Source organism: Mobula hypostoma, chromosome 7 (genome assembly GCF_963921235.1).
Source record: "Mobula hypostoma chromosome 7, sMobHyp1.1, whole genome shotgun sequence".
NCBI lineage: Eukaryota > Metazoa > Chordata > Chondrichthyes > Myliobatiformes > Myliobatidae > Mobula > Mobula hypostoma.
In genome coordinates, this window is record NC_086103.1 from 76,336,008 (window position 1) to 76,400,254 (window position 64,247).

The 64,247-nt window shown below is 40.7% G+C and overlaps 1 protein-coding gene across 1 annotated transcript; it reads left to right on the forward strand.

Moving 5' to 3' along the window:
• The first annotated feature begins 10,146 nt into the window (after positions 1-10,146).
• LOC134349911 (uncharacterized) lies at positions 10,147-58,808 on the forward strand. Its single transcript, XM_063054871.1, has 14 exons — positions 10,147-12,490; positions 13,236-13,297; positions 14,505-14,543; positions 15,828-15,901; positions 19,390-19,421; positions 23,290-23,418; positions 24,293-24,348; positions 26,066-26,604; positions 27,286-27,659; positions 32,946-33,065; positions 34,976-35,113; positions 39,309-39,440; positions 44,039-44,966; positions 58,680-58,808. Exons 1-13 carry the CDS (start codon positions 11,555-11,557, stop codon positions 44,555-44,557), a joined length of 3,150 nt encoding a protein of 1,049 aa, XP_062910941.1. The 5' UTR covers positions 10,147-11,554; the 3' UTR covers positions 44,558-44,966; positions 58,680-58,808.
• Positions 58,809-64,247: the final 5,439 nt, after the last annotated feature.

A 64,247-nucleotide genomic window follows, 5' to 3' on the forward strand; every position in this document is an offset into this window, starting at 1 on the left:
CCATTTTGTTTTAATGTATGAAGTCAAGTGTGTTTTAAGAGTTGACAAACCCTTATAAACGCTTGAAATTATTTTACTACCGTTGTCTGAATTATATGCTTTTCCAAATAGCTCTGTCAGACATGTACTTGCCTTGGTTACATTTTTAACAGTCCTATTACCATACTTTCGCATCTGTAAATATCGGTAAAAGTTTTGTTTTTCTAGTAAGTGTTTCTCTTTAGGCATTTCAAAACTGAACAGCGTTCCTTCTTTCATTATATTGCAAATAGCTGTTATTCCTTTAGCTGTCCAATCCTTAAATCTAGCATCCAGTTTATTCGGTGTAAAATCCGAGTCATATGCACACCATTTAAGAATTGCAATGTCTCTCTCTAGTTTATATTCTTTTATAATAGTTATCCATATTTTAAGAGTCCATTTCACCCATGGGTTGTCAATATTAATTATGTAACTTTGTAGGTTGTTATCAGCCAAAATTGCCTGTATGGGGATGGAAAGTATCCTCTCCTCAATGTTTTTCCATTGAGCGCCATATGATGGGTTGCACCAGCATATCACGGCTCTCAACTGTGCTGCAAAATAATAATCTCTAAGAGGAGGTAGGCCCCATCCCCACTTTTCCTTGGCTAATTGCAAAGTTTTGAGACAAACTCTAGGCCTTTTACCTTGCCTTATATATCTTGATAGCATCTTGTTCCATTCATTGAATTGATTTTGGTTAATCTCTATTAGTGGGGTTAAAAGAGATATAGTAGTCTGGGCAGTATATTCACTTTAATAGATTCAATCCTAGAACTGAGATGAAGGAAAGGAATTTGGTTCCATCTTGTTATATCTTCCTCAATTTTTTTATATATAGGCTGATAACTGCATTCAGATAATTTTGCCAAATCTTTTGGTATAATGATGCCCAAATATTTGACGGACTCTGTTTGCCATGCCCAAGGATATCTACTTTCAATTTCTCTTGGTGGGTTATAGTTATATGAAAGTAGCTGGGTTTTATCTATGTTCATCTTGTATCCTGATATATGGCCATATTATTCAAAGGATTGCATCAATTTAGGTAAAGAGGATGTTGGTTGCCCTAGGTAGATCAGAATGTCATCCGCGTAACAGGCCAATTTATGCTCTGTCCCTTTAATAGTAATTCCCTTGATATCTTCATTTTGTCTAATGTATTGAACTAATGGTTCCAAATATAATGTGAAGAGTAGCGGTGACCATGCACAAACCTGTCTCGTGCCCCTTTCAAGGGTAAAACTATTAGATAAATATCCATTGATTTTAATCCTGGCAGTAGGATTGTCATATAGTGCCTATACAGTTTTAATAATTGTGTCATGTAGACCAAATCTATGTAAAACTCTGTAAAGAAAATTCCAATTAACTGAATCAAATGCCTTTTCAGCGTCCATGCTTATCACTATTTCTTAGCTCCATGTACCTATCCAGGAGTCTCTTAGAAGACCCTATCATATCTGCCTCCACCACCGTTGCTGGCAGCCCATTCCACACACTCACCACCCTGCATAAAAAAACTTACCCCTGACATCTCCTCTGTACCTCCTTCCAAGCACCTTAAAACTGTGCCCTCTCATGTTAGCCATAAACTTGTTTAACTTCATAAGAGGTGATAGTATTCAAGCCTTGCTACAACTGTCGAGTATCCTTCGTTGATTCAAGCTTAGTCCAGAATTGCCACTTTACCCGTGAGATGGCTTTCTGGAAATCCTACCTGGACCTCTTGTAACTCCTTTGGTCACCAAACTTGTATTCCTCTGATCTGGCCCTCAGCAGATCGAGGATCTGGTGATTCATCCAGGGTTTCTGGTTGGGGAAGACTGAATGATTTTATGGGAACACACTTGTCTACAACTGTTTTAATAAAATCACTCTGCTGGGTGTAAAGTACAGCCATGTGATTGGACTTTAATCCAAAGTGTGGGCATGGGATGGCATGGTAAGCGTTTTAGATGGTGGCATAATGGTGGTCAATTGTGTTGGCTACTCTGATTTTCTAAATTAATATTCAAGCACCATATCTTCTTACTTTACATATGGGAAAAATTACCAAACGCCAATTCTTGCATGGGAAGAACAATTGTATTAATGAGAAGTACAAATTATTCATTATCCTGTAGAACTTACTCATTACTCACAAAATCAAAGGTGAGGTTTTTGTGACACCAAGAATGAGGCAAAATCCTTGCAGTTACCTTTCTGTTTTAGATTATAGGCAATAAAATGAACATCTGATTACACCTAAGAGGGATCCAGTAATGTAAAAATATACTTACACATGCAGTGGAAAGGTTGTTGAGCATAATGGGTCTTCCACTTTTCTTTAGAGCATCTTAGAGCCAATATGATTCTGAAGACACGTAGTCCTCTTTTATTGTCATTTAGTAATGCATGCATTAAGAAATAATACATTATTTCCTCTGGTGTGATATCACAAAACACAGGACAAACCAAGACTGAAAAAACTGACAAAACCACATAATTATAACGTATAGTTACAAACAGTGTAACAATACCATAACTTGATGAAGAAGTCTGTGAGCACAGTAAAGTTCAAAGTTTCTCAAATGTCCCACATCTCATGCAGATGGAGAGAAGGAAGAAAAACTCTCCCTGCCATGCCGACCACAATCTGACTCTGAGTCATCCAAAAACTTCGAGCTCTGATCAGCTCTCCGACACCGAGTACTGAGCGCCATCTCTGTCTGAACGATTCAACTCCTTCTCGGTCGCCAAAAGCAGGTAAGGCCAGGAATTTTGAGGCCTACCCTCCGAAAGATTCCTGACCACACACTAACGACAGCAGCGAACAGGCGTTTCAGAAATTCCTCCAGATGTTCCTCTGTGCTTTCACGTCCATTCTCCATTAAATCAGAATTGTCCACAGCCCCTATTTAACAGATATCATATCACTGGAGAGCTGCGCAAACGCAGGTGCGCCGCCATCTTCTCCTCCTACCTGTTATCAGTTGCAAGAAAAAGTTTGTGAACCCTTTGCAATTAACCTGGTTTCTGCATTAATTACTCATAAAATGTGGTCTGATCTTAATTCATAATAATAAACAAACACAATCTGCGTAAAGTAATAATACAAACTTCTTGTTGATACTGAGTACACAATCTATCTGCATCTGGAATTTCCAGTTGGTGGACGATTTCCTTCCACGTCGCTCTGACGTATTGGGAAATCGTGTATGTGGCAAGTTACAAGTTACATTGCTTTCTGCTGGGTGAGTATTTTTTTAAGAGATCACCAGCTCTTAACCAGCATGGATGGTGGGAGCTGGCTGGATTCGAACTCGGGACTTCTTGCCCCGAAGTCCAGCGCTGATGCCACTACGCCACCAGCCATAGCTGGCTACAAAAGCTATTTGGAGTCAGGTGTTCCAGTCAATAAGATGATATTGGGGTGTAGAGGTGCCCTGCCCTATAAAAAAAGCCACACAAAGTCTGGTTATTGACAGAGCCTGTTTATGTGCACCATGCCTCGATCAAAACAACTTACAGAGGACCTTAGAAGAAGAATTGTAGTGATGCATGAAGCTGAAAAAGGCTACAAAAGCATTTCTAAAGACCTGAGTGTTCATCAGTCCACAGTAAGAGAAATTGTCTACAAATGGAGGAAACTCAGTACTGTTGCTACTCTCCCTAGGAATGGGCATCCTGCAAAGATCACACCAAGAGCACAACGTGCAATGCTGAAAGAGGTAAAAAAGAATCCAAGGGTAACAGCAAAAGACCTGCAGAAATCTCTAGAACTTGCTGAAGTCTCTGTTCATGTCCACTATGAGAAAACTGTTGAACAAGAATGGTGTTCATGGAAGGACACCATGGAGGAAACCACTGCTTTCCAAAAAAAAAACATTGCTGCACATCTCAAGTTTGTAAAAGATCACCTCGATGTTCCACAATGCTTCTGGGACAATGTTCTGTGACAGATGAGACAAAAGTTGAACTTTTTGGCAGAAATGCACACCATTATGTTTGGAGGGAAAAGGACACTGCACACCAACGCTGAAACCTCATCCCAGCTGTGAAGCATGGTGGAAGGAGCATCACGGTTTGGGGCTGCTTTGCTGCGTCAGGGCCTGGACAGCTTGCAATCGTTGAGGGAACTATGAATTCAAAATTGTATCAAGATACTTTACAAGAGAATATCAGGGTAAGGGTCCATCTCCTGAAGCTTAATAGATGTTGGATGATGCAACAAGACAGTAATCCGAAACACAAGAGTAAGTCAACAAAATAATGGTTTAAAAAGGAGAAAATTCGTGTTTTGGAATGGCCAAGTCAGAGTCCAGACCTTAACCCAATTGAGAAGCTGTGGCATGACCTGAAGAGGGCTGTTCATGCAAGGTATCTCAGAAATATTGGTGAACTGAAGTAGTTTTGGATGGAGGAATGGTCTAAAATTTGCCCTCGCCATTGTGCAAGTCTGATCAGCAGCTACTGGAAACATTTTGGTGGAGGTTATTGCTACTAAAGGGGGTTCTACCAGTTATTAAATATACGTAAGGGTTTACATACTTTTTCCAGCCCGGACTGTGAATGATTAAAAATATGTTAGATAAAGACATGTAAAGTACAATTGTTAGTTTCTGCAGATTGTGTTTGTCTATTATTGTAACTTAGATGAAGATCAGACCACATTTTATAAGTAATTAATGCAGAAAATCAGGTAACTGCAAAGGGTTCACAAACTTCTAGTTGCAACCTTAGGTTAAATTTACAGCACAAAACCAGAACAAACAGATCACAGCATTGTTTTAAGAAGTGGTTATATAAAGTCAGAATGCAGGGGTTAGTGGGGTGAGTTGAGTCAAAGTTCTGACCTTAATCCTATAGAAATGTTGTGGAAGGACCTGAAGCAAGCAGTTCATGCTAGGAAGCGTTCTAACATCCCAGAGCTGAAGCCATTTTTAAGGAGGAATGGTCTAAAATTCCTCCAAGCTGATGTGCAGGACTGACCAACAGTTATCAGAAACGCTTGGTTGAAGTTATTGCTGTAGAAGGGGGGTCACACCAGTTACTGAAAGCAAAGGTTCACATACTTTTTCCAACAAATACATGTAATATTGGATCATTTTTCTCAATAAATAAATGAACAAGTATAATGTTTTTCGTGTTATTTATTTAATTGGGTTCTCTTTACCTAGTTTTAGGACTTGCGTGAAGATCTAATCACATTTAGGTCATACTTATGCAAAAATGGAGAAAATTAAACGGGGTTGACAAACTTTCTAGCACCACTATATATCACTCTCTTTACTAATAGATCAGTACAAAGGAAATCTGAAATACAAGAAAGGGAGTAAAATCTGAATTCTGGAAGTGAGTGTTACAAGTTTGGAATAACTAATTAGTTGAATTTGGTGTTGAGTCTAGAATGCTATAATGTGACATAAGACATAGAAGCAGAATTAGGTCATTTGGCCCATCAAGTCTGATTCGCCATTCTATCACGGCTGATTTGTTATCCCTCTCAACACCATTCTCCTGTCTTCTACCCATAACCTTTGACACTCTTATTAATTGAGAACCAGTCAGCCTCCACTTCACATATACCCAGTAACTTGGCCCTAGAGCCGTCTGTGACAGTGAGTTCCAAAGATGGCGAAAGGAATTCCTCCTCGTCAGAAGTACTGTTTCTGGAATTTATGCTGCATTGCTTGAAACAATATAACAAGCTCAAAAAACTGAAAGCTCAAAGTGGGATGGACACTAGTGTCCTTGCAGATTGGTTGGTGGTGGTGTTCCTCAAAGTGGTCACCAGTCCGTGTTTGGTTTCCCCAGATCTCATGGGAGTCACCAAGTACAGCTGACTAAATTGGAAGAAATACAAGTAAATCACTGATTAAATTTTAAGAATATGGAAAGGGAGTAGGGAAAAAGCAAATATTGAATCATTTGTGGTTTCAGGAAAGTGTTGCAAGATGTTTACTGGATATTGGTGAAGACGGAAGAGCTGACTAGTGCATTGCTGAGAAGTTTGGAATATTGAAAGAGGAGGGAGGAGAAGATGATGGCGTGATGCAGCTGGCAGCGGCCGTTCTGGTGGTGATGTCTGTTACTTGTCAAGTAGGGTGCCGTGCACAATTCTGATTTGATGGAGATGGATGTGAATGCACGGAGGAACATTTGGTGAAACTTCTGAAATGCCTGCTTCCCTGCTGCTGCTACTGTGTGGTCCAGAATCTCCGGAGGAGAAGGCACCTAGTCTTCGGCTTTGCTTGTTGCTTGGTGACCGGGGCGGAGTCAAAGCGCTCGCAGAGGAGGGTGCTCAGAGAAGCTGTGTCGGAGGGGCTGATCAGAGGCTCGGAAGTTTTCGGACGGACTCAGAGTCCGCTGCAGTCGGGGGCTTCCAATGGTGCTGCATCAGCAAGTTGGCGGCGCTTGGAGATTCATGGCAGGGAGAGTTTCTCCCTTCTGCCGCCTGCATGAGATGATGATTCTTTCGGGACTTTGAGACTTTTTTTTACCGTGCCCATGGTCTGCTCTTTATCAAATTATGGTATTGCTTTGCACTGTTGTAACTATATGTTATAATTATGCGGTTTTGCCAGTTTTAGTCTTGGATTGTCCTGTGTTTTCTTGTGATATCATTCTGGAGGAACATTGTATCATTTTTTAATGCATGCATTTCTAAATGACAATAAACGAGGATTGAATGTCCTCATAATCTAATCTAATGTTTGGTGGTGATAATATGTAGAGATGTCAGAAATTATAGATGAAATAGACAACCTGCTATTGACAAAGTTGCTGAGTAAGACACCATCTCAACACAGCTGGCCCAGCAAATAGTTACTCTTGCTAGCTAAGGCAATATATCCCAGATCCAACTATATTAAATTCCTGTTTTTCCCCCTGTAAATCTGAGCATAGCAAGTGTAACAGCTTGTTCAGAGGCATGGTTTCATTTCAAAACACAAGTCTGTAGCTTTACAGAAGGGGTTTATTTGGAACCCATAGCAATTCCTTTGAGTAGAGTTTGCTATTGTTGGTTGATGCTATCTGGAGTGAATGGAGAAAGCTGGAGACTAGATCTGTAATGGTGTGAATTCAGAAAACTCTTTGACTGAGCTGCTAGATGTGTCATATTTATCTCAGTGATGGTGTCACACAACAAAAAGAAGTATGACATTTCACATTACAGTGTGAATGTAGGACCTTGTTCCTAGAAGCACTGCGTGGAAAATGCCCGTTGCTGCACTTCCTATTCTGGGAAGGTGCAACAACATGTAGAATAGTATTTTCCTCCATGTTGGTTCTTTGCAACTTTAGAAACTTGCAAACAATTTATTAGACTCTTCCACCATTGAAGGTGAAGATGTTCATGGAGTTGTCTCCTCTCATTAGCTGCTTAATTTGCAGAATACAGTGGATTTCGGTTAATTGAGGCAGCTGTTTATTTGGGATAACTCTTAAAGAACAAAAACATATCAAGGGAATAGCTGGGATTCCTTTTGTTTATTTGTGACACTATGCCGCTGTAAGAAAGGATTTGCTGATGTTGGAGGGGGTTCAAAGGAAGTTCATGAAAATGATTTCAGGATTGAAAGGCTTGCCATGTGGAGAGCATTTGATGGTCTGGGCCTGAACTCACTGGAATTTAGAAGAATGAGAGGGGACCTCATTGAAATCTGTCGAATGTTGAAAGGCCTCAATAGAGTAGATGTGGAGAGGATGTTTCCTATGGTGGGGGAGTCTAAGACCAGAGGACATAACCTCAGATTAGAGGGGAGTCCTTTTAGAACAGAGGTGTGGAGGAAATTTTTGAGCCAGAGAGTGGAAATTTCTTGCCACAGGCGGCTGCAGAGGCCAAGTCATTGGGTATTTTTTAGGCAGAGGTTGATAGATTCTTGATTAGTCAGGGCATGAAGGGATATGGGGAGAAAGCAGGAGATTGGGGCTGCGAGGGAAATGGATCAACCATGATGAAACAGCACCGCTGACTTAACGGGCCAAATGGCCTAATTCTGCTTCTATATCTTACTAGACAACCGGGTGACCCGTTGGGGCACCCTTTGAGAGGAAGGTAGTGCAGTCTGATGTGATGTGCTTTGGAAATTAAAGAAGAAAACTCAGTTTATTAAAGAAGAAAGACACGTAGCAAGACAAGTATAGCTGCTCCTCGTTTAACAAAGGACATTTTTGATGATAACATTTCTGGTTGATCAGCCACCCTTCAAGAATACTCTAATGTTTTCATTTCTTTTTCCCCGGCTTAAAGCCACACACAATTGACCATGCTGGAATACCGGTTTCTCCAGATAAATCAGCACATTCTCCATGGTTTGGCCTTGTGCCTAATGTATAGTCATAGCAAAGTATGACTGTATCGGGAACTGGCTCCGCTGAAGAGGGACATCTTCCCCTTCTGATAAATTGAGAGTAATTCTTGGGATCATGACAATGTCATTTTTGAACACACCAATGTTTATTTTGGCTACGATGAGATTGTTGTGCAGTTCTTCCACCATCATTCGCGTTCCATTGCAAAGCCTTGGTGGATCCAAGTTCCTCATTGAAGTGATGGGAGATCCCCTCTTCAATTCCAGTTTATGTGGTGGCAATCCAGAGAGTTCAACCGAATCGAGGAATTCTGTTGGAAAATGAGTGGCGTTAGCTCCTTCACTTACGGCATTGAAGGAGCAATATTCCTTCATGATTCCAGGATAGTGTCTAATGCATGTGAAGTTTATTTTTCGCATCATTTCATGGAGAGGAACCAAGATAGAATTCCCCGAGTACAGTTCTGCAGGGTTGTCGAATGTCGGGTAGATGAAATCAATGCATTCTTCCATAGTTTTTGCTGGCAGAATCATGTCTTCCAGTAATTCGATTTCATCGTTTTCATTTTTCTCAATCTTGTCTTCTCCAACATCCAATAACTCAGAATATCGTCCTTCTCACTCACTCAATCACATGTTTCTCTTCAATTGAAACTTGATGAAGCTTCTCCATAAGTAGGATTTTTTTATGCATGAATTCTCCACATCAGCATTATTTCCACGTTTCACAACTGCTAGAAGCTGACGGAAATCGCCGCATCAAATGGTTAAAATACCCCCGAAGGCCTTATTCTTGCCGCATACATCACGAAGAGTGCAGTCCACTGATTCAAAGCTCTCCCTCCTAATCATGGGGCACTCATCCCAGACAATAAGCTTCGCATTTTGGAGTGAATTTGCAGTATCGATGTTAAAAAGGGCATCTTCATTGACTTTGAGGGGTATTTTGAATCTTGAATGCGCTGTCCTACCACCAGGCATCAATGTTGCTGCAATACCTGATGATGCTACAGCAATAGCAACCCCTCCATCTCCCCTAACTTTAGCGAGGATCAAGTTGATGATAAATGTCTTGCCCGTCCTCCTGGTGCATAAAATCACTGAAGAGAGATTCCAAGCAGTTGCACACATATTCATATACTTCTCTTTGCTCATTATTCATTAGGGTACTCTTTGCCACATATTCTGGAGTTGATCTTTCCTTTTCTCCTCTGTCTCTTCCTGTCTCCTCCTTCTCTGCCTGTTTTTGTCATTCTGGAGACGCGCAGCCTTTTCATCCTTTGTCTCTTCATCTCTTCTACCATTTGTTCTTTCTCTCTGATCCTGGAGTCGTGCGGCCCTAGCCTCATCTGATTGTTGTTCTCTCCCTCTCCTTGCTGCTTCCCGACAACGTTTGGCGTCATCTCTTGAACATAATGTCCCCTTTCTCTTTCCATGCGGCATAATTAGGCTGTCCATTTTTTTTACTCTAATGCTTGATAGAAGATACGAAGCAGTAACACCAAAGCCTTCAGGATGCTGATTTTTCTTGATGATGTGGTTGGCATTCTCCTAAATGGACATGACAGCCCTGCCCTTTTCTTGCGGTTGGTGTCGCTGCTGTGAGCATCATGAGGCACTGCTGAGGCTGGCTGTGCGCATGTGTCGTGGTGTCGCGTTGCGGTTTCCATGGAAGGTGGAATCGGCTCTGTGAGCATCGTGAGGCGCTGCCGAAGCGGGCTGTGCGCATATGTCGTGGTGTCGCGTTGCGGTTTCCATGGAAGGTGGAATCGGCTCTGTGAGCATCGTGAGGCGCTGCCGAAGCGGGCTGTGCGCATATGTCGTGGTGTCGCGTTGCGGTTTCCATGGAAGGTGGAATCGGCTCTGTGAGCATCGTGAGGCGCTGCTGAAGCGGGCTGTGCGCATATGTCGTGGTGTCGCGTTGCGGTTTCCATTAAAGCTGGAATCGGCTCGGGTTGAGGAAAGTGGGGCCTGTTGATTGATGAGTGAGCAATTTTATACGAATATATAGCCTTGAACTTTGCATGCATTCTGTAAGTTAGTGCATTTTAAGTCGATTTAGTCAAAAAAAAGTGCCGCTATAATGCATCGTTTGGGCTAATTGGAGGCCACAAACAGAGCATGAGAATTTTAGTAGTATGTAGATGGTCTTAACTGGGAAAGGAGACTGTTGCTGAACAGTTTCTAACTAGTGTCAATCGCATGCACATCGTGTAGCTGTTAAGAAACTACACTGAGCTTAGAGCAAACAGTTTAAAAATATTGTCACTTGTGCATTTGTGTTCAAAAAGCAGTGACTTTTTTTTGTCACTGATAGTGAGTAATAAGCAGTAAGGCAGTAAGACAATTCAGATTTTCACAGTGGCTTCAAGCATTCAGGCTTGGAAATGCCAGAAGTGGCCAGGAGTGAAAATGAAATGATTTTACTAATTCATCAAGTTAGGAGCTGCTAAAAATTTGAAGGTATCAACAATCATCTTGAATGTTACAATGAAAATGAAGACTTAGGATGCAATCTTCAAAAGCATTGTATGAAGGCAGTCCATTATCTGCACTAGGTGTGCTAATTTTGTTCATTTATAGTCAATCAAAAGAGCATGACAGTGTACACTGGATGAATTCCTCCATCAATAACGATTAGGAACTCCTACACAGTTTTATAGAACTGAAGTAGTTTTGGTAGTGTTCTAATTTGTACTGAATTTCATTTAAATTCATAATTTTTTACTTAGTTAAACGGTAGTTTGTCATTTTTATACCTTTTTAACTATTTCCATGGAATATTGGATAATTGCGCCAAAATGTACTGGTCCTGCTCTGTACCAATTAATCAGAATCCATTGTATATAAAAATGATAGCACATAGGACGAATATAAAGTAGATTGCTTTTATTCCCTCCTATTAGATTATGATTTTAAAAATTTTTCCAGGTTTTTGTGCTTATTTGTCCACACATGTTGTGAATGATGTAAATGCACATATGAATTCTCTATAAAAGATTTAATTAAATGGTTTTCCAAGTTACTATGTGAATGTTACAGTCACATGTCTTTTAAAGTTCTGGACTTTGAGTATCTCGAATATATTTTTCATACTTTACTTTTCAGCTTGCCGGCATTGGTGAGGTTATTGGTTATATCTGTATCAAAATGGGCATGTATTATGAAACTTAACTACTGAAAGTTCATTTCGCTTTGAATCGACTTGAGTGTAGCCCATCTCTCCTGCCAAAATGTCAGAGAGTCAGAATATAATTGGTTATGCTAAAAAGGTTCATTTTCAAGAGGCAAATTTTAATCTTTTTATGCCAGAGAAGTCTCATGTTGTTCAGGCCGAACTGGAGAAACTGGGCCATATTCCATATAGTACAATCCATTTAGGAAGGGATCAGAAAACTGAGCAGGGTGTGGAAGCCTGTCAAAGTATTGAGCAGCAAGGTGTAAAATTGCAGTCTGAGTGGCAGATTTCAGGTGATGTGCTATCTTATAAAATCAGCAGTGCAACAAGTCATTCACCATTCTCAGAAGCTGGACAGCAAAGTCAGACATCATCAAAGGTTAAGAAATCAGTTGGTCTGCAAAAGACTAGCAACAATTTAACTGCCCTGGTCCTTTCATCTAGTGATCTGGTTGAAGTGGAGAGCTATCCTAAAGACAAACTTACTCTTGATTCTTTGCCGAATATTCTTAAACAGATTAAAAAGAAAAGAGCAATTTTGAAGCACAATAAAGGTGATAGTTCTCCACAACAAAGCCAATCCAACATGGCTTCCCGTGATGATGTAATTGGAGAAAAAAAGTCAACAGAAAGGAATCTGGAAGGTCTGGACACTGTGCGCAAACCTCTGGTCAGTTATGAATATGATCTTTCCTCTGGAGAGTCAAGTGCTGGATCTGAACGGGAAGGAAAAAGTAGTGAGGTTTTCCATAAAAAAGAGAGACATTTTTCTGAATCACCATGTCATTTAAGTAAATTTGATTCTGATTCTGAATCAGAATCTGATTATGATGTTGAGGAAGTTCCTTTTCCATGTGCAGAAGATCAATCTGTCCTTGAGAAAAAACGGAGAACTCCAATTCTGCAAAACATCAGGGATTTTCTTGGTTATTTTCCAGTGGTACTCCCACACTGTTGTTCACTTTGTGACAAAACAATTGATACTCTGCAGGTGAGTTACTGGGTAAGATCTTTTTCTTGCTTCTGACATCACCTACACCTCTTGAGATTATAAAATTACAACTCAAAGTTATAAATTTATTTTATGATTTAGGTGAAATGTCTAAATATTGTTTGCAAAATATTTTAATTAAATGTACTTCTTGTTAAGTTTTATACCTACAACTTATGAATAATAACTTTTTGATGTGTTGAGGCTACATTTTCAAATATGTCCAAGTGGGTAAACAAAAATAAATAACCTTAAGTTTGTGGTGTGTAATAAAAATAGTAAGTTTTGATGTTAAGTTACCGCAATTAAAAAAAAACTTCAGTGATACTGACTTTTAAACTATGATAGCCTCTAATTGTTTGCCTTTGATCAGTTAGTGCAATGCACACTTGTTTGCTGCGTTTTAGTTTATTGCTCATGAATAAGATTCTACTTCATATGATCTTGGCTCTGTATAAAAACAGAAACTGATGAAAAACAGCATCAGTGTGGGGAGAAACAGATTCAGCATTTCAGGTAAAGAACCCTTTATCAGAATTGTAAAAGTGCGAAGACAAACATGTTAACTTGCTGAGAAGTGGAAGGGTATAGGGAATAGAAGGAATGAATGTCTATAATTGGGTTCAGACCAAAGTTGTGAACGTTGTTTCTATTTAATGTACATAATTCTGATTTGCTAAGGCTAATATATTTGATAATTATACCTTTTATTATTAAAACAATCTAATCTTTTCTTATTATACAGGATTGGAATCAGCATACGAATGATCCATTACACAAACTACGTTGCCTGTTACTTCAGAGAGTGTATGTAATTTGCAAACAAATATTGTGCTGATTATATACTTGTTCTCACCAATATGTTTTTTTTTATATTTTGAGGTATGAGGCAGGAGGATATTTACATATGGGTTTCATTTTCTGATCTAGTGTCTTTGGATTTTGGGAAATAATTGGACTTCTGAGGTTCAAATTCAGTACAGGCAACTCCCATGTTGCTGCATTTTGGTTAATGGAAATTTGCTCTTACAGAGTTCACAAAGAGTACTTAAACATTTGAGATGTGGAAAAAAATCACTCTCACAGAATTTGTGTGGGGAAGTATAAGTAAATGAATAAATCAATTTTTTCTTTCAACACACAGTTGTTAACACTTGCGCATATTTTGAAGCCTCACAATGCAGAAAATTGCATTTGTAGACCATTTTCTAGGAATGCAGCCCCAGCCCTTATAAAGCAGGGTCTGACTGTTGCTCAAATGCTAATTTTTTTTTGTTAAATCCATACATTTATCTTCTGGTTTTTGGGTACAGATTGTATATTAAATTTACTGCCCTAATTTGGTGTATGATGTTGAGGTTACCTCAAGTTACTTTGAGCATTGAAATATTGTGGGAGATCGTTCAATACCTGTGGAAGGCATTGACTAAATAAATAAAGGGCAAAATGTTGGAATTGGTTGGATGTTAAGTTTGTAAAACTGAATGGAAGGCACTAATTACTAAAGTTCCTGATGTGCTAATATTCAAAAAAAGTTATAAGATTTTCTTTTGAAAAATAAGACAAAAATCCTCTCTTAAATTTGACAGTGGTGTTCTATAGGTCTCAAGAGCAGGCAGTTGAGGAATATAGTGTAACTTATTACTATCCTGTCAAAGAATGCTATTGATACACCAGGATTTCTGATGAGTTATGTACAAGATGCATTCCTTTCAAATAATGTGGGCTTATTCGTGGTAATTGATCTACCATTTGTATGAATTATTTTGTGCTTACTGTGCTGGGTTATTATTCAGGTAGGCTCAGTGAAAAAGTAAGTTGGTTACGCTGAGAAGGCAAATTTGGTTTTCTGATTTATGTGAGGCTTTAGCGGATGCTTGCTTTCTGTGGAAAATAATCGAAAAATGCATGTTTTAAATGGAGAATTATTTGACATTTAGGTGACCATTTATTTAATATCTATAGTACACCATGACATTGCTTACAAGTTAATATTATCCAAATTTATTTCTAGCTACCCAGATTGGGATCCTGGAGAATTACCAGCTGCAAAGTAAGTGCAGCTACATTGAGACTTTGTGAGTAGAGATGTTCCTCACTTGTCTAAAGGGTTTGGTAGATAAAGTGCTAGAATTTTAATTCAAGTCTATGAATTCTGATGCTCTTGCACCAATAAATTTTGGTTTTGGCAAGAGCTTTGTGTTTAGTAGTGGAGGCCTTCTCTTGATCAGTTGCTTATGGATCAGCGTTATCAGGCACAGATGGTCTCTTGTTGGGCTATTAGGGTTTATTGTCTTTCACACAAAGAAATGAGTAATACTGTTGGACTAATGAAATTTTGTACTTGAGTTAGTCTCCACTGAGTTATATTTCTTTCACATCCAGGAATCTTAATAGGATCTGAGCATAGGAGACAGATCTGATGATCAACCCATGGTGGACAAAAGAAAACTTTCATGGCATTCTTGTGCTGGATATTGACTGATTATAGTTGTACAATGCTTAATTCACTGGTAGCAAATGGAGAATTAAATGTGGCATAGTTCTATTCTATTAACTAGTCTGTAATTACTCATCAGATCAGGTAGTATTTGCTGAGCAAGAAACACAGTTGTTGCCATAAATTTGTGAGTTTGTCAGAATTGGAAAATCAAATGGTTTTAAGCAATTACAGTACAACTTCTGGGAAAGTGGTATGCAGCAGAGCAAGTGGAAGTAAGGACAAAACTAAAGCTGTGTTTTTGTTTTATACTTCCTCCCCTTCCAGCCTCTACATCCTCAGACTTTGCTGTATGGCACTTGTGATTGAATCTGTTTTCTGTTTCTGATAGAAGATTGCAAACTTCTCCACAAATGCTGCCAGATCTCCTGCCTGACTTTTTGTTTATACTTGAGATTTCTGGTACCTAGAATATTTTGCATTTTTTCTCATCAAAAGATGATGTCTCAGATGTAGTAGTTTCTTTCATATAGATCTCTTACATTAAATAATATTAAATATTAATAATGTAATTATTACAGTGATTAATAATCACTATCATTGTTCAATCAGTCCTTTTAATTTGGAAGTAAGTTGAAATCAAGGCAATTAAGTTACAATGAAAGCTAAAGACAAGAAATTTTGCAACTCAGGCAAATTAAATTTTAGCTAAATTTTTAATGAATGTAACATAGTAGTTTTTGCCACCAGTGATCTAAATAATTAGACCGAAGTTAGTACTTAATTTAAAAATAATATGTAATTTGTTTTGTAAATTTATGCTAATGCTCTTTATAATTTATGTATGATACTCAGTTACTAAATTTTATTAAAATATATTTTTGTGGTTGCATGTAGGAAAAATCCCTTTGACAAAGGCAAGATTTCAACTGACGAACTCAAAAATAAGGTGAAGATGAAAACAAATGCAGGTAAAATTGAACTAAATTATACTTCTGATGATGAACCCTTGCAGTTTTATTTTTAATACATAACATTTTATTTTTATTTTATCGATTATTCAGCATATCCTTCAACTCCTCTTACCTCTCACCTTGCACGATAGTTTGTTCTTTGACTTGATTTTGGTAGGTATCTTAAGTTTTAGTATTTTCTTTTGTTCTTCTCTCATCAGTTTAGCACTTCCTCTTAGAAGTTTCTGGAAGCAGCATACCTTTATTTATATGGTACTTTGTCTAACGAACAGAGAGAACAGACTACCTTGCTTCTCAAGCCTTTCCCGTTTGGCAATACCGTATGCTTCAGATCCCTTTATATTTCTGGTTAACAGAAATCTATGTTTCAGATTTAGCATTAAATGTTATCTTCTGTCAGTTATGGAGAAGGGTTCTAGACTACCACTACTTTTTTAGTGTGTAGGAGTGTTACCTAATTTAAGAACCTGGGCTTTAGTTTTTTTTGATTATGCCGTTATATCCAGATTTATTAAGAAAGTATTCAATTGAGCAGTATAGCACAGGACGGGCCCTTTGCTCCACAATATTGTGCTGAAGTGATTAAACAAATGACTCTTAATTAACAAATCCCTCTCCCCACTTAGTGACCATATCTCTCCTTTCTCTGTGTATTCGTGTGTCTATCTTAAGAGTCTCTTAAACATTGCTATGCTATCCACCAGTACCACTATGCCTGGCAATGTATTCCAGGCTCTACCACTTGCCACATTAAACAAAATACTTGCCTCACACATATCCTTTGTACTTTCCCCCTCTCTTAAATACATACCCTCTAGTACTAGATATTTCAGTCTTGGGAAAAAGACACTGGCTGTCTATTTATACCTCATATAATTTAATAAGCTTCTGACAGGTCTCCCTACAGCCTCTCGCTTTAGAAAAACAGCCCCAGCTTGTCCAACCTCACCTCATAGCATATGTCCTTCAAGCCAAGCAGCATCCTGGTAAACCTCTTCTGCTCCCACATTCTTCCTGTAATGAAGCAACTACGATTGAACTCAGTAACTTAAATGAGGCCTAACCAGACTTTTATAGCTTTGTAACATAACTTCTTGGCTCTCAAACTTCAATGCCTCAACTAATGAAGACAAGCATGCCATTTGCCTTCTTTACAACCCTAACAGCCTGTGTGCCCCCTTATAGGGAGCAATCAACTCGGACTCCAAGATCCCTCTGTTCATCAAAACTGCTAGTGATCCTGCCATTAACTGTGTACTTACCCTTTATACCAATCTCCCAAATTATTATACCCCACACGTGCCCGGATTAAACTCCATCTGCCACTTCTCTACTCATTTCTGCAACTAATCTATATTCTGCTATATCCTTTAGCACTCTTCTATGCAATGAATGGCACCACCAATCTTTGTGTCGATTGCACACTAACTCAGCCATTTTCTACAATACAGAGAGGTACCTCTCTGTACTATAGATCCCTGTGTAATACCAAGAGACACAGAATTACATCCAGAATAAATCCCATGCACCGCTATGGGCAAGGCAATTTTGGATCCAGTCAGTCATCTCTGTGGATCCCATCATCCTAATTTTCTGGATGAACCAACAATGTGGGACCTTGTTGAATTCCTTACTAAAATCCAAGTATACAAAGTCAAAGTTGAATTTATTGTCATATGCTTAAGTGATTGTATGCAGAGGTGCAAGGAAAACCTTACTTGTAGCAGCATCACAGGTACATAGCATCTGATAAGCAGCATCCACAAAAAAACATAAATTAAACATTAATGCAGCGGTCCCCAACCACCGGGCTGCGGACCGCTACCGGGCCGTGAGGAAACCATATGATTTGGCGATATAAGTCAACTGCACCTTTCCTCATTCCCTGTCACGCCTACTGTTGAGCCATTATGCACGCGAGGCCATTACCCGCGCATCATCGATGTCAGCGCGGGAAGGAGATCAACTCCTCGAGCTTGCAAATGACGGCGGGCTGAAAAGTATGTTTGACATAACATCTCTGCCTGCATTCTGGATCAAAGTCAAGGCTGAATATCCTGAGGTAGCCACGAAAGTACTGAAAACATTGCTTCCATTTCCAACATTTTTCTGCGAAGCAGTGTTTTCTGCAATGAATGCAACGAAAACTAAATTGCGGAATAGACTGGACATAAGGAACCCCCTTCGAGTATTGCTGTCTCCCATCACCCCTCGATAGGACCGTCTTGTTGCAGGGAAACAAGCCCAGGACGCCCACTGATTCAGCGATATTGGTGTGTTGTAATGATTTTATATATTCATATAGGGAAAATATGTGCTGTGTGTTTAATATCCAAACGTTACTTCAAATGTTATGATGCTATTGACTTACTTATATAACCATATAACGATTACAGCACAGAAACAGGCCATATCGGCCCTTCTAGTCCGTGCCAAACGCTACTCTCACCTAGTCCCACTGACCTGCACTCAGCCCATAATCCTCCATTCCTTTCCCGTCCATATACCTATCCAATTTTTCTTTAAATGATAATATCGAACCTGCTTCTGCCACTTCTACTGGAAGTTCATTCAACACTTACTTCAAGCTCCTCTGTCCTCCCCTGATAATTGACTTATCACTATGTTCATGCGAGGAAAATATGCGCTGTGTGTTTAATATTAAATTCATTAGATAAACCCTTTTGGAAACGAAATTGAGTGCATAGCCACCTATCACCTATATTCCGGTCGTGATTAACAACACCCACCCCAAACAGAATCGCCAAAAACGATTTGCAGAAAAAAATCGGCAGGTACACGCGTGGGCAGGTCACGCATGCGCACTGGTGCCCGCGCAAGGCTTCATGGTCATTGTAGTCTTTCTCTGGGTAAACACAACGTATTTGACTGCTACTCTTGTCCGTTGGCAACCCTACACCGCCACCCCCCCCCCCCCCGGGTCGGCTGGTCCACAAAAATATTGTCAATATTAAACCGGTCTGCAGTGCAAAAAAGATTGGGGACCCCTGCATTAATAATACTTATGTTCTGCCTTTGACATTTGTATTTACCCTGTTATTTTCTTTTAGTGGCCTGAAAGATTTACTCATCTGTTACCCCTCCAAATTTCATACGTTGTTGGAAATGATCGATTTTTTGGTATTACTGTGGATATTTATTGAACCTTCAAACTTAATTTGCAATGCAATCACCTATTAATGTACAAAGTAAAAGGTGTTCCATAGTGATCAGCGTGCTCACTTGTCACATTCTCGCACTTAGTCTGATACACTACAAAAAGTAAGCACCTGTTACAGTCCATTGTGTAACAAGGCATGAAAATAGTAGGGAAGGAAAAACTAATCAATTAAAGTATATTTGACCTCTTGGTCAATTGTCCATCTTTGACTTGCCAGAAATATGTTAGAAATCTCTGAATGAATTTCTGTAAATATTGCTTTGAAAGTAAGTTTCATTGATATGTTTCCATAATTTATTTTTAGATATTCCTGTGCAAAGCAGGCGAGAAAACCTGGTCAGTGTTCATTTAATTCTAATGTACATTTAATTCTGTAGATATACAATATTGAACTGTTCAACTAGAGTATTGAATTTAATATGATAGAGTCGAAAATATGAAGAAATGGGCTAAAGACCTTTGGTAACTAATTGTGAAATTCCATTTTATTTTTGATTAGTGTGCCCTTGAAAGCTGCTCATTTCATTTAAAAAGCAGTTTAAATGTTACTGAATCGAACAATTCTGGTAACACCTCCCATCTTCCACATTGCCCTTATTTTAACTGATTGACTTGATTTTCTTCTGTACTTATATCACCACAGAAGGAGAATATTGATTCTATGCTGGATTCCAGGGCAGGAGCCCTAATAGTCATGGAGGTATACAACAGCTAAACAGGCCCTTTGATTCCAGCTGGTCCATGCGACCAAGATTCCAATCTAATCTAGTTCTATTTGCCTGCTTTGGCCCATATCCCTCTAAACCTTTTCTATTCATGTACTCTACCTATTCAAATGCCTTTTAAATGTTGCTAATGTACTGTTACGTACCCCGTAACTGGGTTGCCAAACCAGCAGAAATGGATCACTCAGTTGGAGTCTGGATTACTGGAACTAAGAAAGTTTTATTAAAGAAATAAGCAACACAGTACTCTAATCAAAAGGATAATAAATACAACAGTTCAGCAATGATAAACACACATGTACACAGAACTAGGACAATAGGATCAATCAAGCTCTATCGTCGTCTAGGGGTAAATGACCAGTTTCAAAGTGACGCAAAGTTCAGTTCAATTGAGTTCAGTTCAGTTCACAGTAATCACTGCCGTGCGGGTGGACAGAGGTGGAGGAGGAGGAGAGAGAGGGCGAAAGCGAATAAATATTCAAAATGGCTTCCACACAGACCTTCGATATCCCTCACAGTCAGCTTTCGGGTGAGCCCTTTGTAATGTCTTCTGAGGTCACCGACTGTGACCCCTCCGTTTCAGATACGATCGTTCCTCTGCAGTGAACCTGGCACCCAGGCAAGGGCGGACACACACCAGGTTCCCGCCGATAGTACCTTACCACCCTGTGCGTCTATGACTTGGTCCCGCGACCAGCCCTCCAAAAACTCCCACCGACTTGTGGAAGGCGCACCGCTTCTAGGGTCTCTTTAGTTCGTGGTGTCGTGTGTGTGCTGCCTTAGCGAACCTGTCCCTTTTTATCCCCCTGCTGGGGTATCGCCTGTCCATCACACTTCAAACAGTTCAGGGTTCAAACAGAGCCGATCTTGACTATACCCAGACCGGTGTCTCCTTCTGTTAAACTCTCTCGTCTCTTCATTAACATTTCCAAATGCTGCTCCATTGTCTTCCTTATCTCTCTTTCTCCTGAAGACAGGTGGCAGATCAACTGCTGATCCCACTGGTGCCAGCACAGGACAGTTAACATCTTAGTCTATGTGTACTTCCTGTAACCCTCTTTCGTCACAGTACCTACCCAAACCATTCCCCTTGATAGCGCATTCCATATACTGACATGCTCCAGGTGAAAAAAATACCCTTCAAGTCCCTATTAAATCTCTCCTGGCTCACCTTAAACCAAAAACCTCTAGTTTTTGATTCCTTAACCTTGCTAAAAAAAACTGTGTGTGTTCACCTTGTCTAGACTGCTCATAATTGTACACACCTCTATGAGATCACTCCTTATTCTCCTATGCTCCAATGAATGAAGTTGCAACCTGCTCAGCCCCTTTTCAGTCCCGACAGTTCACAAATCTCCTCCACACTCTTTTCAGCTTAATGGCATCTTTCCTCTCCTGTTTTCTTTCTACCTCAGCCCCTGTACATTTGCAACTCATTCTCTCTTACACCCGCTATCAACACCCCTTATATATTTTTTTGCAATTAGCCTCCACTAAGTGATAATTTACAGTAGTCAGTCAACTCATTAGCATATCTTAGGGATTTGGGAGGAAACTGGATCATGCAGGAAAACCAATGGAATTAAATAGGTAAACAGAAAGCATGTAAGGTTGGGACTGAACCCAGTTCCCCGGAGCTGTTAGTCAAAGGTTCATTTATTATCAAAGAGTGTATGTATTATACAACTCCGACACTCATCTTCTCCTGACAGTCGTGAAACAAATAAAACCATGGTAGTTGTTCAAAGAAAAACATCAAACATCAACCCGCCCTGCACAAAAAAAACTGATCACACCAAATGGCAACAAGAAAGAACTGCAACACCATCATTAACTCCCCCCCCATGCTGCTCCATCGTGCCACCTTTGAGTTAATCAATTCTCTATCTGATGATGTTACCTATTCAAGTGGAGCGAATCTAAACCCAAATAATGGGTGCTCTATCTTCTTTGTATCATTTATTTATTGTTGGTGAACAAGGATGAGCTAGAATTGTTGCTCATCTTGGTTTTGATTTAACCAGTGAAAAAGCTTCCTTTTTTCCTCTCTCTGAGCATAAATTACTTGTCCAACTTCACCTTCCTCATTCTACACCTTTATTTCTTTTAGGAAGTACTTCATATGAAGTACTGGCCAGTGATTGTAACATTCATGTTATGTAGTATTGCATCAATGTGGGATTCAGTATTTACACTAACCCAGCTCTCTCACTGTATTTTTAAACTAGTTCAAAGAAAGAATTCTGACTGTATTGTGTGACTTGACGTTAGGTAACTGTCAAATTAGATTTGTCCTGACGAAGGGTCTCGGCCCGAAATGTCGACTGTACCTCTTCCTAGAGATGCTGCCTGGCCTGCTGCATTCACCAGCAACTTTTATGTGTGTTGTCAAATTAGATTATTGACCAATGGAGTACAGATGTGGTTATCTGTCTTGGAACAACAAAATCTAAGGGAAAATGTACGAGAACTGTTTGGATAGAAGAAAAAAATGTTTTCGTAGTTGAAGAGTTTTTAATTAAATAAAATCAATTTTAGGCAATTGCAAAATAGTTGTAATGAAATGAAGGGTTGAAAATGCATTACTTGAGGATATAGGATAAAGGATATCATTTCATTAGGAGCCTTCAAACAAAAAAAAGGGTAAATTCTTGAAAGGTGAAAGGATTGCCAAGATATGGTGAAAAGGCAGATAAGCATGACTACTTTGGTCTTCAGTATAAGTGGTACAGTCTAGATGTGTTGATTCGTACTTTCCATGCAGTACACATTCTCCAAATGCTTCTAAACTTTTTGTGGCTTGAATTACTGTGTCAGAAGATCCTATTACTTTCTCTTTATTTGCTACTTTATTTGTTCTATCTCCATGCTCTTTCCACGGTGTGCTTGTTGTAGCTCATTTGAATGATCTTTTCTTAATTCCCACCTTCAGCTTCACAAGCTGTTGGTCATTTTTTCACTGTTTATATTGCTGTACTGGAAATGTATCTTTTGGATGCTAGCTATCATACAAAGAGGATGATAAAAATTTTAGCCTCTAATTCATTGACTAAAATTGCAGATTAGTTGTGAGTCTCTATCATCTCCAGCCTCTCCTCTGGTGGGAATTATCAGTTAGCTTAGTGTCAATTGTGTAGAAAACCAGGAGTTTGTTTTTGACATTAGAGGAACACAAATCCTCTTGTGGACCAGCAGGCATGAGAGAAAAGATAATAACCTTGCTAAACCCAACTTGCACAATAGCAGCTCACTAAATACTGGGCACGCTCTATGATGTAATGTGTATGGTGCTACTGTATTGTAAAATTGATTAAGCTTCCATAAGTATTGGGTCATTGTTCCTAACATTTAGCTATGTGGTGTGAAAAGTATACTTGGTAAATTCGGAGTTTGATATGAAACATACCTTCTAATGTCTTGCTGTTTGTGATAAATATTTGCAGTTCATTTGTGATTGTTTTGTTGCTATAAATTTATAGGCTTTCTTGAAAATGGATTCAGAGATGGCCTGCAATAACGTAATTGAACACTTCAAGAAGAAACCTTTGTTCTACGGTAGATTACTGACTGTAGATATATCCTCTTCTCAAATTCAACCACTGTTAAAGGTGTGTATCTATGACTGTATCCATGTCTAATTTTCTGAATGTTCTAATATCATATTTTCATTGCATTTTGTTAATTGAAAGAGACAAGATATTGGAAAGTACTCCTCACTGAGTCAATAGAGAAACAGCCCTTTTGGCCCATCACATTCGTGCCGATCTTTATGCCAACTACAATAATCCCTTTCGCCTGCGTTGGGTCCATAATTGTTCCATGCCTTATCTATTCAAGTGCCTGTCTAAATAGCATGGCAGCCAGAACTAAATACGATATTCTATCTGAGACCTAACCAGTGCTTGTAAAGTTGCATCTCAACTTTTATATTCTTTGTTCCAAACTATGAAGGCCTTCTTCACTACCCTATCTGCCTGTATTGCACTACAGTGAACTTTGGATTGAGCCCCAAGATCTCTCTGTTCATCAATATTCTTTAGCACCTTGTCATTTACTGTATACATCCTACCCCTATTTGACTTCCTAAAAAGCATGACCTCGTACTTGTTGGGATTATATTCCAGCTGCCAATGTTCCACCCGATTTTTTTTTTAATATCAGATCTGTCGCCTGCTGTAGTCTTAGATAACCTTCCTCACCATTCACAACACCACAAACCTTTGTATCATCCATGGATTTACTGATCACACATTAAAATAGTTAATATACATCATTAACAGTAAGGGTTCCAGCACCAATCTCTGCAGCACATCACTGGGCACAGACTTGCAATTGGAAAAGCACCCTTCCACCACAACCCCTGCCCTCTTAACACCCAGCCAGTTTTGCCTTGGAAATGTATAACTTTAAGATGAAAAATAGATGGATTTCAAAATTTTCTATGTATATCATAAACTTCACGGCTAACGCTTTTTTTTCCAGAAACCATCTGCAAAGATTGAAGAACTGTTGAATAAAGTAAATCAGGCAGAGATGAGGTAAATATAATGGTTCTGTGTTTTGTAGCCTGGGGAAAAGTACACGCTCAGGACAACAAAGACTTTTTTGGGTTTTAATTCCTTTATCTGTTTTAGATGTTTAAGTGCCAGAAGAGGGTCGCAAAACAAAACGAACGAATTTACAACCAGTTCTTGCTGTTACAATCTCAGTTTAACTTTAGATCCACACCCTTGTGTATGGACAGAATTGCGTATGCAGTGTAAAAATACCAGAACTAATACAGTACTAATACGGTACAAATATGGTAGTGGCAATCCTACTTGGATGGTGAAGAACTTGGTATAAGCCACGCTACCCAGCGTTGATTTCTTCACTCGTGGAAATCTTTCCTCACCATGCCCAGCCTCAGGAGGAACCAAATCCCAACGCCTTACCACATCTTCAGCAGAAAGTAAAATAGTCTCCCCACTATCCCGCGCGTGCACAATGACATCACTGTCTCCCTTAAAGGCACAGACAATTATTCTGGCATTACCCGGATGGCTGCCTAAGTACACTTTTAACGATACTGAATAAGATCCGATGGTCACACAGTTACATGTATTTATTCAGACTTACATTCTGTATTTGCTGGGACATAACTAATAGTAAATACAAAGTTAATTTTTTTTTTCAGTAAGGTGTACAGTACTGCAAATTTTTCACTTCTTTCCTTTGCCTGATTAAGCATAACATGCAGGTAATCCAAGCCTAACCATTAATCTTAACCATTAACTGTTATCCAGATCCTAATGTGGAGTGGTTATTACCTGAACAGCCAGCGCATACACATTGTACAAAGGACAAAACATGACTTGAGAGAATTAGTGAAGGACAGTGTGTACTCTTAAACACCAAAAATTATTTTACATCAAAAATAATGGGCTGGATCATGTTCAGTTCAGTCCTGTCTATGGATCTCACTAGCTCGCATGTGGTCACGTTTCTGGCTTCCATATCTGAGAACTGTGAGGTTAAACACAACAAGGTCTCAACACCGTGGTCCTGAGGTATTGTTCCCAGAAATCATTGACGTGAGGCAAAGTTAGGGCAAAGATTTCTCTTGATTCAAAACCCGCGTTGCTTGCTTTAGTTTTTAAATGCTTCTTGATTTAGAAACAACTTAATGTTATGTTCAAATTATTTACATCACTTCTAATAAGTTGAAAAAGATAAAGCTCATTAATAAGAATCTTGCTGATCAATAGCAACAAAAATATTGAACTAAAGAGAAACGCATATCTTTGCCATTCAAAACTGAGAATTCCCCTTGAAATGAATAGCGTTTCTAATCTTGGTGCAGGATCGGAAAAACTGATTCCTGAGTGAAATGCTGGAAAAGTCCACCAAGAATGGCACCCACTGAATGAGAAATATGCTGGCTTCTATCACTCAGTAATTGCAGGACTTAAGAGAGTTTGTATAAGTCTGTGGTTTACTTGTTTGGGAGCAGCTGAATGGCTACACATTATGGAAATGTCAGTCACAGTTTGCATGGCTTAGCCTGTAAGTTCTTCATGCAAAGATGGAGCAAACAATTGTGAAAGAAAATCTTTTATTGTTCTCTCTTGAGTCAAATGTGAAGTTGCACTGACTAATTGGGTGTATTTGGGAAATGATGACAAAAGTGTTTCTTTGGATAGGCAATTGATAACAAATAAAAATCTAAAAACCATGGTGCTATTTTGGGAGCAAAAGTTTTGTTTTCACTTTCAGTACGAAAGAATGTTTCCTTGGCCCTATCTTGAAGGATAAACCTGATAACTTGAAGAAGCATCTGATGTCTGAAAGAGAGATTAAGAGCTCTGAAAGTAGTGAGAGGGAAGAGTCCCACAGCTCTGATGAAAGCAGTGAAGCAACAGATTGGAAAAGCACAAGGGCAGATGAGATAATGCAGCAAAGAAACCGTGAAAGTCATGGGCTAAGTCATGAAATAATGGAGCACCAAAGTCACACGAGAAGATTGCAGAGTGGTGACCCTGCAAGAGTGATGTGGAGGGATGATATTGCAAGAAGTGAGTGGTGGGAGGGTTATGAGAGAGAGTGCAGAACTAGCCATGGAAGAGCGCAGCAAAGAGGTAATGTTGAGAGAGATGAATGGAGAAGCAGTAGTGAAAAAGGAGACTGGGAGGACAGTGGTGAGATTTGGGAATGGAGAGCCAGTATTGAGAGTGACAGTGGAGTTCATGGAGGCAGCAGTGAGAGAGCCATGAGGGGAGTTAGCAAGAGAGTTGAGGATGCATGGGGAGTTAGCAGTGAGAGGGAGGCATGGGGAGTTAGCAAGAGAGTAGAGGGTGCATGGGGAGTTAGCAGTGAGAGGGGGGCATGGGGAGTTAGCGAGAGAGTAGAGGGTGCATGGGGAGTTAACAGTGAGCGGGGGGCATGGGGAGTTAACAGTGAGAGGGAGGCATGGGGAGTTAACAGTGAGAGGGGGGCATGGGGAGTTAGCAGTGAGAGGGGGGGATGGGGAGTTAGCAGTGAGCGGGGGGCATGGGGAGTTAGCAAGAGAGTAGAGGGTGCATGGGGAGTTAGCAGTGAGAGGGGGGCATGGGGAGTTAGCGAGAGAGTAGAGGGTGCATGGGGAGTTAACAGTGAGCGGGGGGCATGGGGAGTTAACAGTGAGAGGGAGGCATGGGGAGTTAACAGTGAGAGGGAGGCATGGGGAGTTAACAGTGAGAGGGGGGCATGGGGAGTTAGCAGTGAGAGGGGGGGATGGGGAGTTAGCAGTGAGAGGGGGGCGTGGGGAGTTAGCAGTGAGAATGGGGCATGGGAAGTCAGCACAGAGAGAGAGGAGTGGAGAGGGAGCAGTGAGACAAGAGAGTGGAGTGGCGGCAGTGAGAGGGGTGAGTGGAGAAGTGGGGTTGAGAGGGGTGAATGGGGGAACAACAGTGATAGAAGGGAGTGGGTAAGCACTAGTGAGAGGGGTGAATGGGGAGGCAGCAGTAAGAGAAGGGAGTGGGGAAGTGGCATTGAGAAGGGGGATAGAGAAGGATCTGAGATCAGAGAATGGGAAACTGATGATACTATAGAGAGTGCAGAATGGGAAAACTACAAACGCTATATCTCCAAGGACATAAAGGACGCTGAACTGAAGAGTGATGGAGAAAAGAAATCAGAGAAGGTTCAAGAGGAAACTCCTATTCCATTTTTGGAGAGTGACTTGGAATTGGAAGATCTAATGGAAAAGTATGAATCAGATGATGGTAAGGCTGAATTAGAGGATACACAGTATGAAGCCAAGCATGCAACAAAAGGAACTGAAAATCAAACTGTTGCGGAAAGGGATCTACAGCAGCCAATATCTTTGAAGGTAGTAGACGCTGGCTTATTTTCTTACTCACTTTTTGGGCTTCATAAAACAATGCAACTGGATTTAATATTTTACTGTAGTTCTACACGGTTATTACTGTATTGTTGGAAATGAAAGATTGAATAGAATGTACTCTATCGTTGAAAACTAGGTGTTTAGATATCTGTCTATAAGTCATCAGAATTAGCCTAAAAAGCGTGTGTCATCATGACCAGAAAATACAAGATCACGTGGTCCCATTCACTATTTCATCTGAGGAGATTTTGGAGAGTTAACATCAGAAATAATGATTTGAACGTTCACCAGAATAAAACTAGTCTCAAATCTGCTCCTGGAGAATTATCCATAAGCAGAGTGTACATACTATAACTGAATGCTGCATGTTAACAAGGGACATAACTGTTCAATGTGTAAAACTGCTGATCAGAAGATACTGAAGAGTAGAAATTTCTATAGAATCTCTCCAATGATATTGTGAACAGGGAAGTGTTGATTCTATAGAATCAATAGAATTCTATCAGTAGATTCTATAGAATCTATCCAATGATATTGTGAACAGGGAAGTGTTGCATTCAAAGTTCAAAGTACATTTTATCAGCATATGTATATGTCACCTTGAGATTCATTTTCCTGTGGGCATATTCAGCAAATCTATAGAATAGTAATTACAACAGGATCAATGAAAGATCAACCAGTGTGCAGAAGACAAAGAACTGTGTAAATGCAAATATAAATAAATAGCAATAAAGAACAAGAACAGAATTAACAAGATAAAGAGTCCTTAAAGTGAGATAATTGGTTGTGGGATCATCTCAATAGAAAGGCAAGTGAGTGTAGTTATCCCCTTTTGTTAAGAGCCTAATAGTTGAGGGGTAGTAAATAAAAGACCATAAGACATACGAGCAGAATTAGGCCATTTGGCCCGTCAACTCAGCTCCGCCATTCAATTATGGCTTATCCTTTTCTTCCCCTCCATAGCCCCACTCCCCGGCCTTCTCCGTGTAACCTTTGATGCCATGGCCAATCAAGAACCTATCCAACTCTGCTTTAAATACAACCAGTGACCTGGTCTGTGGTAATAAATTCCACAAATTCTAAAGACTAAAGAAATTTCTCCACATCTCTGTTTTAAATGGACGCCCTTCTATCCTGAGGCTTTGCCCTCTTGTCGTAGACTCCCCCACCATGGAAAGCATCCTTTCCACATCTACTCTGTCTTGGCCTTTCAACATTCAAAAGGTTTCAATGAGATCCACCCTCATCCTTCTAAATTCCAGGGAGTACAGACCCAGAGCTATCAAACGTTCCTTGTATGATAACCCTTTCATTCCTGAAATCATCCTTGTGAACCTCCTCTGAACCCTCTCCAATGCTAGCACATCTTTTCTTAGATGAGGAGACCAAAATTGTTCACAACACTCAAGGTGAGGCCTCACCAGTGCCTTATAAAGCCTCAGCACCACATCCCTGCTCTTAAGTACTAGACCTTTTGAAATGAATGCCAATATTGCATTTGCATTCCTCACCACTGACTCTGCCTGCAAGATAACCTATAGGTTGTTCTGCACAAGGACTCCCAAGCCTCTTTGCATCTCAGATTTTTAGATTTTCTCCTTGTTTAGAAAATAGTCTGCACATGTATTTCTACTAACAAAGTGCATGACTCTGCATTTTCCAACATTGTATTTCATTTGCCACTCTCTTGCCCATTCTCGTAATCTGTGTAAGTCCTTCTGCAGCCTTCTTGTTTCCTCAAACACTTTCTGGCCCTCCACCAATCTTTGTATCATCTGCAAACTTGGCGACAAAGCCATCTGTTCCATCATCTAAATCATTGATATACAGCATAAAAAGAAGGCGTCCCAGCACCGACCCCTGTGGAATACCACTACTCAGTGGCAGCCACCAGAAAAGGATCCTTTTATTCCCACTCGCTGCCTCCTATCAGTCAGTCAATGTTCTAACATGCCAGCAACCCTCCTTTAATACCATGGGCTCTTAACTTGGTAAGCAGCCTCATGTGTGGCACCTTGTCAAGGGCCTTCTGAAAGTCTAGATATGCAACATCCACTGCATCCCCTTTATCCATCCTACATATAATCTCCTCAAAGAATTCTAATGGGTTCGTCAGGCAAGATTTTCCCTGAAGGATACCATGCTGACTTTATTCTATCTTGTCCTGTGTCTCCAATACTTTATAACCTCATCCTTAGCAATTGACTCCGGCATCTTTCCAACCACTGAGGTCAGGCAACTGGTCTATAATTTCCTTTCTGCTACCTTCTTCCTTTCTTAAAGAGAGGAGTGACATCTGCAATCTTCCAGTCCTCTGGCGCCATGGCAGAGTCCAATGATATTTGAAAGATCATTACTAATGCCTCCACAATCTCCACCATTACCTCTTTCAGAACCCTAGGGTGCAGTTCATCTGGTCCGGGTGACTTATGTACCCTTAGGTCTTTCAGCTTTTTGAGCATCTTCTCCCTTGTAATCGTAACTGCACTCACTTCTCTTCTGTCACAGCCTTCAACATCTGGCGCACTGCTAGTATATTCCACAGTAAGGACTGATGCAAAGTACACATTTAGTTCATCTGCCATCTGCTTGGTCCTCATTATTATTGCTCTGGCCTCATTTTCTAGTGGTCCTATATCTACTTTCATCTCTTATTTTTTTACATACTTGAAAAAGAATTTGCTATTCATTTTGATATTGTTTGCTAGCTTGCTTTCATATTTCGTCTTTACCCAATCCTCTGTCTTCCCATTAATTTTTGCTTTGTTGTATCCCTTTTTTTTACTTTTACATTAGCTTTGACTTCACTTGTCAGCCACGGTTGTACTATTTTGCTATTTGAGTATTTCTTTATTTTCGGAATACATCTATCCTGTACCTTCCTCATTTTTCCCAGAAACTCATGCCATTGCTGCTCTGCTGTCATCCCTGCCAGCATCTCCTTCCTATTTACTTTGGCCAACTCCTTTCTCATCCCACTTTAATTTCCTTCACTACACTGAAATACTGCTATGTCAGACTTTACTTTCTCTCTATCACATTTCAAGTTGAACTCAATCATGTTGTGATCACTGCCTCCCAAGGGTTCTTTTACCTTAAGCTCCCTAATCACATCTGGTTCATTACATAACACCCAATCCGGTATAGCTAATCCCCAGTAGACTCAATGACAAACTGCTCTAAAATGCTATCTCATAGGCATTCAACAAGTTCACTCTCTTGAGATCCATTTCCAACCTGATTTTCCCCATCGACCTGTATGTTGAAATCTTCCATGGCTATCATAACATTGTCCTTTTGAGGGACCTTTTCTATTTCCTGTTGTAATCTGTGATCTACATCTCAGCTACTGTTGGGAGGCCTGTAACTGCCATCAGGGTCCCTTTACCCTTGCAGTTTCTTAAATCAACCCACAAGGATTTAACGTCTTCTGATTCTATGTCACATCTTTCTAACGATTTGATGCCATTCTTTACCAGCAGAGCCACACCACCTTCTCTGCCTACCTTCCTATCCCGCCGACAGGTAACCTTGAACATTTATCTCTCAACTGCAACCATCCTCCAGCCACAATTCAGTGGTGCCCACAACATCACACCTGACAATCTATTAGTGCAACAAGATCATCCACCTTATTTCTTATACTCCGTGCATTGAGATATAACAGTGCTGTATTTGGTACCTTTCTTGATCTGCATCCCTAATGCACTGATACTCACCCTGCTGGCTACAATTTTGTCTTATCATCTGCCTGCCCTTCCTGACAGTCTGACTGCATGCTATCTGTGATTTTTTACCATCTGTCCTATCCTGAGTCCCTTGACTCCAGTTCCCATCCCCCTACCAAATTAGTTTATAACCTACCCAACAGCTCTAACAAACCTGTCCGCAAGAATATCTGTCCCCCTCGGGTTCAGGTGCAACCTTTCACTTTTGAACAGATCATACCTCCCGCAGGAGAGATCCCAATGATTGAAGATCTGAAGCCCTCATCCTGTTTCTACCCTCACTGGCACATGGCGCAGGCAGCAAACCAGAAATTACTACCTGGGAGGTCCTGCTTCTCAGCTTTCTACCTAGCTCTGTAAATTCTCTCTTCAGGACCTCTTTGCTTTTCCTTCCTATGTCATTGGTACCAATATGTACCACGATATCTGGCTGCACTTCCTCCCTCTCCAAAATGTTGTGGATGCGATCCGAGACATCCTGACCCTGGCACCTGGGAGGCAACATACCATCTGGGTGTCCCATTCACGTCCAGAAAATCTGCTGTCTGTTCCCCTGACTATTGCGTCCCCTATCACTACTGCTCCCCTCTTCTCCCTCTGCACCACGGACCTGGTCTTGAACCTTGTGGTGTGAGTCCTGAGGCTCTTGTGCCTTCTACCTGATGGCAGCGGCAAAAACTGAGCATGACCTGGGTGGTGAGGATTTTGATGCGGTTTTCCTATGGCAGCTTTACTTATGGTTAACCCCTCCTGATGGTTGAGAGGTAGTAACTGTTCTTGAACCTGATAATGTGAGTCCTGAGGCTCTTGTACCTTCTACCTGATAGCTGCAGTGAGAAGAGAGCATGACCTGGGTGGTGGGGATCTCCGAAGATGGATGCTGCTCTCCTACGACAGCATTTCATATAGATGTGCTCAATGGTTGGGAGGGCTTTACCCGTTTTGTACAGGGCAGAATCCACTACCTTTTGTACGATTTTCTGTTGGAAGGCATTGGTGTTCTCATACCCGGCTGTGATGCAGCCAGTCAATACACTCTTCACTACACACCTGTAGAAGTTTGTCAAAGTTTTTGATGTCATGTTGAATCTCTGCAGACCCCTAAGGAAGTAGAGAGCTGTCATGCTTTCTTTGCAATTACATTTGATCACATTTTGATAACACCAAAATACAATTACTGTGGAGTATGAAAAACCTTAATTCAAATACATTGTATGTGCTAATCAAACCATATTAGCCTCAAATCCTGAACCTTGAACTTTTAAATATTTTGTTAATTTTATTTTCACAAATGTACAATAGCACGGTTGCCAGAACATGCAGCACCTCTGCTGTTTTCCCGCTGCATATCAGTATCTGTTGCATGTAAGTTGCTTGGAACAGGGCCATGATTAATTTTGGAATAGTGCAACTAAAACTACAGATGAGTGCCCTCTACTGAATACGCACGTGAAAGAACCTGAACAGTTTTTAAAACAGGCAAAACAGAAATTGGAACATAATTCTGTCTATTCTAATATGCTTTCTTGATCTTTCTATTAAGAAACAGAAGGAGAATTGGATATTACTTGACAACCAGTCTCCTAGAGATTTGAATGATGCTACTGTTGAAAAATTTGATACTAAATTTGGGCATTGTATGGGGCCGAGGCATGTGAATCAGGTATAGTAAAAATGATTATTCCTCAGTTGATGAGTAACAGGGCGAGGTTGCAATACTGTAGTTCCACAAGGGAAACATTATGAGTGATCCTTCGATAAGATATTGGTGGCATCTGCTGCCTCCCCCAGGAACAAAAGACACAAATGATATGAATAATATTGCTCTCTGTTTAAATTCTATATTCAATTAAATGTATGACAACGAGAATTATACACAGTGCTTCAAATGTAGCTTAAGCAATGTTCTGAATAACTTTAATGTGATATTCTGAAGCCCTCCCTGCTGCACCAGCTGTTTAGTCATGCATTCATCTGTCTTCCTTTTCTTATACTTGCTAGTTCAATGTGAATGACAGAACAGGCCAAAGAGACAGAATGGCCTGTCCCAATGTTTCTCTGCATCAAGTTATTATGTGAGATGGACATAACTTACATCATTTGGCCTGATATAAATTACAGTGAATTCCAGTTAATTAGGACACATTGAGACCAGTATATTTTGGCTTAACTAAGTGGCTGTCCCAATTAACCAAAGTTTTATGGAAATAGTTAAAGAGCATGACAAAGACAAACTACCATTTAACTGAATAACAAATTGAAATGAAATACAGAACAAATAGGAAAACTGCTAATACTACTACAGTATTATGAAACTGTATATTAGTTCTTAATAGATATTGACAGAGAAATTAATCCAGTGTTTGCTGTCATGTTCTTTTGATAGACTGTAAATGAACAAAATCATTTGAATGTATATGTGAAAAATATGTGAATCTAATTTGTTTACTTTGTGTTCCTGTCTATAGCAGTTGTTATGATATTGGAATTTTGCACATTAACTTCAGTGGAGAGGTAGAAGAAGGGGTCTTGGATGGACTCTTTTTGGCCGAGTAGTAGACTTGATTAAACATTCTGCATTTTCAAATTAGACCTACTTTATAGCATCTTGACTTTCATCTTTGTACGTTGAGCTACAGAATACTCTTAGCTTTTGGAATTACCTAATTGAATTGTATTGTTTATGATAATATGATGTGATAAAATATTATGGCTATAACATCATTATTCAGCCAATGGTTTCCTGAACTATTTAACAGTATTTCCCTCTAAACAGGGAAATTAATTGTTTAAAAAAGATAACTGGCTTTTAATGCAAAGTATGTACAGGTGGTGGGTATTCTCTGCAGACTGCCTTAGTTGAGAATTCATGGCCTCTGAAGTGAAGTGTGCATTTGTGTTAATGCAAGGCAGTTGCTATTCATTTTGCTGGGTCAAGACATCAAAAATTGTCATTAAAATATATCTTATTTTGTCAAATGTACTCACGATACAATCCACATTGAATCCACAATCCACAACTTTATCATGTTTTCAATAATACAAGAAATATTTTACGATAGTATCAATGTTTCTGTTGCTGCAAGTATAATACAATAATGTGAAAAAGGCACAAAACTGACAACGTAAGTCCTCACATTATATATTTGTTAAAAAAAACAAATTTCCTTTTGATAAATGTGATCCATTATTTATGTGCCTAGTGAACTATTAAAAATAACATTTTATAAATTCCCCTAACTGTATGTCTCAGCACCTGTAAAGTAGTGGACAGGATTGGGATGGGCGGGTGGTAAAATGCATGGTTAACTGCAAAGATGTTATATACTGGTAAGATTCAAGCATAAAGTCGTTAACTGAAAATTTCTGAGCTGGTATTTAAGTATAAAAAGTATCAATGAATGCTAATTTTTAAAGTATATTGTCCTTACATAGTGCAGTGTGGACTGAACTATAGAACTGACCTTTAATGCAGTGTGAGTACTGTACTGTATGTGGTGAATATTGCACAGATTCAGTAGAGCATGCATTATTACAAGTATCATTCTGACTGAGCATTTGTTTTGCTCCCAGGATAAAACTGGAGAACCTGGACGTGTGGTCTATGTTGGTGACTTGGTACCAGGCCGATGTACGAATGGTGATTTAATACATCTAGCTAAACTCTTTGGGAAGATCAGTAATATTTTGCTAATCAAAGGGAAGGGTGAGGTAAGCACAAGGCTTGACTAAACTGGAATTAAATCCCTATTGTATCACTGCATAAAAGCACAGTATCCATTTTTTCAGTGTACACTCCTGAAACTAAGGTTTTGTTTACAGCGAAACATAGTGCAGAAATGCAGTTTAGAAATTTAGATAGAATAGTAAGCTGGAAGTTTACCATCTGATATCTAGCTAATTGAAGATATATGAGTCAAAAAAATCAACCGTTGTAGATTTACATTGTAAATTATGTAACTTATGTAACTTGGTTGATTTAAATCAAGCTTTACGATTGTGGTTTAGACTATTAAGTGCTAATGAATTTTATTTCAAATAATTTCACTGTAACAAAGGCTACAACAGACTTGCTATAATGTCTGGAATGCTCTCCTAAACTTAGAAAAGGGGGAACTCTGCATCAAGTGTCATCTATTGCATATGGTTACACTGTGGTATATTGCTGAATGTCACAGAGAGGCTTGCACAATCAGTCAGGGAAATAAGTTCAAATCTACCCTTAGCAGCTGGGGAATTAGGTTTGCTTAATTTAATGTGGAATTGCAAGTGGTGGTGGCTGTGAAACAACAAGATTGCTGTAAAAACTGTTCGAGTTTACTGATGATCTTTTGGGAAGGAAATCTGCCACTGTTACTCAGTCTGTTTGACATTCACTTCCAGACCGCCACAATATGCTGCATCTCTGAAGTGGTCCAGCAAGCCACTCAGTTTAAGGGATAACTCAGTACAGGTTTCCCCCACCATCCGAAGGTAGAGTGTTCCTATGAAACGGTTTGTAAGCCAAAATGTTGTAAAGCGAAGAAGCAATTACCATTTATTTATACGGAAAATTTTGTGAGCGTTCGCAGACCCAAAAATAACCTACCAAATCATGCCAAATAACACATAAAACCTAAAATAACAGTAACATATAGTAAAAGAAGGAATGATATGATAAATACACAGCCTATATAAAGTAGAAATACTTCTTTACAACGATTGCCTGCACAGATCTCCGAAAAATCTCACGCAAGCGCTCTCGGCAGAAAATCTCACACAAGCGCTGTTGGCATAAACGCGCTCTCCAGTAACCTTTAAACTATGAAGCTGCCAAATCTACCAAATAACACGTAAAAATACACAGCCTATATGAAGTAGAAATAATGTATGTACAGTGTATTATCACTTACTGGAATTGGGAAAACAGCGCTGAGCACACTGATGATGGTGTGTTAGACTGAGTCGTCGCAGGCTGGGTAGTGCAGTGGCCCCCACCCTCCGGCCTGCCGACCCGATACATTGCCGGGAAAAACGCAGTGGTAGCCAGGAGGCACCCAGCACATCTTTAAGAAAAAAGCCGAAATAAACATGCTAATTAATTAGGTGCTGCCCGGCACGTAAATGTCGGTGCAGATCAGAGGTGATTGCCGATTGCATTGCCTCTGATCTGGGCCGACAATTATGTGCTCGGCGGCACCTAATTAATTAGCATGTTTATTTCGGCTTTTTTCTTAAAGATGTGCTGTGTGCCTCCCGGCTACCGCTGCGTTCTTCGCGAATCGGTACAGTATCTGTCCAGGGCCCGGGTGTTGGGGTGGTGGGACATGGGGGTGTCATCTCATCGTCGATCAGGGCAAGCAGCTCATCTTCTCCTATGACTGCCCGCCTCGATGTCGAAGGTCGAGGTTCATCGTCTGCTGTGGCTGATGTGGAAGACTTGCTTGACTGCTGAGCCTCGCGCATTTTTCTATCATACAATTGTTTGTAAGCCTCAAACCATCCTGAAAATATCCCCAAAACCTACGTACCCTTTCAAAATTAAAGTCGTACTTTATCATTGCAGCGAAAATCTCACGCAGTTGCTTCACTTTCTGCATTCGGTTCGATTGTTATCCTTTTCTCTTCCAATTGCATCAGCTCTTCATCTATCAGTTCTTGGTCATGGGATGCCAAAACCTCTTCAACATCATCTTCGTCAACTTCCACAAGCCAAACTCACTTCGTCCTTGCTTCGTTCACCACGATCAAAGTGCTTAATTATGTCTAGTTTTACGCTAAGTGTAACACCCTTACTCTTTCAGGCTTTTCCGACACCTTAGAACTCACCTTGCTAACGGCTGCTCAATGCAACGTGTTAAAGCAATGCCGTTCCGAATCCGGGGGAGACCGGCTGCTCGGGGCATGCGCTGCCTTTTATTGTGCGCTGATTTTTTATCGCGCGCTGCCTTTCTTCGTAACAGTGAAAACACCTTCTGAAAGCGAAAACAGGGTACTAATGTAGGTCTTTCGTAACAGTGAGGTTTTGTAAAGCGAACGTTCGAAAAGCGGGGGACACCTGTATGTGCAGTAAGTGTTGGCCTTGTGGTGACAAGAAATTGTTTTCAAAAATAAGGCACAACAATGGCATTCTGCAGTACCCCCTATGTCCCCCTCTCACTCTTGCATAGTTATAGAAGGATTAGTAAATTAGTGAAAGTTTATCACAGATTTGTGTTCAAACTCATTTAAAGGTTTGTTGAAGGACAAAGACCAGCACACATCCACAAGAAAAGATGACTTTTAGGTTTAGCAGCTGAAATAATCTAATGCTGTGATTATACAAATCCTTTTCATTGCCCACAATTTGTCCACATGTGCCTAGAAGAGAGCAGCTCCATTGTAATAACAGCATCCAGGATAAAGCAGCCTGGCCAACCTGTGCATTCTACATCCACCAGTCCCTCCTGACTGCATTGTGCACCAACTACAAATAGCAAAGGAAAAGTGAGTTCCACAGTACCTCCCATGTGTGTGAGAGTAGCAAGGTAATCATCAGTAAATTCTCCATAGGTTATACTTCTTTCTGACTTGAAAATGTATAACTGTATCTTCTTTATCACAGAGACTAAATCCTGCAACTCTCCACTCAGTAACACTCCATCACAAGAACTGCATTCCTTCAAGAAGGCAGCATATCACATTCTAAAGATAGGGAATAAATGTAGATTTGCTTGTGGTGTGCCCATCACATGAGTAAATAAAAAAGAGATAATTGTGGCAAGACATTTTGACTCTAATCCAGAATGGCTGTGAATCCAATAGAATAAATTGAGCACAAAATTTTGCTTAAATAATTAAATTTTATTTGTCATATAAACATTATATATAAATATTTCTAGCTTGAACCAAGTTGTGTCATCCTAAAGCTATCTGTTTTAGGAAATAGATTAATCTTCATACTTGTATTGGAGCTTACTTTGATCATATTACCTTAATTTGGTGCTTCAATTTTTGGTAAGGGAGATGTGGCTTTGCGTAATGATGGCAACATCTTGACATCTTGAGCAGGTGACTAAAGGGGAAAATAATTCATTGACACTGTAATGTTACACAATGAAAACTATCATAAAAGAAGTGAGAGTAATGATAATCAAAATCGTGTCCTATGACAATGACTCTTGAAATGAACCTGTCTAAGTATCATTTATTTCCCCATTGTCTTATTAAACCACTCAGTTGGAGTATCTCACATTGTGATTTTTGCACTCTACAGAGTTTATTTTTCTGAAGAAATGTGATATGATCACTAAATGATATTACAGTTGCCTCCTTGGTCCTTGACAGCCATTTCTTTTCATGTCACCTGTTAGTTTTCAATTGCAATGTGTCTGGAGGGCCATCTGATGTACAGCCACCTTGATATACCATTGTGATAATGTCCTCCGCTCTGAACTTCAAAGAAAATTGTCGATTTGGACTGTGTTGTTTTTTTAAAAGTTTAGTTCTTGCTCCTTCATCAGATGGTAACATTCCAACAAAAGAAATAGACATCTTGAAATTTTGGAGGTGGCCTTTTCTGCCTTGAGTCTGCTAGTTTTGGAAATGGCTGTAGGCTCCAGTGTTGGTTCAATCCGAAGTAATCCGAAGTTAGCATGTTTTAGAATTTCCACACTGGTCATTCGGTTTAGAAGCTTGAAATAAATTGGCCATGCAAATGTAACATACTTCTTCCATCATCATCATTTGGTGTCAATGCCACGGCTCATAAGCCTACTGTCTAAAAGTAGTCAGTCATAGAGCATGGTGTGACTTTCATTACTTGAGTTACATTTGTTATTGTTGCTTGTATTTGGAGATGTAAAATGATAAAAAAAAACTCAGATATTATCTCCATATCAAACATTTTCCTGATATTTACCTGAGTGTATTGTGCATCTGCTTTAAGGGATTTGTGGAGATGTACAACAGTGCAGACGCTCAAGCCATGGTGAGGTGTTATAAAGCAAAACCACCTGTTATTCAAGGTAACATCATCAAAGTGGAATTGAGCCAGAAATATAAGAAGCTGCATTTGAAGGTATTTTAAACACAAACTGTACCATTGAATCTGTGATAATTATACCATAAGACATAGGAGCAGAATTAGTTTATTTGGCCCATCGAGTCTGCTCTGCCATTTAATCATGGCTGATCCCTTTCTCCCCTCCTCAGCCCCACTGCCCGGCCTTTGCACAGTAACCTTTGATGCCGTGGCCAATCAAGAACCTATCAATCTCTGCCTTAAATACACCCAACGACCTGGCCTTCAGAGCTGCCTGTGGTAACTAAGTTCCACAAGTTCACCACCCTCTGGCTAAAGAAATTTCTCTGTATCTCTGTTTTAAGTGGACGCCCCTCTATCCTGAGGCTGTGCCCTCTTGTCCTAGATTCCCTCATCTTGGAAAAATCTTTTCCACATCCATTCTGTCTAAGCCTTTCAACATTCATGAGATCCCACCCCCATCCTTCTCAATTCCTTTGAGTACAGGCCCAGAGCCATCAAATGTTCCTCATATGATAACTCTTTCATTCTGGGAATCATCCTTATGAACCTCCTCTGAACCCTCTCTGAAGCCAGCACACCTTTTCTTAGATGAGGAGCCCAATACTGTTCACAATACTCAAGGCGAGACCTCACCAGTGCCTTATAAAGCCTCAGCATCACATCCCTGCTCTTATATAATAGACCTCTTGAAATGAATGCTAATATTGCATTTGCATTCCTCACCATGGACTCCAGCTGCAAGTTAACCTTTAGGTTATTCTGCACAAGGACTCCCAAGCCTCTTTGCACCTTAGATTTTCTCCTTGTTTAGAAAATAGTCTGTACATTTATTTCTATTAACAAAGTGCATGACCATGCATTTTCCAACAATCTATTTCATTTGCCACTTTCTTGCCAATTCTCCTAATCTGTCTAAGTCCTTCTACAGCCTTCCTGTTTCCTCAACACTACCTGCCCCTCCACCAATCATCATATCACCTGCAAACTTGGCAACAAAGCCATCTATTCCATCATCTAAATCATTGATATACACCATAAAAAGAAGCAGTGCCAAACAACGACCTTTGCGGAACACCACTAATCACTGGCTACTAACCAGAAAAGGATCCTTTTATTCCCACTCGCTGCCTCCTACCAATCGGCTAATACTCTAACCATGCCAGCAACTTTCCTGTAATACCATGCAGCCTCTGTGGCACCTTGTCAAAGGCTTTCTGAAAGTCCAAATATGCACCATCCACTGCATCCCCTTTACCTATCCTACCTGTAATCACCTCAAAGAATTCCAACAGGTTCGTCAGGCAAAATTTTCCCTCAAGGAAACCATACTGACTTTGTCTTATCTTGTCCCGTGTCAACAAGTTCTCCATAACCTCATCCTTAATAATTGACTCCAACATCTTCCCAACCACTAAGGTCAGGCTAACTAATCTGTAATTTCCTTTCTGCTGCCTCCCTCCTTTCACTACACTGACATACTTCTACATCGGACTTTACTTTCTCCCTATCAAATTTCAAGTTGAACTCAATCATATTGTTATCATTGTCTCCCAAGGGTTCCTTTACCTTAAGCTCCCTAATCACCTCCAGTTCATTACATAACACCCAATTCAGTATAGCTGATCCCTTAGTAGGCTCAACGACAAACTGCTCTAAAGAGCCATCTTGTTGGCATTCAACAAGTGCACTCTCTTGAAATCCATTATCACCCTGATTTTCCCAATCTACCTATATGTTAAAATCTCTCATGATTATCATAACATTGCCCTTTTGACACTCCTTTCCTATTTCCTGTTGTATTGTGTAGTCCACGTGCCAACTAATATTTAGAGGCCTCTGTGTGTGTGTGTGTGATGATTTGATGCCACTCTTTACCAACAGAGCCATGCCACCCCCTCTGCCTACCTTCCTATCCCTCCGATACAATGTGTAACCTTGGACGTTCAGCTCCCAACTACAACCATGCTTCAGCCACATTTCAGTGATGGCCACAACATCATACCTGACAATCTGTAAAAGTGCAACAAGATCATCCACCTTATTTCTTGTACTCTGTACATTGAGAAAACACTGAGTACTATATTTGCTACCCTCCTTGATTCTGCATCCCTAATACATTGATATTCACCCTGCTGGCTGCGATTTTGCCCTATCATCTGCCTGCCTTCCTGACAGTCTGACTGCACGCTATCTTTGCTTTTTTACCATCCGTCCTGTCCTGAGTCCCTTCATTCCAGTTCCCATCCCCCTGCCAAATTAGTTTATAGCCTCCTCAACAGCTCTAACAAACCTGCCTGTGAGAATATTGTTAGTCCTGACGAAGGGTCTCGGCCTGAAATGTCGACTGCACCTCTTCCTAGAGATGCTGCCTGGCCTGCTGCGTTCACCAGCAACTTTTATGTGTGTTGCTTGAATTTCCAGCATCTGCAGAATTCCTGTTGTTTGTGAGAATATTGGTTCCCCTTGGGTTTAGGTGCAACTGGTCACTTTTGTGCAGTCATACCTCCCCAATGATCCAAGAGCCTGAAGCCCTGCCCCTTGCACCAGCTTCTCAGCCACGCATTTATCTTTCAAATCATCCTGTTTCTACCCTCACTGGCGTGTGGCACAGGTATCAATCCAGAAATTACTATCTAGGAGTTCCTGCTTCTCAGCTTTCTGCCTGGCTCTCTATCTCTTCAGGACCTCTTTGCTTTTCCTGCCTGTGTCATTGGTACCAATATGTAACAAGACCTCTGGCTGCTCACCCTCCAAAATGCTGTGGACGTGATCTGAGACATCCCTGACCCTGGTACATGGGAGGCAACGTACCATGCTGGCGTCCTGTTTATGTCCACAGAATCTCCTGTCTGTTCCTCTGACTATTGAACCCCTTATCACTACTGCTCCCCTCTTTCCCTTCTGCGCCACAGACCCCTGCTCAGTGCCAGTAACCTGGTCTCCGTGGCATTCCCCTGGGAGGTCATCCCCCACGACAGTATCCAAAACGGTATACTTACTATTGAGGGGAGTGGCCACAGGGGTGCTCTGCACTAACTGCCTATTCACTGTCCGATTCCTTCAGCTGACAGTCACCCAGCTACCCACCTCCTGCAAATTAGGGGTGACTACTTCCCTGTAACTCCATCATTGATCTCCTCATTCTCCCATAAAAGCTGAAGGTCATCCAGCTGCTGCTCCAGATCCCTAACACGGTCTTCAAGGAGCTGCAGCCGGATGCACTTCATGCAGATGTAGTTCTCTGGGAGATTCTGGGTCTCCCAGGACTCCAGCATTTGGCATGAAGAACACACAACAGCCATTTAAACCACACTAAGTATCCCTGACACAGTAAGAAAAAAGGGAAACTTAGCAGAAACTTACCCAGAGACAATGCCTCTTCTGAGCCGAAGCTTCCTTTGAGCCAAAGCCTGATGGGCCTTCTCTCAGCTCTAGCCAACTCCTAACAAAGGCCACTCTGCTTGACCCTTCTGTACTTTATTTACTCCTCTCTGCACTGCTCCTGCCATTGATTGGGCACCTGAATGACACAGAGCGTCTGCAAAGCTCTCCTTTTAACCGAGCACTGCCGACCTGCGAGAAGCCTCCTCTTTGTGTTGCCCCCGCTGCTGATTGGGATGCCAGACTGACACTCTTAGTGTCACAGGCAACAGGGACTGTTGCGAAATATCCAGAATAGCCCTTTCTACCCAAAATCAATGTTATGTGATTGTTAAAAGCAAGAGAATGCAATGCTCGTTTCTGATGTTCTGCATGTCTTGTAATGGATATGTTCACAACAACCATGTGAAAGTCTGGGGTGGGGTTAATATGTTACAAAATCAATCCACTGTTATGCATTGGGCATTCACAATTGATACTGCCAGTGAGGCCTGCTTCAAAGGAGAAGCCAGCCAAAATAAAGGCAAAGGTAACTTGAAAAAACTACCTTGCAACCAGAAGAAGCAGAGTGCACCTCCATACATCACAAAGAAACTACAAGTTTTCCTCCTCTAATTGCCGTCATTCTTGGAATTTAATTCCCAATCCCAGGAATTAACCTGTTGAGATACTGTCTGCAAGATTTATGTAATTGGTTGACATTTCCATTATTTAAGTAATGAGGAGAGAGAGACTAAGGTTCTTTTTTATCAAAGGCATAATGAATCATGCCTTTAGCATTGCCTTTTTCAGACAGAACAATGGAATTTTAGCTGTCTGGTGGTGTAATGGTATACACACCGGACTTTGAGATCGAGTGGTCGCAGGTTCGAATCTGGACAGCTCCCTGCACACTTTCCATTAGTGCTGGATCGAACGTTGAGTTAGCTAATTGATCTTGTAAAAAACCAGACAAAAATGCTAAAGAAACGGCAAGGTTGCAGCCCGATGCACCACAATGCACGGAAAGGAACAGCAATGGACTTTTGGCATGCACCTTGTAGCAGAAGCGTGAACATTACTACAATCCTACGGAATGTTTTGGTCGACAAAAAATTTAACAAGGTGGAGAATACTCTTAAACAAAGATTTGATGTGCCGTTGAAACAACCATTCCTTATTATGTTTCGAAGTATGAGAAATCAAATGAAAAGATGGTGCATCACAGTGAATGATTGATGATAATTTTTTATATTCATTTTCTTTTGCAGTTTCCTGGGACAAAACCAACTGGTGGTTTTACGTCTTCCTTTGGAGCATCTCAGCAAAAGCATTTTGGTGCCCCTCAAGGTAAACCTGGGCCTGAAGAAGACATCTTAGCACCAACAAGCACACCAACTTTAGCTGAGCTCAGAGCTAAATATTCAACACAACTTCTGAGGTGGGCCAATGTACCAATTGAGGGTAATATGCCGACTAAAGATAAGAGGTGGAATCCACAGACTTATGAAGGGAAAGAACTGGGCTGCTTCAGATTCTTACCATATGCTTTCAAAATCCCAATGTTAGAAACTCATGAACAATATCTACGGAGTTTTACTGGGACTCCTGATATGTTTGAGCTAGACACACCAAAGATAGATGAAGCATTTCTTCAACTCCTGATGGGTAAGAAAGTTGTAAGTTCACGTGAGCATCTGGAGTTACTGCTCGGTGAACCAGAGAGAGTGTTATATAAGGCACAGTCAAAAGTAGCAGAAATTGTAGGCCCACTTATGTTTGCCATATAGAAACATGAATTAGATGATTTGTCTGGAGAATTAGATACTTTAACTTCTGAACAATTAATAGAGAGACTGCAGTCAACAATAATTTCGTGTCATCAGTCGATTGTATGTGCTGGACAGACTCACTGCTGGTTGACTGGCCTTCGGACTGAGAATTTGTTGCAGTTATTCAAATTTGGCAAGAATTCTATACAACCACAAGACTATCCAAATATGACATCATCTGACCTACTGGGTGCTGAACTTGTGGAACAAATACAAAAGAAAGCTGAAGTTTTGAAGCGTGTGACTACCCTACCACCAGTGACAAAAATACCACCCATCAACGTATACAAGAAGAAGAAAGTTTTCCAGAAACAGCAGAGGTGGCAACAACCCTATTATCGTAATTCGAGATCATTCAGAGGCCGTGGTAAGTCAATTTTGTTTACAGAAGGTCAAAAAGGAGGAAATCAACTAGTGGGGAATACAGACATCCCACCCTGCAAAAACTCATTTCAGGGAGGTAGCACCATCAATTTCTGGGAGAGGTGGGATGTCTGCAATAGAGTAGCTCCTGAGCAGCTAGCCAGCTAGTTTAAATAACGTTAGCTATACTAATGAACGAATGACACCTGTTAAACTCACCTCAACATGTCTTTTACAGTCTTAACCCACCATTGGCAATAGAAAAGTCACTGTTGCAAACAGTGCAGCGAGCAACACTGTCATTATTTTTGACCCCTATTAGGCAGGGGTACACTTTAGTGTAGTCTGGGGTGACGTACATTTTATATTTTCTTTTTTTGGAACACTCTGCCATGGCGCGCTCTCGTTCTCTTTCTCACGCACGCTTTCTCTCTCTCCCATACTCGCTCTCTCTCTCCCGTGCTCTCTCTTTCTCTCTCTCTCGTGGTCGCTCTCCCTCTCTCTCTCTTGCTCTCTTTCGCACTCACTCGCTCTCTCTTTCTCTCTCTCACTCGCGCTCTCTCTTTCTCTCTCTCGCGTGCTCGCTCTCTCTCGTGCTCTCTCTCTCACTCTCGCGCTCTCTTTCTCTCTCTCTCGTGGTCGCTCTCCCTCTCTCTCTCTTGCTCTCTTTCTCTCTCTCGTGCTCTCGCGCTCTCTCTCGCACTCTCTCTCTCCCGCGCTCTCTCTTTCTCTCCCTATTGCGCGCACGCTCTCTCTCTCTCATGCTCGCTCTCTCTCATGGTCGCTCTCTCTCTCTCTCTCTTGCTCTCTCTCACGCTCACTCGCTCTCTCTTTCTCTCACGCGCGCTCTCACTCGCACTCTCTCTCTCGTGGTCGCTCTCTCTCTCTTGCGCGCTCTCTCTCTCTCCCTCCTTCCTTCCCTCTCGTTCACTCTCAAAGAAATTGATTTCCAGGATATTGTACATAATTTGCGGGCATAAGGGAGCCACTATTAATATGCGGGAGAATCCCGGAACTTCCGGAAGAGGTGGGATGTCTGGGAATAAAAGCATTTTCAGACTGCAAATCAGTGTGGATTCATGCAGTAACCTGATCAACCAGCCTGCATATCTATTGGAGTTGATAGATATGTAGACTGGCTCCAATGGCAGTACAGCATCCCAATTTCTAATTGTTGCAACTTTTGTAACTGAGTCCCATAGTATTCAGTCTTCTCCCTGACCTTACCCAAGAATGCACTAAATCTTTTCAGAGCTCCAATTTCCAAAGAAGGAAATCGATCCAATGCTGTCATTTGTAATTGCACACATGGTGTGAATATAATAGATTAAACAGTTTTTACTCAAGGAGCTTTTTATCTGGAGGTTAAAAGTGTCTTATATACTTGATAGTAGAAACACTATAGATGAGATGCATCAGCCATTGGTTTTAGTAATGAAAGCTGATTATTTAAGGCATCAGCTGAAAATTCAGCTCCTTTAACAGTGTAGTTTACATGTTATAGGATAATTTAAAACAAGTATTTTGGATAAGTGATTTTTAATTGTTGAACTGTGAAGAAAATTACAAGATCATAGTTAAATCATTAAAGATTATTGAAAAATATTAAGTATAAATATGCAGTATATTTACATTTAAAAAGTATTATATTTTTATATAAAATTGGGTGTAAATATTACCATTTTGGAGTTGTGGAAGTATAGATTTTTAGTTAATATAATTTATTACAATTTAGTGATTTTTGAACACATGGTTAAAATTAACCCTTAGCTGTAACAGAAATGCAAGCTGGCATATCAGATTACTGCATGAACAGCACTGATTTGCTGCCAGCACTGCAGTTTCAATCACCTCATTCTAGCCTGTCTTGACTTTATATTACTGTAGATGGAAGGAGCAGCACCCAAGGACTCCTCATCAGATGATTTTAAAGGATTATTAATGACTTGCAAATTCTTTCTTGGGTAATTTATACTGGTTACAAGTCTAGAGTGAATGGTGTTGAAACTGCTAACTGTAAGGCTTCACGCTGACAAGTTCTTCCCAGATACTCAGTAAATTCCTTTAGGAATCAAGCATATGCACTGCAAGGCAAACTCTAAGTAGAAGAGAGAATAGAAATGTAAAGAAACAGTACACTGTTAATAGCAAGACCCTTAATAGGGACCTTGGGGTCCAAGTTTATATCTCCTTGTAAGTGGTTACACAGGTTGTTAGAGTGGTAAAGAAGGCTTATGGCATGCTTGTCTTTATTAGTCAAGGAAATAAGTTCAAGATTTGGAAGTCATGCTGCAGCTTTATAAAACTCTATTTCAACCACATCTGGAGTATTGCATTCGGTTCTGGTGGTGCCATAGTAGGAAGCATGTAGAAGCTTTGGAAAGGGTGCAGAACAGGTTTGCCAGGATGTGCAAAAAGTAGAGCTTGGATAAACTGGGAGTGTTTTTTTTTGTCTAAAGTGATGGAAGCTGATTAAGAGAGGTACAGATAGAATAGACAACCAGTATTTTTTTTCCGTGGTTGAAATGTCTAATACCAAAGGGCATACACTTAAAATGAGAAGGGGGTAAGTTCAGGGGAGATGTTCAGGGCGTTGTGTATGCAGACCGGTGAGTGCCTGGGGTGGCGGTAGAAGTAAACACGACAGGGGAATTCAAAATGCTCTTAGACAAACACGTAAATGTGCATGACCATAAGACCATAACACATAGGAGCTGAATTAGGCCATTCAGTTTATCAAGTCTGTTTCACCACTGGATCATGGCTGATTTATTTTCTCTCTCAACTCCATTCCCCTGCCTTTTTCCCGTAACCATTGACACCCTTATTAATCAAGAACTTATCAGAATGGGCTTTAAGTATATCCAATGACCTGGCCTTCAAAATCGTCTGTAGCAATTAATTCCACAGATTCACCACCCTCTGGCTAACAAAATTCATCCTCTTCTCTGCTTTAAAGGGACATACTTCTTTTCTGAAGCTGTGTCCTCTAGTCTTACCCTCCCAATATTGGAAATATCCTCTCCATGTCCATCTACGCAGGCTTTTCAATATTCAGTAGGTTTCAGTGAGATTCCGTTCTTCAGTGAGCACAAGCCCAGGGTCATCAAATGCTCCTTATATGCTAACTATTTCATTCCCAGGATCTCTCTTGTAAACCTGCTCTGGACCTTCTAATGCCAGCATATCCTTCCTTCGATATGGGGACCAAAACTGCTTACAATACTCCAAATGTTGTCAGACCAATGTCATATCAAGCCTCAGCATTACATTCTTGCTTTGATATTCTGGTCCTCTTGAAGTGAATGCTAACTTTGCATTTGCCTTCCTTACTACTAACTCAACCTGCAAGTTAACCTTCAGGGAATCCTACACCAGGACTCTCAAGTCTCTTTGCAGCTCCAATTTCCCCAGTTTCTGAATTCACTCCCATTTAGAAACTTGTCTATGTCTTTGTATCTTCTACCAAAAAGCATGACCATATAGTTCCCTGCACTGTATTCCATCTACCACTTCTTAACACATTCTCCTAATCTGCCCAAATCCTCCTGCAGACTCCCTGTTTGCTCAACACTTCCTGCCCCTCTACCTATTTTTGTTTCAACTACAAACTTGGCCACAAAGCCATAAATTCCATCATTCAGATCATTAACATATAACGTGTAAAGCAGCGGACCAAACACCATCCCCTGAATAACATGATTAGTCACCAGCAGCCAACTAGAAAAGTCCCTGTTTATTCCCATTCTTTGCCTCTGCCTGTCAGCCAAACTTCTAAACATGTTAGCATCTTTTTTGTAATACCATGGGCTTTTGTTTAATAACCTCATGTGCTGGATCTTGTCAAAGGCCTTCTGAGTATCCAAATGAACAACATCTACTGACTCTCCTTCATCTATCATGTCTCTTACTTTCTCAAAAAAATTCCAACAGATTTGTCAGGTGAAATTTCCCCTTTAGAAAACCATGATGATTTTATCATGTATCTCCAAGTACTCCGAAGCCTTATCCTTAATACTGGATTCCAACATCTTACCAACCACTGAGGTCAGTAATTCTTTTGCCTCCTTCCCGCCCTTGTTAAAGAGTGGAGTGACATTTGTGATTTTTTTGGGCCTCCTGAACCATTCCAGAATCTAGTGATTCTAGAAGGATATGAAAAAACGAATGCCTTCAGAAGCTCTTCAGCTACTTCTTTCAGATCCCTCAGGTGTAGCTCATCTGGTCGAGGTGACATCAGACCTTTCAGCTCCCCAAGCACCTTCTTAGTAATAGCCACTACACTCCTTGAGTTTCCCACTAACTTTTGCTATACTTTATGCCCCCTCTTTTCAAAGTTCAAAAAGTTTAAAGTTAAATTTATTGTCAGAGTACGTACAGTCATCACATACAACCCTGAGATTGTTTTTCTGCAGGCATTTTCATCAAATCTATAGAACAGTAACTTTAAACAATGGACAACAAACTGCAAATGCAGATATAAATAAATAGCAATAAATAATGAGCATGAAATAACAAGATAGGGGTCCTTAATGCGTGTAGTTATCCCCTTTTGTTCAAGAGCCTAATGGTTGAGGGGTAGTAATTGTTCTTGAACCTGGTGGTGCGAGTCCTGAGGCTCCTGTACCTTCTACCTGATGGTAGCAGCTAGAAAAAGCATGGCCTGGGTGGTGGGGAACCCTGATGATGGATGCTGCTTTTCTACGGCAATGTTTCATGTAGACACGCCGAATGGTTGGGATGGTTTTACTCATGATTTACTGGGCAGAATCTACTACCTTTTGTGGATTTTCAACTCAAAGGCATTGGTGTTCCCATAGCAGGCTGCAATGCAGCCAGTCAGCATACTTTCTACCACATATCTGTAGACGTTTGCCAAGGTTTTTTATGACATGCCGAAGTTCCGCCATCTCTTGAAGTAGTGGTGCTGTCGTGCGATTCTTTGCGATTATATTCATATGAGGAGTCCAGGACAGGTCCTCTAGGTGGTGGCACCCTAGAATTTAAAGTTACTGACCCTCTTCAGCTCTGATCCTCTGATGATTACTGGCTCATGGACCTCTGGTTTCCCTCTCCTGAAGTCTACTATCAATTCCTTGGTCTTATTGACATTGAGTGAGAGGTTCTTGTTATTACACCACTCAGCCAAATTTTCAAACTCCCTCCTGTATGCTGATTCATCACCACCTTTGATACAGCCCACTACAGTGGTTTAATTAGCAAACTTATGTATGGTGTTGGAGCTGTACGTAGCCGCACAGTCATAGGTCTAAAGCGAGTAGAGCGGGGGGCTGTGTACACATCCCTGCGGTGCTGCTGTGCTGGTGGAGGTTGTGGAGGAGACGTTTTTGCCAATCTGAACTGACTGGGGTCTATAAGTGAAGAAATCTAGGATCCAATTGCACAAGAGGGTCTTGAGGCCCAGGTCTTGGAGTTCACTGATGAGTTTAGAGGGGATGATAGTGTTAACTGCCAAGTTATAATCGATAAAGAGCATTCTGATGTATGCACCTTTGTTGTCCAGATGTTCCAGGGTTGTATGAAGAACCAATGAGATGGCATCTGCTGTAGATCTGTTGCTTCATTGGGCGAATTGGAACAGATCCAAATCACCATTCAGACAGGAGCTGATATGCTTCAACACCATCCACAGAAAACATTTCATCACTGTGGGTGTAAGTGCCACTGGGTGATAGTCATTTAGACAGGTAACCACACTCTTCTTGGGTACCAGTATGATTGGAGCCTGCTTGAAGCAGGTGGGTACCACACACTGCTGGAGCAAGAGGTTGAAGATATCCGTGAACACACCAGCCAGTTGGTCAGCACAGGTCTTCAGCACTCAGCCAGGTACTCCGTCTGGACCAGATGCTTTCCTTGGATTCACTCTCTTGAAGACGGCTCTCACGTTAGCTACAGATACCAAGACCAAAGGATCATCGGGAGAGGGTGTGTGATGGTTCCTCCCTGTTCTGGTGATCAAAACATGCATAGAAGGTATTGAGCTCATCTGGAAATGAAGCTCTGCTGTCTCCAATGTTGCAAGATTTAACTTTGTAGGAGGTTATGGCATTGGACAGGCTAGATGCAGGAAGATTGTTCCCGATGTTGGGGAAGTCCAGAACGAGGGGTCACAGTTTGAGGATAAGGGGGAAGCCTTTTAGGACTGAGATTAGGAAAAACTTCTTCACACAGAGAGTGGTGAATCTGTGGAATTCTCTGCCACAGGAAACAGTTGAGGCCAGTTCATTGGCTATATTTAAGAGGGAGTTAGATATGGCCCTTGTGGCTACGGGGATCAGGGGATATGGAGGGAAGGCTGGTGCAGGGTTCTGAGTTGGATGATCAGCCATGATCATAATAAATGGCGGTGCAGGCTCGAAGGGCCGAACGGCCTACTCCTGCACCTATTTTCTATGTTTCTACTTTTCTATGTTTCAAACCCTGCCACAGCTGTTGAGCATCCCTCGTTGATTCCAGTCTAGTCTGGAATCTTCATTATGCCTGAGAGATGTCTCAGGCCTACTGTTGCCTTGTCTTTCCTTTAGAATCTTCTACTTTGAAATGAATTAATCCATCATCTTCCGAATTACTCTCAGAAACTCCAGCCATTGCTGATGTACTGTCCTCCCTCCTTCCAAACAACTTTGGCCAGTTCCTATCTCGTGCCTCTTTAGTTACATTTACTCAACTGTGATATCGATACATCTGAGTTTAGCTTCTCCCTCTGAAACTCCAGGATTTTTTCCTATCACATTATGATCACTGCCTCCTTTATCTTAAGCTCACTAATAAAATCCGGTTCATGGCCACAAACTCTTCTAAAAACCCATCATATAGGCATTTTTTACAAATTTCTTCTGCTGAGATCAAATCCCTCCATGACCATTGTAACATTGCCCTTTTTACATGCCTGTTCTATCTCCATTTCCATAAAATGGAAGGATATGGACATTGTGTAGGTAGAAGGGGTTATTTATTTATTTATTTAGTTAGTTAGTTATACAATGCAGAGTAGGCTTATCAAGCCTAGCTGCCCCAGCAACCCCACAACCCCTATTAACCCTAACCTAATCACGGGACAATGACCAATTAACCTTCTTGGTACATCTTTGGACCGTGGGGGGAAATTGGAGCACCCAGGGAAAACTCTCGCATTCAATGGTGTTATAAGGATTACTCCTTAGTGATAATGATCAGTTAGTCACAAAGAATTTGTATTCACTGACAACTACCTTTATTGGCTCAGTTCATAAGCACATGAATTTACACAACCAAGTACCAGTGTGCACACCTAGTAAGTTTCCCTGATCTCCCATGAACAGTCAAAGAATAGAAAAAAGTAATACCTGGGAAAGGAGTCTACACAAGCCAGGTATTCCTCGTGCTCCCGATGTAATCTCCACATGCCCGACATGAAGATCCTCCACGTCTGTGATGGTTGGTTTCCGGAGAGTTGTCACTCCCTTGCATTTGAAGTCTTTACTTTTAAAAGCTTCTTATCAGTTCAAATGTTGCATTTCCATCTTATTGGCTGTGGTCCAGAGCTACAACCAATATTGTTTTATGGCTTTTGCCCTCGTGCCTTTTGTTCTTTTCAATTCTGACTGGCTTAAACCAAACAAACCAGGTGACTCCGACACTGAGTCTCCTCCTGCAAGCCTGCCACCTTACATAATAAATAGCTACTTGTCTCAGAATGTTCTCAGGTTTAGCAAGTCACATTCCATTACTTTGATTAAATTATTCAAAAGCGAGAAATTAGTTCAAACGGTTCACAAAATGGGGGCTGCAAGGACAGTCTCACAAAATGGCAGCCTCCATTCCTGTTCACTGATTGTCATTCTTCCTGGCCAACAACAGCGAGGATGCACAGAGACACCTTACATAACAGTATCCAAATTGAATTCCGGAACGCCCTGAGCTGTAATAGTGTTGTGCTAATCGCTATGCTACAGTGGCACCCTGTAGTGGGCATTTGATTATTAATTTCATTAGTTCGGTACTAATATTGCGGACCGAAGATCTTGTTGCTATGCTGTACTCTCCCATGTTCTAGAAGAGGGGGGAATTGGCAGAAGAACCTTGGAAATTGTTCTTACGTATTCAGGGTATTCAAGTAACAACCGTTCTATGTGAAGCACTGTAGTAAGGTAATTCCAGGTTATCTAAGTTGTCAAACTGCTTGAGATCTTTGTCACAGACTTTGAAATATGGTCAGAGACTGTTTTAATCATGTAATTAATAATAATTAAAATTATAATTTTTATTAAATTAAAGAAGTGAAAAAGACCAAAAAGAACTTCAACATATGAGGGTGCTCTGCTATTCAGGGAGAATAATTAAATCTAGTTTGTCTGCCCTCCTGTCAAATCTCCATATCCCATAATTCTCCCGTTACTAGCAACCTATTGATCTCAGCCTTGACTACATGTACTGACTCAGCACCCACAATCTAGGCTATTGAATTTACAAAGATTTACAAACTCACTGAACAAAGAAATTTCTCCACATTTCTGTCCTAAGCACCCGGAGGCTTTAGAGCCCCCCCCCCCCCCCGCCGCCACTCTAAACTTTCCTGATGGCGAGTGTACGGTCTCTGGAAAATAAAATTGTAGATCTCAGAGCAAGAATGCAGTTCCAGATGGACATCATGGACTGCTGTGTGCTTTACTTCACAGAAATGAGACTAACCTCCACCATTTTGAACACAGTGCTGCTGCCCAATGGCTTCACCATTCTCCACAAAGATGGGACAGCTCAGTCTAGAGGAGGTAAAATATGCTTTCTGATTAACTCATTGTGGTGCAGAGACATGGAGATTCTGTCTCAATCCTGCTCACCCGACCTGTCAAATGTCGCCCATGTTATATACCAAGGGAGTTTTCTGCCATCATCCTACTAGCAGTGTACATTCCACCTCAGGCCAACGTCAAACAGGCACTGGAAGAACTGAGTACTGTAATCAGCAGTCACAAGACAGCGCACCCTGTGCCTTTCCTATCAACGTGGGGGATTTCAACAAGGTCAGCTTGAAGAAGCCTCTGAAAAACTATCACCAACATATCACCTGTGGAACGAGAGGAGCCAACACACTTCACCACTGTTATACCACCATCAAAAATTCTTACCGTACCATCTGACACTTTGAAAAATCCGATCATCTAGCTATACTTCTATTCCCAGCATATAGGCAGAGACTAAAGACCGCAGCACCAGTGGTGAGGACCAAGAAGGTATGGTCAAGGGAGGCAGAGAAGTGCTTACAGGACTGCTTTGAATCAGTGGAGTGGATATTGTTCAGGGACTCATCTTTGAATCTAAATGAATATGATTCATTGTCACCGACTTCATCAGGACCTGTGAGGATGAATGTGTGCCTTTGAGAACATACCAGACATAGCCAAACCAAAAGGTGAACCAGGAGATTTGTAGTCTGCGAGGGATAGCTCTTCTAAGAGTGTAAAAACAATTCCGATTGAAGTTGGAGATGGAATCGGATGTATGTCAGCTCTGGCAGGGTTTGCAACCCATTAGTTCCCACAAAACGAAACCTAATGTCATGAATTGCTCTGATGCTTCACTCCCAGATGAGCTAATTGCCTTTTATGCATGCTTTGAAAGGGAGAATAAACTACATTACCTGTGTGAACCCCTGTAGCATCTGGTGACCTTGTGATCTCAGTCTCAGAGGCCGACGTCAGAACATCTTTCAAGAGGGTGAACCCTTGCAAGGTGTCAGGCCCTGATGATGTACCTGATAAAACACTAAAAACCTGTGCCAACCAACTGGCAGGAGTGTTCAGACTCCTTTATCTCTCACTGCTGCAGTCGGAGGTTCCCACCTGTTATCAAAAGAGCAACAATCATACCAGTGCCCAGAAGAGTAGGATGAGCTGCTTCAATGTCTTTTGTCCAGTTGCACTCACATCTTTGTACTTTATACTTTATTGTCGCCAAACAATTGATACTAGAACGTACAATCATCACAGTGATATTTGATTTTGCGCTTCCCACTCCCTGGATTACAAATATTAAATATTAAAAATAGTAAAAATTAGTAAATATAAAAATTTAAATTATAGATCATGAATACAAAATAGAAAAACGGAAAATAAGGTAGTGCAAAAAAACCGAGAGGCAGATCCGGATATTTGGAGGGTACAGCCCAGATCCGGGTCAGGATCTGTTCAGCAGTCTTATCACAATTGGAAAGAAGCTGTTCCCAAATCTGGCCATATGAGTCTTCAAGCTCCTGAGCCTTCTCCCGGAGGGAAGAAGGACGAAAAGTGTGTTGGCTGGGTGGGTTGTGTCCTTGATTATCCTGGCAGCACTGCTCCGACAGCGTGCGGTGTAAAGTGAGTCCAAGGACGGAAGATTGGTTTGTGATGAAGTGCTTTGAGAGGTTGGTCTTGGCCTGAATCAACTCCTGTCTAAGCAAGGACAAGGACCTGTTGCAATTTGCCTATTGCCATAGTAGGTCTACAGTGGATGTATTGTCACTGATCCTCCACTCTGCCTTAGATCACCTTCACAATGGCAATACTGACATCACGCTGCTGTTTGTTGATTACAGCTCAGTGTTCAACACCATGATACCCTCAGCTCTAATCAACAAGCTCCAAAACCCGGGCCTGTGTACCTCCCTCTGCAATTGGATTCTTGAATTTCCAGTCTGTGCAGATCAGAAATAACACTTCCTCCTCATGACAATCAGGGATGCATGCTTAGCCCACTGCTCTGCTCTGTCTACACCCACAGCTGTGCGGCTCGGCACAGCTCGAACACCATCTATAAATATGCCGATGACATATCTGTTGTTGGCAGAATTTCAGATGTTGATGAGGAAACGTACAGGAGTGAGATAGATCAGCTGGATTGAGTGGTGTTGCAATACTCAATGTCAGTAAAACCAAGGAATTGATTGTGGATTTTGGGAAGGGGAAGTTGAGGGAATACACACATCCTTATCTGGGGAATTAGCAGTAGTTTCCAGTTCTTGGGTGTCAACATCTCTGAATATTTATCGTTGGCCCAACATATTGACGCAATGACAAAGATGGCACAACAACAGCTATATTTCATTTGGAGTTTGGGGAGGCTTGGAATGCTACCAAACACTCTTGCAAATTTCTACAGATGTACCATGGATAGCATTCTAACTGGTATGGAAAGGTCACCGCACAGGATTGGAAAAAGCTGAAGAACGTTGTAAACTCAGCCAGCACCATCATGGGCGCAGCCTCCTCAGCAATGAGGCAACTTCAAAAGATGATGCCTCAAAAAGGCGGCATCCAGCATTAAGGACCCGATCATCCAGGACACGCCCTGTTCTCATTGCTTCCATCAAGGAGAAGGTACAGGAGCCTGAAGACACTTACAACATTTCAGAAATAACTTTTCCCCTGCCATCAGATTTCTGAATAGACAATGAACTTATGAACACTACCTCCCCAAATTTTTGCTTTCTTTTTGCATTACTTATTTAATTTATTTTTAATACTTACTGTATTTTATAGTTTTTTTTACTGTTGTAAAACAACATATAGTAGAGATATTAAACCTGACTGTGATTCAAACAACATTGCCAATGGCTCCTCCGTCTTTTCCCTCGCTTCCCATATTAACCCGGTGGGGGGGGGAGGCATCCTGTCCAGCCCTGAGGACTTATCTATCTTACTGTTGTTCAAGAGTTGCAATATTGCTCCTTTCTTAATCTCGACATGTTCTAGCACATCAGCCTCTTCTATGCTAACCTTGTATTTGTCAAGGTCTCTCTCACTGCTGATTCCTGAAGGATAGTATTCATTATGGACCACCTCTTACCCCAGGCACCTTTTCCCTCTTTTATCACTGATTGGTCGTACCCTCACTTTAGTCATCATCCTCTTCTTTACATATGTATAGAACACTTTAGCGTTTTCCCTGATGATAATTAGTCCTCCCCCAGTTAAGTACTTTTCTATGCCATCTGTTCCTATCCTCGTCCTAGACTATGCCGAGAGTCAGGGAGTTGTAGTCACTTTCTCCAAAATATTCATCCACGGAGAGATCTGTAACCTGACCGGGTGTATTGTCTAGTATTCGATGTAGTATAGCCTTTCCTCTAGTTCGCTTGCCCACATACTGTACTGTGGACATATATAACAATTTCTGCCCTATCAAAACCTCTTGTACTATTATGGTGCCAGTCGATATTAAGGAAGTAGAAATCACCCATGACAATAACCCTGTTATTTTTGCACCTTCCAAAACCTACTTAATGATCTGCTTCTCGGTGTCCCTGTTGTTATAGGAGTGGGGGTAGGGGGATGACGGCTCCCAATAGAGTGATTGTTCCCTTCTTGTTTCTGATTTACACCCACACTAACTCAGTAGATAATCCCTCAATGATGTCCTCCCTTTCTGCGTCTGTGATATTATCCCTGATTAGTAACACCACTCCCTCACTCTTTTACCTTCCTATATGTGCCTTTTGAAACATCTATCCATTCCTGCTCTTGTGACAGCCATGTCGCTTGAATTGGCCATAACATTGTAGTTCCAAGTACTGTTCCATACTCTTTAAGTTCATCACCCTTGCTCCTGATTTTTCTCACAATAAACACATTTCAACTCACCCAGTTGACTGCATTTCTTTGCTACCCACTGCATTATCCTTCATGATTTGTTCCATTATTTGACCTATCTCTTTGGTTCCCATCCCCAGCTAGCCTAACTGAAACCCTTTTCACAGCTGCATCAAACTTGCTCACAATGACGTTGGTCCTTCTCAAGTTCAGGTGTACCCCATCCCTTTTGTACAGGTCATACCTTTCCAGAAGAGATCCCAATGATCTATAAATCTGAAACCCTGTACCAATTCTTAAGGCATTCATCTGCCATATCATCTTTGTCTTAGCCTGACTGGTAGTAATCCTGAGATTACTACCTTTGAGTTCATGTTTTTTTAGCTTCCTTCCTATTTCTCTGTTCAAGACTTCATCTCTTTTTCTAGCTATGTTGTTGGTACCAATATGTACTGATACATACCATGACTTCTGGCTGCTCTCCCTCCCCTTTCAGAATGCTGCAGGCTCGATCTGAGACATCCCTGTCCCTGGAATCTGGGAGGCAACATACCATTTGGGAGTCCCTTTCACTGCACAGAATCTTCTGCCTGTTCTCCTAGCTACTGAATCCCCTATCACCGCCGCTCCCCTCTTCTCCCCTTTCCCACCTGAGACACAGAGCCAGAGACCTGGTGGCTTTGGCTTTCCCCTGTTAAGTTATGGTGAGAGCTGGTATTCTTTGGTAAAATAATGAAAGTTCTTATTAAGCCAAACAACTCCACACCTTCTGCCCTCCTCATGTATAAAGGGTAACCAGGTGAATCTGTATTGATCCTCATGTGGATGAAAGCTTTAATCAACTAACCTGAGAGATCTTTCTACCCGTGATACAAACATTACAGGGAGGCTACATTGCTAGAAAATGGTATTCATTGCAGCTTTTTGTAAAGTGAAGCTGCATCATCTGTGCATGCATCAAGGAAAATAGGTTGAAAACAAATTTACTGTTTTCATATAAATATCATATGATTTGTGAATGCTTTCAGAATGGATTTCCATAAACAGCTGTTGCCTGTGTATAATTGTATTGAAGCACAACTTTGGCTAAGTATTAAAATTGTTTTGGCTTAAACATGTTTATAATAGCTTTAATTGTTTCATTGCAGGAAGATCTTTTAGTGGACATCTTCGAGGACACACTACCTTTTAGGACAGATACAGTACATTTCTTAAAAACAAGAAGAACTAGATGAAATCCAGTGCTTTATAGCAAAAGCATATCGCCCCCTTCTGTGAGTGTTTTCAGTCAGTTTTGTCAGATGAATAAACTTCAAAATAAATAAAAGTTTTTTCTTGTATTTGTTGTTCAGAAGTAAGGATTTCAAATTTACTATTCTTACATTGTTCTTCATTCAAGTTGATGTTAGTTCAGTGCATGTATTTTGTTTGAGATAATTGAGATAATTTGTGGCTTCTGTTCTCTGAAGCAAATTTAAAATCTTCAAGAGTAATTTCTCTTGGCTCTTGGGAACTCCTCCCAGCGACATGAGTGAGATCGTTTACTTTGACCCTGATATTTAAGACTCTGTCTTATCAGTGAGACACAACTCAATGATGTTTCCGTACTGAATTTTGTTTCTCACCATTGTGTTGTGATGTGATCAAAATAAATGCTCAATGTGATGAACTTAAACACGTCTGTAATGAGGAGAGGGGAAGGGGAGCTGGTGAGTGAAGGGGCTGGGGTAAAGGGGAGGGAGATAGAGAGGGGGAGGGGAGGGTAAGGTGGGGAGAGGAGGGAGGGGAGGGGAAGGTGGGGTGAGGAGGGAGGGGAAGGGAAGGTGGGGTACGGTAGGAGGGGTAGGAAGGGGAAGGGAAGGTGTGGTGGGGAGGGAAGGGAAGGTGTGGTGGGGAGGGAAGGGAAGGTGTGGTGGGGAGGGAGGGGAGGGTGTGGTGGGGAGGGAGGGGAGGGTGTGGTGGGGAGGGAGGGGAAGGGAAGAGGGGAGGTGAAGGAGAGCTGCTGCTCGCGGGGTACTGTGGGAGTCCTGGCATAGTCGCGCGGCGCACCACGGGATTCCTGGTTGGCCGGGGCGCAGAGCATGGTGGGAGTTTGTGAGGCCCTTTCTACTCGCTGGAGCGGCGGCTGGAGGTAAGAAAGCGTTACTAAGGGGAGGTGGGGAGACGAAGAGATGAAAACCTTTCCTTGTTCAGTATTACACTTCGAGTGGAGTACGATGAAAAAGAAGACGAGGCTGTGTGTGCGTTTGGGAAGCCCGATCTTTGTCAGGGAACGAGGCAGTGTGTCGTTGGTAATGGCCGTTTGTCGTTGGGGGCAGAAGCTGCCGCCATTTTGTATCAAAGGGAAAACCGCAGCAGAAGCGCAGGGAAAGACTGAGGTGTAGTGAACAGTGATGGGTCTGCGGGAGCGTCGGGAAACAGTTGTAGGGAACAGTGGTGGGTCTGTGGGAGGGCAGGGACACATTGAGGCGTAGGGTGCAGTCGTGGGATTTACTGGGAAGGCAGTGAATCGGTGAAGTGTAGGCAGAAGTGCGTCTGTGTGAGGTAGGGGCAATACTTCCAAAGGGCGAACTGAACCTTCAGGACCAAAGGATGGTGTTAAACTAAGATAAAGCGAATCAACAAATGACGATGACGTTGTCCCTTGGAATCAAACTTAAATACTATAAAGCTGTAAATACCTTTCATGGAATCACAAAAAAAGCTTGAGAACTAGCAATGTAAATACATTGTCAGAGAGCAAACTGGCGCGATAATCAGCCAAAGGAATGCCATGTAGATGTCGGGGAAGCCTAATGCACCTCTTAGCTTTAAATATACCGAGCCAGAAAATAAGCCACTGGGAACAGATTTGATCTCTAGAGATATATAATATGAATATTTCTGAAAAATAAGCAAAATCAGTCGAAAGATAAAAGGCTAAACTACAGCAAAATAAAATTAAATTGCAGAAAAAATATGAAAAGCAAGGACTTGGAAAAGTCTGCTTGTCCAATAGACCTGTCTTGTTATGTAATATTTTGCCATCTCATATTTTATGCATTGAGATAATACCTTGGATAATTTTTGGAAGAATTGGAAATCATCTTCCCAAAGCTAGTTTTAGTGAATATTATTCAATAGTATTCCACTTGCAATACATAAAAGTTTTCTGCATATGAATAGTAACTTAATTGGTCTTCTAAAACTTTAATGACTAATTGTGTTAAGCACCATATGGTGGGACCAATACTAAAGATGAAAGTTTTTGCAAGGGCAGTATGTTATAATTTTTCACCATGTCCAACTTGGTAATCTAGGACCAAAAATCTACATTGGGCAACAAACACTTTGTAAATGAAAGTACTGACAAAGAATCAGTTTTTTTTTGAGCAAAGTATCTATAGAGCAATAAAAATATTTTAGAGAACAACAGATAAATTTTGGACAAAACAATTAGCAAATCCTGCAAATGAACCAATCTTATTGATTAATTTGGAAGTTTTATTAACAAAGTGAAGAATACTTATGAGATATTTAAGCATGGAACCTGGTTTTCATGAATGTTTGAGATGTTAATTCTAAGAAGTGAGCTAAGTAAAAAATGTGGAGGAAAAATGGTGTAGCAATAGTAAGATCTTATCATCAAACTCAAAAGTTCGGAGGGATACAATAATCTTATTGAAATTGGATTGCAAGAACAACTTGCAATTATATACATCTTTAATGTAGAAAAATTTTCCACTGTGCTTCAGAGGCATAGACAAAGTGGCATCAAAGCAGATATTAGAAACCATAAAAACGTTGGCCCAGGAGTTTTCATTAGGGTTGGAAATGAGGACAAAGAGATTGAGGGAATTGGAAAGCAATTTGAGTGTGCAGGATCTCAGCAATTGAAATAGTGCCCAGTGACAATGCAAGGAAAACATGAGACTGTAGAGAATGCCAGTGGCTAACAAACATGACATCCCCAGGCACTGCCTTTCTCAAATGCTTGTGTACAGCCTGTCATGCATGCTACTGAAATGGCTTGGGATCTTGGTAGACATCCATGCTGATGATGGTTCTCATGAGGTAAAATACAAATAAATCTTTCTGATACTTTAATATTGTTAATGAGAAATCACTTTAGGTGGTTCTTTAAGTGGTATTGCTGGTAAAATTGTTTTGGACTTACAATCTTCCATAGCTGAAAATATTCCAGAGACCATTCTTCCTCCTTTCTGAGGGAATGGTTTTGTAGTATGAGCTGTTATTATATGCACATTGTGGCAAATACAGTCTACCCCATTCCAGCAGATGAGAGGTGAAAATCTGTAGATTGGAATGGATCAAAAACAAAAGCCGGCAGAAAAGCAGATGACTAAAATGCAATCTTTAAAATATGCATTTCTGATGGTGCTGTAAAGTAAGTCAATTGGAAGTAAGGTCATCCATCAGTAAACTCCAAAAGTTTGTTAATTCTCTGATAAACACAAATGTAATGACAAGAATCACTGTTATAAGCTGCTGCATAAAGTTTAATTACTAAATGCATAGATTTTCATTCAATTGGTGAGAGGGGTGATAGTGAAATTCTTCTTGCACCGTCACCATTAATGTAACTTGCATATTGCTCAGAATTTGATTGTTTGAATTAATTGAAGACAGCATTAATCCATCTAGATCATTGCCTCTAATTCTGCCACACCTTGTCTTACCAAATTTTTTAGCAATATATATATATATAGGATGCAGCTCAGGTGGTTATTATATCATAATAAAAAGTGATTTCCATTAGCAGATTAATTCAAGTGCAGTTTTGTTCATGTGCACGTGTTGTCACAGGTGGAGATCGTTTTTCAATGCTTTTTGAAGAGATGCTGTTTCCTTTTCCTTGCATTCATGATAATTTTGTCCTCTGATATTTTGACGTACTTTTCAGCCCCTATCATATTCAGTGTGAAATATGATCATTGTGCGGATTCCTTTATCAAAATGCCTGTAGGGATCCTTCATATATTGCAGCCCAGCAAGTCCTCATCCACCACCTCCCATGTGGCAGAACATTTTCTTAGTTACTTCCAGATAAAAGATATAGTTGTGGGATTGGCATGTTTAGCTCTTTTTGTAAGTTGTGCTGAAACTCTTTTCAGGCCCATTACTGGATCTCCTTTTCATTATGGTGATGACTGGCTCATTGTTGTTTCTTGCTCTCTCTTTGATCGTGAGGATATTATTCACTTATTTCCAATTTCTGAAGGCCCCTCATTTTCATGGTCCACCTCTTACATAATTTCTAACTTTACTGGACCTTATCTGTGGCAGTGAGCTTTCCCTAAATGTGTATCGCAGCCACACCCACTCCCACAACTATGTGGAATCTGATGCTTTCTGTCTTGCCTTCTGTAAACATTCCATCTCTCTCTGTTTCAGTTATATCTACTTTGGCAATTCCTATTAAAGTAAACAATCCCTTCTGCACTGGATAGTTCCATTCTGTGTTCTTCTGCTTCCAGTTCTGTCACGACTAAGTGACAGTCACTAATGCTCAAACTTTTACCCTAAAAGTCTTTGAATTTTCCAGCATATCATCATTATTTCTGTCACTCACGACATAGAAGTATAATTTTATGACATGGATAAAAGCCAATTTGGTGAGTTCTTGTTTCTTTATATAGGTCTTGCACGAAATCCATTTCCTGTGTCTGCTTTCCAGGCAGTACTAGTACCCCTGGAAATTTTCTGCCTTCGCCCCTGCCTTTTTATCATTTTCCATATTGTTGATCATGGCCCCTTGCACTCCTTCTGTTTAAGGTATTATGACATTCAGGATAGTATTTGTCCTTTCACATTGGGCAAGCAAATGCCATTTCCATTTGACCTCTTACCGGCTTATGTCCTTGTGCAAAAATATATTTGGGAAAATTGTTTCATTCTAGTCTCTGGTCTGAACAATGATTTCATTATCTTAAGGTGTTATTCATATTCTGATTGTCAGACCGATTGTAATTTATCTCTGCCTTCTGAGTTTTACAAATCTTCCATTTTCTTGCACTTCCCTCTCACTTCCATTGCATTTACATGTATTTCTCTATTTTTTTGTAGTTTAGCCTATACTTGACATAAGCGAGAAATATCATTCCATTCTGCTTCCTCTCTGTATTTATGTTATTTTATATATTTATATTCTTCCCCTTCGATCACCATATTAATATTCCTGTCAATCTTCTTTTTCAGTTCAGAAGAAGGTACAGACCTGAAATGTATCTGTTATCTCCATGGATGAGATTGACCTGCTGTATGTTTCAGTTTTCTTTCAGACATCAGTATATGGAGTATTCTGCCTTTTTAAAAAATCTTGTTAGGTGTTACTTAATTCAAACTGAAAGTCATGAATTGAATGGACTTACTGTTTTTTTTGCTAGACCCCTAGTTCTTTCAAGCTTTGATTTGATCATAACATCTTTTGAAGCTTTTAAGTAATTTATTGAGTATTGTTTCCATTATACTGAGTTGAATGTGACTCCAACTTTTATTCCACTGAAGCAATTGCTGTTCAAAATTGCAAAAATCTGCGCTTGTCAGGCGAGAGACGCAAATCACTTTAAATCACATTGTGAATGCAAAATCCTTGCAAGTCACTGACTACTTTTTTTTATCTTCTGTCCTTTCATGTTGGGTTGAGAAAACCCAAATAAAGTCACTTTATTCTACAGTTGGTAAATGGGGATCACTGAGTTCAAGGCCCGTTTTAA

Coding starts and splice junctions, on each gene's coding strand:
- LOC134349911 (XM_063054871.1), top strand. CDS start 11,555: ATGTCAGAGAGTCAGAATATAATTGGTTATGCTAAAAAGGTTCATTTT. Junction 12,491..13,235: donor AAACAATTGATACTCTGCAG/GTGAGTTACTGG, acceptor CTTATTATACAG/GATTGGAATCAGCATACGAA. Junction 19,422..23,289: donor AAAGCAGGCGAGAAAACCTG/GTCAGTGTTCAT, acceptor ATAAATTTATAG/GCTTTCTTGAAAATGGATTC.